The 72089-nt window shown below is 34.0% G+C and overlaps 3 protein-coding genes and 2 pseudogenes across 5 annotated transcripts; 1 reads left to right on the top strand and 4 right to left on the bottom strand.

Moving 5' to 3' along the window:
- Positions 1-2123: 2123 nt before the first annotated feature.
- On the top strand, positions 2124-10378 carry LOC143536555 (carotenoid 9,10(9',10')-cleavage dioxygenase 1-like). The gene is made up of 14 exons (XM_077030519.1): positions 2124-2377; positions 4615-4685; positions 5396-5410; positions 5509-5620; positions 5690-5789; positions 5935-5997; positions 6080-6190; positions 6284-6468; positions 6615-6753; positions 6851-6968; positions 7057-7158; positions 7590-7841; positions 9692-9803; positions 10244-10378. The coding sequence occupies exons 1-14, from the start codon at positions 2276-2278 to the stop codon at positions 10376-10378; spliced, it is 1617 nt and encodes a 538-aa protein (XP_076886634.1). The 5' UTR covers positions 2124-2275.
- A 10485-nt stretch (positions 10379-20863) lies between these two features.
- LOC143536540 (chaperonin-like RbcX protein 2, chloroplastic) lies at positions 20864-21955 on the bottom strand. The gene is made up of 5 exons (XM_077030510.1): positions 21680-21955; positions 21508-21599; positions 21326-21383; positions 21088-21153; positions 20864-21002 (listed from the first exon to the last, which is right to left on the bottom strand). The coding sequence occupies exons 1-5, from the start codon at positions 21953-21955 to the stop codon at positions 20889-20891; spliced, it is 606 nt and encodes a 201-aa protein (XP_076886625.1). The 3' UTR covers positions 20864-20888.
- A 486-nt stretch (positions 21956-22441) lies between these two features.
- On the bottom strand, positions 22442-27669 carry LOC143536564 (cellulose synthase A catalytic subunit 3 [UDP-forming]-like; annotated as a pseudogene). The gene is made up of 13 exons (XR_013135906.1): positions 27559-27669; positions 27061-27256; positions 26764-26984; positions 26534-26648; positions 26254-26446; positions 25904-26170; positions 24926-25270; positions 24700-24837; positions 24482-24607; positions 24188-24400; positions 23621-24091; positions 23178-23528; positions 22442-23088 (listed from the first exon to the last, which is right to left on the bottom strand). The product of XR_013135906.1 is annotated as a cellulose synthase A catalytic subunit 3 [UDP-forming]-like (transcript).
- A 7349-nt stretch (positions 27670-35018) lies between these two features.
- LOC143536562 (transcription factor MYB83-like) lies at positions 35019-36361 on the bottom strand (annotated as a pseudogene). Its single transcript, XR_013135905.1, has 2 exons — positions 36045-36361; positions 35019-35772 (listed from the first exon to the last, which is right to left on the bottom strand). The product of XR_013135905.1 is annotated as a transcription factor MYB83-like (transcript).
- Positions 36362-46279: 9918 nt separating this feature from the next.
- LOC143536554 (uncharacterized) lies at positions 46280-47171 on the bottom strand. The gene is made up of 2 exons (XM_077030518.1): positions 47087-47171; positions 46280-46998 (listed from the first exon to the last, which is right to left on the bottom strand). Exons 1-2 carry the CDS (start codon positions 47169-47171, stop codon positions 46280-46282), a joined length of 804 nt encoding a protein of 267 aa, XP_076886633.1.
- Positions 47172-72089: the final 24918 nt, after the last annotated feature.

The following is a 72089-nucleotide window of genomic DNA, read 5'->3' as shown; positions in this document are numbered from 1 at the left end:
TGAGATCAATGCGTTGACATTTTGGCAGATTTAAAGCATAGCATGGTTATTGTTTTGATTCAAGTAGATGTTACGACTTAGCAAGATATGGAATAATCGTAAAATGGAAAGTATTTAAAAAAATGGAGGGTTTTGAATCAAAACTACGTAGTTTTGATTGGTTTTTCGTGTAATGTTGCACGCCTAACAGCACCGTATTCACTTTCCCCTTGAGATTAATGCATATAACTAATTATTTGTTTTTAAAGTAGTTAGTTTACATCGTTTTTGATTAACCGGTGAAATGAAATTGCTTGCAATGTAATACCATTTATGATGGCTTGATGATAAGCTGTTGTCCCTATTTAATAATGACAAGTTTGCTGCTTTTGGGACTAGAAATAATATTGGTTCAATCTCTAAATATATAAACTATAAACGTGCCACAAACTTTAACATCTATAACTATTATATGCCGTTAAAAAAAGATATTATATGTTAGGTAGTTTATTTTCCTTTTTAATACAACGCGCTAATTTAATTTAGAGATTTATTTCCCTAGGCAACTTAACATCATAACCTACCACGATAGAAGCACGTGAATGCCTACTAGTAACGAGCTACTAACCAATTATCATAAGTCATAACATACCTACCCAATATACAATATTTGCCTACTTATATAACACTTAAAAGATTTCTAACTTATACAAACCAAATCCACACACATAGAACATATGTAAGTACCTTTTGATAAGAGACCCGGTCCGGGGTCCAGCAAATTGTTCAGATTCAACAATACTACGAAAAGGAACACACATTATAACTCGCCCTAAGTTAGTCATCTCAACTCTACAACGTGTCTTAAGTATAGACGAAAGTTTTAGTGCGTGCTATTATTTCATGATGCATCCGGTATGTATTTCAGAGACCCTTCAAACATTCTTCACCTTTTAAGTTATTTTTTGTAAATAATAATTTGTTGAGTTAACTTAGTATTTTCTTTATGCTAAAATTTTGATAATAGACTTTGTTGAGCTCGTCTGGATATCGTTGCTTAGATGTTCATTCAGGTATATACTTTCTCTTTGAAGTACATTTGTTGGAAGCATCTTCAGTTTTATTATTTTGATTCATATGTAAGTAGTTGCAATGAATGCAACTGAAACCAGAACACTAATTATATAAAAAAGAGAAAAAAAGCATTAGTACCTAACTCCTTCGATCGACAACTTTGCTACTAAGTACTAATTTCTTGTGAGATTACAGGCCGCAGAATTTTTGCTACAAGCACTCGACTTTTTTGTGGATACAGTAAACCGCTAACAGCAAAATTTGATCACAAATCAAAGTGTAAGGTACGTATACCATCATCGTATCCTTGTTTTATCTGCTAGTTTGAAGTTAAATATTGAAGTTGCTTTTTGTTATTATTAATTTTGTGATCGATGACATACAATAACGATTTTGTATGTCTTGATCTTTTGAATAAAAATACTGGGTTCCTAAGACAGTTGGGTTTGCGGCGTGGTGAGCTTTGCTCGATCGGCTGCCAACACGTGTCTCTTTGGCGATTAAATACACTCCCATTAATTGGGTATTATGCCTTGTTTATGGGGAGTTCGAGGAGTCGCTTGAAGATGTGTTTGTTTGTTGTAGCTTGGCCCAAACGACGTGGAGCTTGATTTCCCGACGGTGTAAGGTACCCGCAATTTATGCTTTTTTTACAAAACAATACGGTATAGCATAAACTTGAATGTACGAAAATCAAGATTAGTGCTATTTTGTGTTTTAAAAAAAATACGCTTGTATGTCTTCATCTGTGCCACTATGATAGATGTATCACACGTCTTTCCAAAAAGAATATATAATGGCCTTATAAAATATGACTAAAAAATTATATACCTATTACTCATGACCTCTCTATCAAGATATCTATTTAAACATTCTAGTATTACATGTCACGATCCACTTGTACTTAAAACATATGTAACTATACTTGCCCTGAAATACACGCATTGTATGTTGAATACTTTGCATGTGAATTAAAAACCTTTTTCACACATGAACCCGCTCATGTATACATATATTTATGACACTTTCTGTTTGACTGTAATTGTAAACATACTTTACACTTATTGATAAACAACACCTTTCATCTCATTTACTTGGATTGAAACAGATTGGCAGCATTGAAGCGGAAACCGTTGGAGGAGTGGTGGTGGTTAAGCCTAAGCCCAACAAAGGCCTTACTTCCAAAGTAGTTGATTGGTTGGAGAAGTTTATAGTGAAGCTAATGTATGATTCATCACAACCTCATCACTGGCGCTCTGGTAATTTTGCTCCCGTTCATGAGACTCCTCCTTCCGAGCATCTCCCTGTGATCGGTCACCTACCGGTTAGTTTTACGTATCTATAACTGGTAATCAGTTTGGGTCATATTCTTGATTTATGTTCGCTACTAAAATTTTATTAATATTGTTCTTACATTAATATAAGATAGTAAGAAAATAAGACATATATGATGAGGTGTAACCGAGCGATACAAACAAAACTGCCCCTCACGTGAAGGACGCGCTGATGGGTTTAACGGCCAGACTTAACTTAACAGGATTAATGAATTCGGGTTTAATTGCAAGTTAAATGAAACCACATGGACGAAAATCGCAAATTTAAAACTATTGTACTAAAACTGCATATTTGAACAAAGCAAAAGGACGAAAACCGTAAGTTACTCAAAATTTTATTAATATTGTTCTTACATTTATATAAGATAGTAAGAAAATAAGACAAATATGATGAGGTGTAACCGAGAGATTTTGTTCTTCAGTCTCCAATACCTTTCAACTAGCCAGGACTTTATGTCGTCTATTTTTTTTGTAGTCCATAATTGTAGATGAAGAAACTTAAACCTGGATCAACCTGTGAATCGTAAATCACTTTCAAATGTTATGGATTACACGCAAATGATTTATCGAATAAGATAGAGAATTCTTTTGATGGAATTGAATTTTGAGGTTTCTGTAAATGTGATGAGAAACCAGAGAATAAGTAATCGTATTCTCTTTTGAGTATTATATATGATTGAGAGAGTGAGAACCCCAAGGAATGAAAACACCGATTAATATAATCCAAATTCAGTTCCCATATAAGCCCAAATTAATTAATTAAAAGCCCAATTAAAATTACACTTAAGCCTAAGTAAATAATTACTTAAACCCAATTATAAAACCTAATAACAAAGGCAAAATACTAAACTTACCAACACTTTACAAACTTTGTAAACTAGCAGAGAAGAAATTAACAAGTAGACGAGTAAAAGTTGGTATTTGAAATTACTGTTTTTAAATCATGATTTTTGTGATTGTCTTTATTGATAGCTTTTAATTTCCAATATAATCTTTCATTGAGATCGTTACATTTTACTAAGAGCATACACTGTGAGCGGTACCGGGGGGGGGGGGGGGGGGGGGCGCTTTGGGCGTGGAACACCGTCGAGGGGCGATATAGAGGGCGATAAGGGGGTGAGGCTGCATCTAGACAACGGGTGACATGGGGAAGTTTGGTGGGACCATGGATGCTTCTCTCTCTCTCTCTCGCGTGGGCGCGCACACACATATACATACATATATACATACATACATATATAGGCAAAGTATAGAATGAAAACTCATTTGAGTTGAGAAAACCCTATGTAACATCAGGGTTAGGTTATAATAGGAAGTATACTTTTTATAGGAAGGATAAGAAGTAATCTTGTCCATTGATTTTGAATATGGATGGTTGAGATTAGTTTAGGGGGAAATCAAGTGTGAACACATGGTAAAGGGCATAAAAGGAATAACACATTTGTTGACTCTCTCTCTCTCTCCACATGCAAGGCACATGCCAAATTCCCCCATCATTTTAAAACGTCCATAACTTTTTTTTACGACGTTTTTATTGAAAAACAAATTCACCATAATAACGAGTGTCTTTTGATCAATATAATAATTAAAAAATTTAGTGGGATTTTTACAAATTGTGTTTTACAAAATTGTGTTATACAATAGTATTTTTCATTGTGTTTTTCCATTGTATTTTTTACATTGCGTCATACAATTGTGTTTTTTTCATTGTGTTTTTTTCCATTGTGTTTTTTACATCGTGTTTTTCATAGTGTTTTCCATTGTGTTTTTTCGGACTTTTCCGGCGAGGTGATGGCGGTGGGTGACGGTTGTGGTGGCGGTGGGCGGTGGAGTGGTGGTGATTGTAGAGAGTAAATATGTAATTGGGTTTTATGTAATTGGGTTTTTGAAATTAATGTAAGTGAGTTTTTGAAATTAAATTAAGTGAGTTTTGATATTTAAGTGTTAGACTAAAATACCCTCCTTCCTAGCCTTCTTAGGAAAATCAAATTCTTATTTGAACCTAACCCTATATATATATATACTGGGACGGTAAGGGGGCTTTAAACCACAACGAGGCTTTATGGATGAGGGCTTTAAAGCCGCGTTTTTATGTGGCGGTGACATGAAGGGGCGGTAAATCCCCTCCATAGTGTGTGGTCAAAGTAATAGTTAAGGAGTTCACTTATATTAATGCTTTTGTTTAACATGCAACTCTCATACTTGTCTGTTGGTGCTAATATTACAGGAGTGCCTAAATGGTGAGTTTGTTAGAGTAGGCCCTAATTCAAAGTTTCCTCCGGTGGCTGGATATCACTGGTACAAAACATCTACAATTGCTTTTTTGAAAGAATAAAACGTTTACATGTCTAACCGAACAAAGTCTTGATTATTGTGACAGATTAACATACTTTCTATTCAATTTTATATGTATATACAAGTGAAGTAGACAACTTTAATGACTCTATACTTAAATTTGTTCTGCATTGAACATGCCTATAGAAAACATTTAGTTGAAACTCTATCAATTGCCGAAGTTACCATTGCTTCATGTTGCCACTTGCCAATTTTCCAAGTTGTCACTTATGCATAGTTGATACTCAGAGAGTGTATTATCGACGGATGATCAGTCGCCACTAATTAACGATCAGTTCTAACTGGTCGTCAATTCGTACTCACCACCATTTTTCTTGCAAGTTTCCACCAATCATGCAAAACTGAAGTAACCTCTCTGGACCTTGGACCCAATCGGGGTGTTGCCATGCCAAGGGGTGACGCCCCTTGGGAACCCCTTTGGCTAGAGGCTTCGCCTCTTAGAACCTTAGAGGTTCGCTTGTGCCCAAAAATAATAAGTGTTAATCGACACCTACTTCACATCTTCTACTTGTGTCACATGCTTACTATGATTTCTTTTTAGATTTTAAGTAATATAATTAAGCTAAACCCAAATGCTTTGATGACACTAAAATTACTAATGCATGCTGATTATTATCTTAACTTTCAATGATCCTTATTTTATATTCTTGCAGGTTTGATGGGGATGGGTACGTATGTGTTATTTTCCCTTTGATCATCTCTACTATTACACTTATATGTTTTAAAGATTCCATTTCCAATATTTGTTACCTTACCCAACATGCAGCATGATACATGGGTTGCGAATAAAAGATGGAACACCAACTTATGTGTCACGTTATGTAAGAACATCTCGTTTGGAACAAGAGGAATTTTTTGGTGAATCTAAGTTTACAAAGGTATTCCTCTCAACCTGTATCCAAACATCTTATATGTTTTTGACAAAAATGCATGCGCATTATTCTCAGATTGGAGATCTTAAAAGGCTGTTTGGACTTTTAATGATCCTTCTGGAGAAGATTAGATCAGAGCTCAAAGTCCTTGATCTTTCATATGGCAATGGGACAGGTAGGTTGGTTCATTTTCACCATTTTGGTTATCATGCTTAACAATTATAATTTTTGTTAATTATGTATGTATTGTATTAATTAGTTATTTATAATAACACATTTACTTATTTTTACAATTTTCATATTATTTTATTTTCTTTTAGGAAACACAGCTCTCATATATCATCATGGAAGGCTCTTGGCGTTATTCGAAGGGGATAAACCATGTATGCGTGCTCGAGAAGATTTATGATATTTTGTGACATTTCCTATTCTATAAAATTTACATAATTTATAAATTTCAACTAGATGTTATCAAAGTATTGGAGGATGGTGACCTACAAACTCTTGGATTGATGAATTATGATCAAAGACTTTGTCACAACTTCACTGCTCACCCTAAGATTGATCCAGTCACCGGTATGTTAAGCCTTTTATATCCACTAGCTAATTGAATTTTTTGATGGAATAAATTTATAGTTCATTAGTTCTTAATGTAGATTTTGTTTGCAGGTGAGATGTTTGCATTTGGATATTCGCAAACACCCCCATACGTCTTGTATCGTGTGATTTCAAGACATGGTGTTATGAATGATCCTGTGCAAATAACAGTACCAGAAACGATAATGATGCATGACTTTGCGATTACTCAGAATTATGCAGTTTTCATGGATCTACCTTTGTACTTTAGACCAAAAGTATTTTCTTTTATATCCCAATTATGGCACTATATGTTGCGCTATATAAGCCATTAATAAACCCGGTTTAAAGTACATGAAACATGTTTATCAACAACTGGTCTGTGGTTTAATTGTAAAATTTGTCTTTCTTTTTGTGACTCTAGGAAATGGTGACAGATAAGAAGTTTAGTTACGCATTTGACACAACCAAGAAAGCGCGATTTGGCATCCTTCCTCGGTACGCAAAGAACGAACTCCAAATTAAATGGTTTGAACTTCCAACTTGCTTCATATTTCACAATGGTGATTTTCTTACCTTCATCAACACATACATCAAAACTTCAAAATGTTAAGTTGTTATATTATAATTTATAAACATCATATATATCTTGACTTGCAGCCAATGCATGGGAGGAAGGAGATGAAGTTGTTTTAATTACATGCCGGCTTCATAATCCAAATTTAGATATGGTTGGTGGAGGTCTTAAAGAAAGAGTTGATAATTTCAAAAGTGAGCTGTAAGTTTCAACTCTGATTCCTCATTTAAGGTTAAATATGCATGGAATTTAAGTAAATTTAAATTAAATTTTGAAATTTGATTTTCAGGTATGAGATGAGATTCAACATGGAGACTGGACTAGCTTCTCAGAAAAAGCTATCAGAATCAGTTGTTGATTTTCCTAGGGTGAACCATTTTTACACTGGCAGGTGAATTAATTCATCATAAACAAATTTTTGAATATTATTTTAATTAATTAAATATAATTATTATATTTATGTAATCTTAAAAATCTCTCATGTAACTCAGAATTAAAAATATAAACAAGTTTTATTTATAATTACCTTCACATTTGTATATTTAAATATTAAAAGTTTAGAATCATATAAAGAAAATACCAAATTTTAAATATATATGAAGAAAAATAGTTTGATTGTTTAAATATTTACTTCTATCTAAGAGATAATTGTTAATATAAACCATTGATAAAAACATTAAAGGATTTAGATTCATTCTTTATTGCATATATGTGCTTGTGTGTCACATATACATATTTTTAAGAATTTAAACATTGATAAAAAAACTAATGTAATTTGGTTTGTTCTTTTTGTTCTCGCAATAATTTAGTGCATGATTTCAGAAAACAACGATATGTTTATGCAACTAAGCTCCAATGCATTGGAAAGGTGACAGGGATTGTGAAATTCGATTTGCAAGCAGAACCTGAAGTGGGAAAAATAAAGGTTGAAACCGGAGGAAATATTGAAGGAATATACGAGTTGGGGCCAGGTAGGTTTGGTTCAGAGGCCATATTTGTTCCTAATCAACCTGGAATTGATAGAAAAGAAGATGATGGCTACTTGATCTTCTTTACACACGATGAAAACACAAGGTATATATATATATAAGCTACACAACTATATAATATATATATAAATATAGGAGTGGGATCAAATGAAAACTCCTTTTAAAAAAAAACTTGAAAACTTCTAAAAAATTATTTTAACTTTTTTTTAAAATTTTTTTTGAAGTTTCTTTTTTTTTTTCCATTATTCATATATGTTGTTATTGGTTTCAAAAAAAATAGAAACAAAAACTTGTCGGTAACCTCGACGGTGTAGTGCACATGTGTAATAGTGTGCATTGCATATATACAAAAGTGTTGTATTGCGTAGAATACAACACTATTGCACATATTTGATACTCATTGTTGTATATATGTAATATAAGACTAATACGCACATCAAATACGCATTAGTACGTATGTGTAATATAACATTAACGCACATGTGCACTACATCGACTTTTATTTTATTATTATTTTTTTTCCATATAATACAACACTACTACACATATACATTACACAAATATTGAATGTATGCAATTAAACACTATTGAACTTAAAAATACACAATAATACACAAGTGTAATACAACGGTATCGCACAGTAATACTTATGTGTATTACAACGGGGTTTTTTTTTTAATTTTTTTGAGTGAAGGGTAAGAAAATATAAGAATAATGGCAAAAACAGAATTTTGAAAATATTTTTTTATTTTTAATTAAAAATAATTCTTTAGGAGTTTTTAAGTTTTCTCCCGATATATATATATATATATAAAAGATTGGGTTCATTTCAGAAGTGTTTTTAGTGCGAGAAGTGCGAGAAGAGATTCTGGTCAATCATAAGTTTTCTTTTTAATTTCAGATTATTTAATTGTAAAAGTATATTAGTAAATGGTTTAAGAGTTTCTTTTGGTAATTAATACTAATTAATGTTAAGTTACAAATGATTATACATTTATTTTTATTTTTTAATTAGATTAAATCTTTAAACAATTCATAAAACAAAACCATCATACTCATACTATAAAAAATATAAATATATTAACCATCATAACACACAAATCATAATATTAACCTACACATACAAAAACTAGTTCATGTTATCACCTACACAGATCACAATATTTATACATGCACATAACTAGTTCATGTTAACCTACATGAATCACAATAATAACCCACATATACAAATTTACTTCATGTCATAGCCTACCCATTTGTATTTACATACACATATCAGAATATTAACCTACACAAACAAACCTTGTTCATGATATCACATAAAATTAATAGTATTAACTTAAACTTGTAAAATATTCGCAATTTAGGAACACATCATATTTTTTTATAATTTTAATTATTTTATAGTCTATCTTTTATGTATAGGCAAATACGAGTTATGTGTGGATGAATATTATTTATATGTAGGTGAAAATAAAATGAACTAGCAAGCTGTGTAGGTGAATACGATATATGTGTAGGTAAATATTAGTTATTTGTTGGTGAAAAATAAAAGAAACAAAATTAGTGTAAGAGAAAATAAGTTGTGTTAGTAAATACGAATTACATTTTGATAAAAATAAAAATAACTAACAATTTGTATAATTGCATATAAGATATGTGTAGATTATTATGTTACTTGTGTAGGTGATCAATTTAATACAATTCACCTACATATACATTTTTTTATATGTAGGTAATAAATAATTCAAATTTGTAACTTTCTATAATAATTAATATGAAGAATATTTTAGGAGTAATTAGAGGAATTAATGCATTGAACAAATTAGAGATAATCAAGTTGAGATCGACTTCTCGCACTTCTCGCTATAATATCACTTCTCGCATGATCCATCCCCTATATATATATATAGTGATATATGATTATGTGGATAGGAAATCATCAGTGACAGTAATAGATGCCAAAACAATGTCTCCTAATCCGGTTGCGATTGTTCCATTGCCTCATAGAGTTCCATATGGTTTCCATGCCTACTTTGCTACAGAGGTCAGTAAACTAGATGAGTAATGTTTACTAAATCCTTTTTGTTAAATGTTTGATTACCATCTCATATGTGTTGCTATTAAACTGTTTTTTCTTTATATTTCCATACCCCCCCCCCCCTTTTATGATTATTGAGCAGGAATAAATTCAAGAGCAATCTATCTGAGGTCTTTTTCATTGAAGGGTGACGAGTTAATTCAAAATTGTAATGGTTAAAAGAATGAAGATTGCCAAAGAAATAGAAGTCTAGTTGCCAAAGCATTAATGTGGCCAAGCCGTTTTGCAGCATTAAGGAGGAGCCATTAAAATATTAGCAAGTTGTCAACAATATGTTTCTTATGCTGTGTCTCTGGTATTCTTGTATTTCCTATTTAAAGACAAAGTTGCTATCAAGAATAATTTGAATCATTCTAACTTTTTGTGTATTTTCATATTTGTTATAGTTCTATAACAAACATTGTGGTATTAGAGCCACCGACTCACTTGTTTACATATACGATCATTCAAATATGGGTAACAACGCATCTAGAACTACACAGCCTCTCAATCCCGTGTTCAAAGGGGATCGAGGGCTATGAATTTCCAGAGCTTCATGGACTCATACTGAACTCCCTCTTAAGTTCTCAGAATTTGTGGGAGATAGATTTTAGTAGAAAGGATGAAGATCAAGGTAGATTGAAAGAAAATATGAAATGAGATTCCAAAGCAATGGCAGCTATTGTAACATTTCGGATTTTCTAAACCCGTATTCGTGTACGTTAAACCCGACCCGAAACATTTTTAGATATTTATTATTATTGAAAATCAAATATTCATAAGTAATTAAGTTTCATATGTTCCCTTTAGGCCCTCCATGTTTTATATATTGATTATTCCTTATTATATCATAACACGTTCAATAAGAGACCAAATAACAAACTTTAAGGACCAAAATGTAAAAAATGGAATTTTCTCCCTCTTGTGGCCGGAGCGCCGCACGACGGCGGCCTTCCCTATGGTTGCACGGCGCGGTGGGATCCCTGCACAATTTGATTGTTCAATTTTCTTTCCTAGTTTGTTTTTGGCCTGAAATCGTTTATTTTAGAACTAAATCGAGTGAATTAAGCCCCAAGAAATCCCCCAAAGCTTAGATACATGTCCATATTCATTAACCCTTGTCCAAGGACGAAATTTACTGATTATATTATTGATTTGATCATTAAAAACATATTCGGTTTCCTTAAACGAGTAAACTAATCTAATTGGTTCGTTTTTGCATATATTATATAAACAAGTCACATATAATCTGCCATAAACTTTTCTCATACCCTAATATACTAACCCTAGCCGTCACCTACCTATGGTCATCATCAAATCCTTTGGTTTTTACATTATTGTTGAAGCTACACGCTTAATAGGTTGACTTTGCTTATGCACCGACCTTTGACTTCATCTCTTGATCGATCATTTCACTTTCCGGGTAAGTTGTAAACTGTAAAATAGTTCATATATATATATATTCTCTAGTAAATATATATGATCGTTAATATCGGGTCTTGTGGTACGGCACTTTCAAGAGTTGGATGGGCTACTGAGTTGACTATACTTCTCACCTCTCGGACTAAGCACCAAATATAGTGCTCAATACGCTTAGGTTCCGGGATAATTAGTCATGGCCCTAGACGGGCCAATATGTTGAAATGATTGGTATACACCAAATGATCAGCTCCCTCTCATTCCTAAAATCCATAATATTCATGTTCCAGTTTATGAATTTCATTTCACGGGAAAAAATGTTCCAGTACCAGTGTCTTAAATTTAGCCCAAGTCATATGGTTAACTACTTCTTGTCCCCAGGTTTGTACAATTGTGTTCCATCACAGTGAGGCATGGTCGGTGAATGCACATATATTATACTTAACTATACAATATGTTGGACAGTTGCTAATATTGATGATCGATTCAGTCTTTTCAATCCATTTTACTAATCCGTTTGGTCCTTCAGTACCACTAAATTCGATAGGTTTACACGACATGAAGTGTTTAATTAAGTATTCCTGTCGTGGGGGATTTAAATTATCATGACCCTCGTTTGCGTTCGGTGTAGAATTAACGTTCATGTTCATATTGATATCCGGTGGGAGATTATTATTTATGGTCGTATTATTATTAAGCGGGGGAATAATATATGTAGCTGTGTTAGTATTCAACGGGAAAGTAGTATTTGTGGTCGTATCAGTGCTTGGAGGTTCATTAACGTTTGTAGCTGCATGAATACTGGCAGTGACTTGTGCTACTATAGTCGAAATCACCGCCTGCATTTGCCGAGCAATCATTTCGGCCACGTCCGCCTTAGATAACGTGTTTGCTATCTTCGGGGCCATTCTATAATATTCATCAAATATACGTAAATTTATACCAATTTCATCATATAGCGCATCGTAAAGGTAATCATGATAATAAAATACAAGTATACCAAATAACACCTCTGCATTACACATATCTGTTACTGTACATATATACAAAAAATAACACACACTTAGCCTAGTAAAGGCCAGTGCTTGTATATGCGTATCAAAATTTGTCACTAAGTGACGAGTAGACTTAATCCGGTAAGGGCCGGTGCATATAATGAATTGATCCAAAAACATCCTCCATATCAGCATAGCACACTACTAGATGCTTATATAGAGTATCAAAGACTGTATACAACAGTATCGTACTATCCATATCTATATCTATCCATATATGCAGGTCATGCTTTTGTAAATCAGAATGCTTCCGAGAAGAATATCATGAAGATTTAACTCCTTGTAATGGTATTAGTTTCTCTAAAGATATAGTTCTTTTATGAAAAGAAATAAAGAATCCAATAATATTATTAGGATCATATCTAGTTAAATGCCCTTCATTCTACTTTTATGATTCAGGTTCGAACGTACTTCTAGGAAGTGATTTTTTAGAAATATTCAATAAAATAACTTTTGATATAGTAGCATATCAAATAATACTAAAAACATTATGTCACCACTTAATATTGGTTAAAAGAATAAAAAATGCATATGAAAGAAATTTCCAATTAATTTTACAAAACACACAAGCCAGCGTGATGATATAGGTTACACACCAAACCCAAAACTTGAGAAAGGAATACCAATTCTACAATATAACCCAGAAAAACCATTGGACTATTAAGTAAATCTAAGAAATTTAGATATCCATATTGAAAATATAAAACATAAATTAAAGTAATGTTATACAGATAACCCATTAGAATTTTGGGAAAAAGCCAGATAACAGCAAAATTAGAAATGAAAAATATAGATAAAAAATAAGAATAAAGCCCATGAGATATAATCCAAAAGACCAGAAAGAATTCAGCACTCAATTAAAAGAACTCTTAGATTTAAAATTAATCAGAGCTAGCCATAGCCCACATAGCTCACCAGCATTCTTGGTAAGAAAGCATGCAGAAATCACAAGAGGTAAGCGTAGGATGGTAATAAATTATAAAAAATTAAATGATAATACAGATTTTGATGGATATTTTTTTACTCATAAAGAAAGTTTAATAAATTGCACTAGAAATAAAAGGATATTTTCTAAGTTTGATTACAAAAGTGGATTTTGACAGATAAGAATATGCCCTGATAGTAATCTTTACACTACATTTTCTACTCCTCTAGGACAATACGAATGGCTTGTAATGCCTTTTGGTTAAAAAATGCTCCACAGATATTTCAAAGAAAAATGGATACTATATTTAAGAATTATGATTTTATTTTTATCTATATTGATAATATTTTAATATTATCTGATAATATTAAAGGTCATTTAAAACATCTTGAGTTATTTATAAATTTATGTATAAAACATGGATTATCTGAACGAAAAACTAGCTTACTACAAGATAACATTGATTTTTTAGGAATGAAAATAGATGGTAAAGGGATAAAACTCCTAAGCCGTATTCTTGAAAAGATTGCATCATTTGCTAACAAATTAACAAATAAAAAACAAGTACAAAGCTTTCTTGGCATATTAAATTATGCTTTAGATTTTATTTAAAATCTTTATAGAATAAAAAAAACCCTTTCAACATTTACTAAAAAAAGATAAAATATTTAGTTTTGATGAAAGCCTAAAAGCCCAAGTAAAAAATATAAAAGAATATTGTAAAAATTTTGCCAAAATTACATTTACCAAAAGAAAACGATGATTTAATTTTAGAAACTGATGCTTCAGAATATTATTGGAATGGGATACTTAAAAAGATAGATTATGACTCCGAAAAGAAAAAAATTGGTGAAAGCATTTGTAGATACTGTTCAGGTACTTTTAGTGACACTAAAACTAGATATAATATTAACGAAAAAAGAGCTTTTAGCGGTTGTGAAACGCTGTCAAAAGCTTTATTACTTTCTATTGCCAGTTAGATTTTTATTAAGAACTGGTAAAAGCTTTTATAAAAAAAACTTGCCTTTTAAAACTTGAGTATAAAAGATTAATTAGATGACAAACTTTACTATCTAAGTACAATTTTGGCATAGAAATAATTAAATCTGAGAAAAATGTCTTAGAAGATTTTTTAACCAGAGGTGGAAGAAAGCGTAGCTCAAAAAATGGATAAGTACCTTGAAGACATGGATAGGCAGGTGATGTCGATAAAAGAAATTTTAAAAGACATTAAAGAAATGTTGTGTTACTTTAATACTCTCCTGAAGAGGTCTCGGACCTTAAAGATTTAATCACAAAAAATTGTCTTATTATAGATTCAAAAATAGTTTTCTATGAATTCGATAAAAGATTTCAGTTTTAAACCACATTCAGGAAAAACTTCTAATTTTGAAAATGTTTTTCAAGAAATACCATCTCAACAAAATCCTTTTGAACAACAATGGTTTAAAGTGAAAGAATTATATAACCTTGGAAATACGGACATAAGATATGTTGATTGTACTGGTCTGATTCTGGAAGTGCAAAGATATGAGGGAGTGGTTGCTGGTGGGTTGGAGGTGCGATGGAGCTGAGTTGGTCGATGATGGCGGTCTGCTTGAGTAATGGTACTGTCCGGCTAGGGATTGTAATGGGTCGGGTTTACCATTCCCAAACCCATACCCGATTATGAAAGCTTGTCCCAAACTCGTCCAATCCTGTCGGGTTTTAATCGGGTAATTACCCGTCGGGTTTCGGGTTTTCCCATCGGGTTTCGAATATGGTTTTGTCAAAATACCCATCGGGTATGCCCGGCCCAAAACCCATCGGGTTTCTATCGAATTTTGACAAAATATAACTAATCGATTACAAATAATTATTACTATAAAATTGTCTCAAATAATTGCTATAACAAGTTTCAACAAATAATAGTATACTATATATAAATATAGAAAAAGTTATGTCAGGTACATCAGGTATATAATCCGGGTAAATGGGATAATGTTATCGGGTAATCGGGTATATTGCAAATCCCAAACGCGTCCCAAACCCACGAAAAATTTCAAAACTAATCCCAAACCCTAATGGGTCAGGTATTACTCGCCCCATTTATGTTGGGTTTCGGGTTTTCCCATCGGGTTCGGGTTTCATTGTCATCCCTATGTCCGGCGGTTGAAGAGTGAGCTCAAGAGTATAGTGGTGGTACTGGCCTGGTTATATTATATATATATATATATATATATATATATATAGGGGATGGATCTTGTGAGAAGTGATTTTATAGCGAGAAGTGCGAGAAGTTAATCATAACCATTGATGATGATTGATCTATGGTCTACAATCAAAATGGTAATAGTGTAATTATGAGTTTCAACATCTTAATGAAAATTAATGGAGTTTCAAACAAAAAGGGCATGTTGGTATTTTGCTTTGTAAAAGCCACATTTGTAACTTACATTTCATTATTACATTCATAAATTTTAACTACATCATCTCTCAAATAAAATATTCTAATAATTTAAGCTTGCAAGAAAAGAAGTTATCACAACCTGCAAAAAAATCATATAATCTATATTATCAAAACTTTTTTATTACCAAATAAATTTGTGGGTTTCACCATACGTTTTCTAGTTTATACAAGCTAACACGTTCTTCAATGTTCATAAAAAACGTTGATCAACAATATGTTAAAGTTACATTATTTAGGAATTAATTAGTTTCACAGTTAATTTATTTACTAATTAAATTCATAATTTAAAAATGATTATGTTAAAAGTTACATTATTTATTTTGTTAGTGTATGTGGTATTTCAAATTGTGTATGTGTATTTTTTTCGCGTGTAGGTTCATTTATGCACTATGTAGGTTCATACATTTATTGTATTTGTGGTATTTTGAATTGTGTAAGTGTAATTTTTATCGTGTAGGTTCATTTATGTAATATGTAAGTTCATATATTTACTATGTAGGTGGTATTTTGAATAGTGTAGTTCTAATTTTTATCGTGTGTAGATTCATTTATGTACTTTGTAGGTTCATATATGTACTGTATATGTGGTTTTTTTTTGAATTATGTATGTGTATCTTTTTCACGTGTAGGTTCATTTAAGTAATGTGTAGGTTCATATATTTATTGTGTAGGTGATACATTGAATTGTGTATGTGTAATTTTTTTATCGTGTGTTGGTTCATTTATGTATTGTGTAGGTGGTATTTTTAAGTGAATATGTATAATTTATATAAAAAAATTGAAATTAAAATAGATGTAGATTTGTTTGTTGATAAACTGTAAATAAGATGTAAATAAGTTTATGTGTAAGATATGTTGTATGACGTGTAAGATATGTTGCTTAATGTGTAGGATATGTTTTATGATGTGTAGGGTATTTTTACCTACACAAAATTATTTTTGTCTACACTACATTAAATTTGTCAATGCTACATTAATTATGACTACACAAAATTAAAAGTGTGCATATACTACATTAGATATATGTCTACACCATACTACACTAATTATAACTACACAACATTTTAAAGTGCGTTTACAACACATTACGTAGCTATATCTATATTACTTATAAAATAATAATAATAATAATAATAATAATAATAATAATAACAACAACATTAATTAGTCATTTACAGAATAAAATGATTTTAAATCAAATAGATTACAATGGTTCAAATTTTATATGAAATAAAAAATAATAATAATAGTTTGTAAATTACCATTTGCTATTAACTTATCATTAATTATTAAACCATTAATGAGTATGAGTTACAAAATAAAATACTTTATGTTTCACTAATATAACCTTGCATATAAATAATCAAAATATAAAAAATAAATTATGTGATTGGTTAGAATCTCTTTTCGTAATAAGAAACACTTCTAAAATGAACCTAATCCTATACATACATATATATATATATATATGTGTGTGTGTGTATGTATAAGTATATGTATATAGATAGTTTATTTAATATATAATATATGTAATCTTGGATAACCTAGAGTTCAGGTTAAATATTTAGGACTGGAACAAATTATTTTATAAGTGATCTGATTCGAACAATTATAAAACATGGTTACTATTCTATAGAGTAATCCCTAATGACGATGATATTCATTACAGAAGAGCATTTCGTATAAAGATGGTTCTTTGTACCTTAGAAAATTTTTTTTAAAAGAGAATTTATAACTTATGGTGGGAAAAAAAATGCATTCTTTTGTTATGATAGCTCCTGCAAGAAAAACTCCCCTAGCAGCTAAAAAAATACATAGAAGACAAAATCAGATTTTTGGATACATGTATTATAGCTTTAAGCCCTCAGGCTCAACATGGACTTTGCTTCGAAAGAAAACATCAAATGAATATCTGTCCAGCTTGTTCTAAACAAAAAGATAGTATGCGTACTGATTCTCCAAAAGACAGTCAAACATCATCTGAAGATTAAGTTATTATTAATCTTATAATAAGATTTTATAAATAATACGATTTAATCAACAACGAATGAGCTCACATGGGACACATATGTCTAAAAGTTGGAGTGCATGGATCATATAAATCCAAATGTTAGAGTTCCTATTTCTGCAAAAATAAAGTGTGAATGTGATAAGCAAGAAGAGGTAAAAGCCAATAAAAGTTCAAGTTTCCATGAGAAGTCTTAATGTAACATCTCAGGAATAACATATTTAAGTTTTGGGTTAAAAATGACAATTCTAGAACTTAAAGGGTACAAAATAAAATTTTTGGTTTTTAGACCCATCGCGCTACGCGATGGGAAGATTATAACATTCATCGTGCTACGCGACGCAGTTCATCAAAATCAAGAAAAAGGGGGCGCCGCGCTACGCGATGGACAAAGGGGATCGGATCATCGCGCTACGCGATGACCGCATTAAGTAACCGGATCCACGTGTCAACACGTGGCAAGATCTTATCAATTACGGCGTCGCGCTACGTGATGGCCAAAGGAATGCTCCATCGCGCTACGCAATGGAAACCAAAATTTTCCTATAAAAGGGGAGTTACGAGTTTGAAGCCAAAGCATCCCAAAAACACCATTTCTTTCACACACTTAACATTGGAAAGCGTCTCCGATCACCATGAAGTTCCGAGATCCTGTTTTCTCGAGATTCGTGCGAGTATTGGAGTTCTGACACCCTGTAGATCGGTTAAGCGAGTTAGAAGCAAGGTTCTGTCAATCAAGCCGTCACTCTGCCTTAGTATTAGCATTCTCGAGTACTCACTAAGGTATGACCTAAGTTTAAGTTATTTCAATCATATTTTGATTAGCTTAGACTCAGTCAAGGCTATGGCATTTAACCTTGAAAGTACTTTTAAAACATTCACAAAAGGTTTTCAATCAAACATTATTTCTATGAAGATAATGTTATACAAAATTATATTTTGATGGGCATGTCGTAACTGTAAGGGAGATATCATAGTAGACTCTTCTTGCCTAAGGTAAGTAATTCGTACAAATCTCAATCAACTGCGGGACCCGTTTACTTACCTGGAGAAGTTTGCCAACGTGATAAACTCTATTAAGCCAAAGCATGCTATATCAGACGTCACACAAATACAATCATGATTTCAAACATTCATAATAATCAAGGATAAAACCAGACTTAAGGCCTCCAGTCTAATCAAGAAACACCATCAAGATATTCATTCAAAACCTGTTAATTTATAGGTTAATTATCATTCACATTCAAGAAGGTTTATCAATCGATCACACCGACAGTACATGTGAATACGTTAAACCTTTACAAACAATCAAAAACATATTTATACTCTATAAGATAGACAGGTGATTTGTCTAATAGAGTCAGTCAAACGTTTACATGAGATTACGTGATCTCTAAAACGTTGTAATACAAATTAGAAAATAAAAGAACTCAGACCGAATACACATGTGTCTGGATCCAAACATAACTGTTCAGCCTAAACAGTCAAAGGCTACGTGGCCGTGGGCTAACAGTCATATATAGTTCTCTGGTAAGGGCTACGTTGCTCGGAGAAATTGTGTGTGTGTAGGGCAACCAGAAATAGACATATTTCTGCTGAGCTTGTCAGGAAAACTATATTTGTATTATAATTGTTATTCAAATGTTTTTAGAGTCATAACGATTCAATAGCTGGAGTATTTTATTCCCCATTGCATGTAACTAAGTATTGATAATGTATGCAAGGATTAGAGTCGTCAAGAAGATAGAAGCTCGCATGCTAGATGGCTCAATTTTGATTAATTAAATCCTTGTAATATAAAACAATATTTTGTAAACAGTAACTTGGGTATTTAATTCCCAAGTAAATTTTTCAATGTAAATTAATATTATATTAACCTTTTAAAGTCTTCCGGTAAAATTAACCCATAAATTAACTCTGATACATTTACAAAACATATACCAACTATTGGTCACACGCCTAAACCTTAAGTCGGGGTGTGACAGGTTGGTATCAGAGCCACCGGTTTTAGCAAATTAGGTATTATGATAATAGTACCTAAGCTTTAACCATAAGTTTATTATTATTTTATTATTATATTCTGTAGGGAAAAGATAGGATTGGTAAACTTTCTATCCCTAAAACTAATTTAGTGCAAATGTCGTATATTAACTACTTTGGCCATAGACACCGAGTTGCTAGGAGATCTAACCCAACACCTAATCCTGATATGCCAGATATGGCTAGCAGTAATAACAATAGTTACTGCACCAACTTTTTTGGCCGGGAGCAGCCGATTGTTCCAAACTTACGGTATGGAATTCAACTGGTATACTTGCCGGGCAGTCAACAAATGTCGATCGAAATATCAGATGACACGGCAGAAAACATTCCGCAATATCACCCGTCGGAAATTCCTCAATATTATCCGTCGAAAGAGATAGAGGTACAAAGTAGATTCAAACTGGAGATTAGCACGGATTCATCCAGTTGGATGAATTGCCATTCAGATCAAAGCAGGTGGCATTTTGGATCTCCATCTCCGAATGCCCAAACATTTGCAGAACCCAGTCACCGTATCCCAGCACAATCTCAAATGCCAATAGATGACTCCTCTGAACCTGAGGAGGAAGATGAAAATGAGGAGACCGATCGTCAATTCCCACCGTATGTAGGCCCAATTCCGACCATTCTGAGCAAGCCAATGAGATACGTGAAGAGGGTTGTTTAATAAAGGAATTTTACATCAATAATATCCCGGACGAGGAAATGCATGCATATGTAGCCAACCGACATTTATATCTACGGGAAAATGCATATCTTTTCCCAGCATCATCCGCAGTGGGTGGATACCCAGTGGGTGCGGATGCTGCTGGGAAAAGATATGCATTTTCCCGTGGATCTTAGTTAAAAATGACTATTAGATTTCATTACATCTGAGTTTATCGCGTCCCGATTTGAAATATCAAATAATCAAGAGCAATTATAATTCCATTTCTCTAATAGTCGAGCGAACGTAAAGGATACCTTTTATATCTTGGTTTCGTAATTGAAAATGTATCACCTAATATCATACGATGACTATCCTACCTCTTGGTATGTGAAGTAACACTAGTAATGCACTAATCAGAGATATCAACTCCACAATTTACATCTAAAGCTAATGAATCAACACAAAAAAAATATAGATGTAAAATTTGTAAGTTGAGATCTATATTCACTTGGTATTTTGGTCATCATTAGGCCACGAAATAGTTTCCAAGAGCCTTTCCCTCATTATTTCCAGGTTTTCATCAGATATTTCCTTGTATATTTCAGCATGATCACATTCCTATAACACCACCACAAATTATCTTCTTTTTAATATTTCTCTTAGCAATAAAGAAAAGCGGATTATATCTAACGAGTGAGGTTACCTTAATCCATTTTCCATAAAGATGAAGTCGCGTGATCATCACTCTCTCAGCAAGATCTTGGTTTTCCTAGAAAATAAAGTTAACCAAGGTACCAAATTAGTCGTAGTCATTTCGACACATAAACTTGGTAATTAGTTATTAGTTAATTTAGGTTTATTTTCGATGAAAACAATTATCTAATGCACACCAAGAGCGAATCAAAGAAGAAAATGATTCGGTCTTGTGTTCTAAAATTTACCTTTGCAAGCTTTCTAAGAAATTGCTTCCCGTCTGCAGGTTCATTTTCAGCAACGAAACTGTAAATCAAGAACCCAAAAATAAATAAATTAATTAAAGAAATTCCAGCGTTTCGTAATTTTCAACTACTAAAAAAAATGCTGCAGCAAACTGAGTAATGGTGGATTGACCGGTTTCACTTACTTGTGTAGCCAGATATACTGAGGGGGGTTCATCTCATAGAGTTGATAACGAACTGTTCGAACTGCTTTTACCGTGAAATAATTGCGTAGTTCCTGCACGCATACGATTCTACTTTTCTCAACTAAAAGTAATATGTACAATTGAAATGAGAAAGAGATTTAAAAAATGGTACCAATTTAACGTCGCTGAAACCCTCTTCATACTGCCCACCAAGCTCACTAACAATTGATTTGCTGACGTTTTTCGGCTTTTTATCCGTGCAAGATGAACAAATAATCCTTGCATACCATCCAACATCCAAGAAAGAACTTATCATATTTGAATTCGTAACCAGTTTCGTTTTCTTCTTCATTTTCAGACTACGTTTAGTCTCCGAAAATAATCCAGGACCTTGGTATGAAATTGTATTTGCAGCCATAGTCATAGCCATAGCCATAGCTCCAACCATTTTTCATCTATAGATACATACACACACATATATACATACAGCTAGATTCAGATTTTTTTGTTAAAGGGTATCATACTTGTCTTATCCTCCACTCCACACTCTCTTTTCTAAGGTCCCAATTGATTCATATAAATAATATCTTTAATGATTCATCTACCTAAAAGTAATAACTTCCATTTATCTTTTCTATTGTGGTATCAAATGAGTAAATGTAACAAACAAATAAGGATGCATGCAAAATGACAAATGAGTCGTTCGCAAGCCACTCTGATCGGTGAGCTAAAAGCTTGAATCAAGTCAGATAATAGACGAGCCTTGCCTTGCCTTCCACATACAGATATTGACTAGGTTCACAACTCACAAGCCTAGCTTTTATAAAAATATAACTGGATGAAAATTACAAGGTGGTTTATAGATATAGTAACATAGCATACAAAACTGTAAAAAAAAATAGAACAAATTACATGTTTATAACTATGAAGTATCTTGAGAAAACAACAATGCAAATCTCATATCACAAAGGTAACTTAGATAATTATACATATAATTTAACAGTTGATTCCACAAAACTTGACATCCGGGCCGTTGACTTTAGTGGTAAACGGGTCGATCCGAACCCATAGCAAGGAGAAAATGGACGCAAGTAGAATGGACCACACAACGACAATAGTAGGCGTACGGTTTTGCTTCCCCATCAAACCCTTGAGGAACGGGTAAAGATGAACAATCACCCAAAATGCGAAAAACAGCTTACCGAAAAGCGGACCCCATGACTAGTAACCACTGTTGATCGCGTATGAAATTCCAGCAACCACTCCGACCAAGTTTACAATAAGCAGAGTCGTCGGCGGGATGAGAAGAGTTGTCCATTTGAACATGTAAAGCTCCGCGAAATCACCGTCTTCATCTGATGCCTTGGATGTGACAGTAAAGTTAGTGTCAATACCAGCCAGTACTTTGAGTAGACCCTGGAAAACCGCAAATAAATGGGCCGACACACCACCGATGACCCAAAACTGTTCGTTCCTCCACCATTCATCAATTCCGACACCACTCCATCTCATTTCAAGAATACCCGTGGCGAAAATAGAAAGAAAGAGGGATATAAACCATAAACTCGCAAGGTTACTAATCTGCAATTAAAATTTATCAAATCAAGAAGTTAATAACTTATTATAACATTCATGCTATTTACAACTTAAAATGATTATTAATTACTTACCTGTGGTATGATGAACTTCCCGGTGAGAAGACAGACGGCTGGGAGAGTACAGTAAACGAGAAGAGGAATGGCAGTGATAGGGTAAATGGTAGTGTTAATGTATGCAAATCTTTCGAGCCATTTTAATCGGCCGGAATAACCGTACCACATAGGACAATGCCGGCTGAACAGAATTTCAACGGAACCTAAAGCCCACCGGAGCACTTGGTTCAGACGATCGGAAAGATTGATTGGAGCAGAACCCTTGAAAGCTGCCCTAGGTGGCATACAGTATATCGACCTCCATCCACGTGCATGCATCTTGAATCCAGTAAGAATATCTTCTGTAACCGAACCATAGATCCATCCAATCTGCAAAGCTCAGATTTGAATTTATGTTAGCAAGTGAAAAATTAGGAGGAGTTGAACTATATAAGATATTGAAAAAATTAAAATCAACTTGCCTCGGCTCCCCAATCAGTTTTATCTTCATAACCGCAACTGATAACATGAATAGCTTCTTTGAGAAGCGTTTCTGGTGCTGCAGATTGTGGGACACCACCGTTCTCCATAAGTGTAGATGCAACAAACACAGCTGATTGACCGAATCTTTTTTCAAGTGACGTTTGTGACATCAGCAATGATTTCTCATCATCAAATCCAGCACCTTCAACACCTTCTTCAATATCTTCCAGACTGAATACTGGCACAGTTGGATCAACATGTTTGCTTGATTTCTTCTTATCTGATCCTTTTTTGCTCGACTTTGAACTTTTCTTTCGTGACCCGCCAAAACAGGATGACAAGAATCCCTTTTCTCTCTTCTTCTTGGGTTTTAGAGGGGGTTCATAACCGTATAATGCTGTTCGGTTGAACACGCATCCAGTACCCACATAAACTGGACCTTGAATGCCATCTAAACCTCTCAAGTTAATCTGTTCAAGAAAGCAGTTATTGTTATAAATATGTATGTTTGAAATTTTGATTATAAATTAACAGGTTAAAACAGATTAAGAAATGAAAGAACTTACATCAAAGAACACAGTGTTTCTGTTAGCATATCGATCGTTTCTGTCAATACCATCGAACCTCTGTGGAAACTGGACATAACAAACATATTTTCCAAGATTCGGGTCCATCATAAAACACATAGCTTCTCTAAGCGCTTTACTGTTATTAATGTAATGATCACAATCAAGATTCAACAAAAACGGGCCATTTGTAAGGACTGCAGATACACGGACCTGCAAGTAACAAGATTGAAAGGTGAGGATCATTTATGTCAAGAAGATAAAGTTTAAGAGCTTATTGTAAAGATTTCTTACAAGTGCATTCATGGCACCGGCCTTTTTGTGATGTTGGAAACCTGGACGTTTTTCTCTTGAAACATATACTAATCTTGGCAACTCATTACCCTCACTATCAAGCCCACCATTCTGACCCAAGAAAACCTGCAAAATATATATAATTTTTAATTAACACAGTAAATGATAATGATACATTAAAAGTTTATTATATTATATTCGAGATTTGAGATAATAACCTGTATCATTCCCGGATGATCACGTGTATTATTCCCGGGCCATGGTGTACCATCTTGCATGATCCAACCTTCATCAGGCACTTTTTGAGCCTTTGCCACAAGACCATTAATGCGAATCTTAAATTCTTCACTCTCTCTGCATAATAATAATAATAATAAAAAAGTAAAAAATAATCCACCAAATAGATATTTAACAAACAATGTTTATAACATGAAGAAATCTTACTTTCATGGCTCTGCGATCTTTAACAAAAGTTGGCTGAATTTTATCTTTTAAGTAATCAATCTTCTGAGCAAAGTACCATTCAGGAGCTCTTGGTTCAATGTTGTATTTCTTGCAAAAAGGAACCCATTTTCTTGCAAACTCCGAGGTTTCAGAGAGTGACTCAAATGACAACATGGCGGCACCATCATCAGACACGTAGCAAGAGACCTTGTCAACAGGGTAGTCAACAGCCAGGATGGATAGTACAGTGTTTGCTGTGACGAGTGGTGTTCCTTTAAAGGATCCACGGTACTCACAAAGATGTCAACTGCAGCTAGTTGTGATGGCTCTCCTTCCCGTTCATACCTGTTACAAAATTCTGTATAAGATTCCTAACACTTAACATCTCGCACTTGCTGATGTGATGCCAGCTGTCACATCAGATGCCACATATACAAATATGCTTATGTGGAAAAAAGATCATTTTGAAGGTCGAAAATGTAATTTTTTTTCTAACGTACATTTAAAAATCATTAAATGTCGCATCAGATGTCACAGGGCATATACAAATACACAAGAAACGATGTCATGCCATCAATGAATAAGTCGATGGCTGCTTGGTTTAACATGTACTTTGTTGATGTGGCATTTGTTGATGCAATGCCAGCTGTCACATCCGATGCAATGTATGAAAAAATGCTTATGTGCAAAGGAAATCATTTACAAGTTTAAAATTTTGATCTTTATCTAATGTATGCATAAAAATCAATAAATGCCACATAAGATGTCACAGGGCATATACAAGTAACAACAAAACAACAAAAAAGATGTCCTGTCACCGATTTACAATCAGTAACAAAGTGTAACTTGGTTTCTAAACTAGTAATAAGATGTAAGCTGGTTTCTTGTTTACTGATAGTTCGTGCAGTTTGTCCTTTATTTTTTTTTTAAGTTATCAAAGCATCATGCAACTTGCATAAAGATAGTTGTTTATATTACCTTAGGGATAGACGGTCTAGATAAGTCTCACGGTTTACTGGAAGCCATTTAGGGAACTGATCCAATATCCAAGATATTGCAAACCAGATCTCACAGATAACAGAGAGTAACCATAAAGGATACGCGTTCGTCACAGGGTTTGTTATTCGGTAATGCAAAAATACACAGAGAATAACCAAACGGAGAACAATAACCATTCTGTATGGATTAATCCTGGATGATGGAATCGACACTTTTCTTGAAAGTGGCTGACGAGCTTCATCATTCCTTCATAAACACAACAGATTATATTAATCAACCAGTTAAACAATTGCACTTGTTTTTATTCACTTATCATAAAACAAACTTACAGTAACGAATCGTCAAGCACGTCTGTGCTTGCATCTATATCCTGACCCCTTTCAGAAGCAGCACGGCTAGTTGTCATTGGAACAACATTCTTGTCTTGTTTCATTTTCCATCCATCAACTCTTTCTTTCCATGCCAGATTTCCTAATCCTGTGGATCCGAATTCTCTCACAGGATCCACAACTCTTATATTGGCTGCAAAAAATATGATTCATGTTAAGATAAGAATAACTAGTTATAATATAACACAGTTGTCTAATTATTGAAGCATAAAAGACGTACGGGATTGATTCACATATGCAGAATAAGGGAGAGAATGTGTCAGTCTTTCACCACCAGGTGGAGGAGATGATACCGAAAGGCGTTGAGGAGAAGCAGCAGATAACTCCCCAGAAACCTAAAAACACATCAAAAATATATAATATATATAATGTAAAATAATACAACACATAACAGTGAACACAGACACAGTAAATGATTTGTAATAAGCTAATAATGTAAAGGATTTCTACCTCATGTGTGCCAGTGAGTAAAGGTATATGGTTATGAGAAACCTCTTTATCATAAACTGGACCACTATGATCATCACCTCGTCCATATGTCATGTGCCAGTTCAGCATCCTTTCAGCAGTCTTTTGTTTCTCATTCTGAGTTTGTGAAGAAAATGGGAAATTGGTGGTTTCATCATCACCGTCAATATCTTCTTCTCTGTCTCCAGGAATAGCAGGGCTTCCTGTGTTCAAATTAAGTTAATAATCAATCAGTTACATGTCAATTAATTATACATCAAGAAGTAAGATCTTCAATACCTTTAAGTCGTTTGTATCTGGTCTTGCATTGAGGGCAAGACTGGTTGCCATCCTTGCGCTCATATTCATAGCAAGGCCTACAAACCGGAAACGCACAGACATCACAGGCAACAAAAGGATCTCCTTTCGCTGTAGTTCCAACAGTATCCCCACAGATCTGGCAAACCTGACCCCCAACATTCTTCATAGAAGTCCCCTGAGCAATCCAAATGTCACATATTAATATGATCCAACTATCCAACTACTATACTATAGCTCAATCTGTTAATTTCTCACCCTAATCAAAATAATTCTCACGAAATCAGTGAATTAACATGATTATGCATCTAGCATTCTAACCTCAACTAAAACTGTTAAAATCAAATAATCCAATAAACATTTCCAATATCAAAAATAACTAACACAGATCAGATAACTTGCAGCAGCTGACAACTAAAAGTGTAATTATTATTATTAGTGACTACAATTATGATCTAAATACAATAATTTAGTACTAACCCCAGTCTCTCCTTCAGATTCCATCTCTCCTTGCTTAGAAGAGCAATCAATCAGCTACAATATCGATAAATCACTCGCCGCAAGCAAACATAACCACAGATCTACACGCAACCGGGACCTGGTAAACAAGATTAAAGCTTCAGCTTCCTAATTCATCAACAGAATTAGTTAAATCAACATCAAAATCTCAGTCAAAACACTCACATTCACTATATAACACACAAGATCTAATCAATTAATGTAACATTATCAACTAATACGATTCAACAAGTGTAAATTATTAAAACTAGGTCAATTCGTTACCTAACAAATTAATTTATCAAAATCTCAGTCAAACATCCGAATTGACCATACAATAACGCGAGATCTAATCAATTGCCGTAACAATTAGAAACTAATACGATTCAACTAGTGTATATTATTTGAATTACAGCAATTAGGTCAAATCGACGAATAAAACATTCATACCTGTGAAGATCTGGAGTGAAGCGGCAACAGAGAGTCAAAGACAGTGAATGGAGTTATGAGATCAAATCTGAAGAAGAAGAAGTATAATATAAATTGAGAAGCACAAGGGGCTGTGTAGAGTAAATAGTATTATATATATAAATAATAATGCAGAGTGTGTGTTATTGTAATGATACAAGATGTTCCAGCTGTGTTAATATCGAGATCGAAATGCCTAACAGACACGAAAGTAACGTATTTTATTTCTTTATTTATTTATTTAAGTTAATTACGTCAATATGCAATAGAATGCACTCGACTTTTGATCCGGGTAAAACCATCACCAAAGGCCAACGCTGGTGAGCACTCGTCCGAAGACACGGTGGTGTGATCAGATAAAACTTATTCAGAACAAAGATTCAGCCGGTGAACATCAGACTCTCATCTGGTGTCTCTGAAACTAAATGATAGGAGTTGGAATCAAGCATGGGTCACATGAAACGATATACTTTTATGTTTATTATTTTAATTGAATTTTTATGCAGTTGGTCTATGGTTTGAATTTGATATGTAATTAGTTGCGTAAAACTTGCGCGTTGGAACTGACGGTGTGTCTTTTGGTGTTGGTGTGTTTGTTGTAACAAATGAAAGAGAGAACACAAAAGGTATATTTGTAATGTTTCGACTCCAAAGGGTCATGTATAATGATGTTTCAATTCTAAGATCTATGAATGTAGTTTTTAACATATTTGGGGACAGATTCAAACATGTGATGGTTGACTTTTAACTCATTTAAAAGTTATCATTTCGGTTTGTTACAATATCGATACTAAAAGATAACAATTATTAGAAAAAAAATAGGAATTAAAAGAAAGAAAAGCCAATTTTGACACAAATCCTAAAATTGCTATTTTAATAATACTTATTGTAGTTACAGAAAAATTTTTATAGGTATTAAGCGCGATCACTGTCAAATTATTTTTCCAAAGAGTTACCGGTTACCACCAATTTTTTTTATAAATATAATACCCTATCGTTTGATTTTTTTTATAAAACCCCACGGTTTTTATAAACAAATGCTAGAAAAATTATAAAAACTTAGTGTTTAATAGCATTCAAACTTGAAGGGGCTTGTTGTAAATTGTTAGATAACATAACTTTAAAGAAAAAACAAAAAACAAATAGGAATTTTAACAAAAGGATCGGCCTCACCTGCTGCTCCCTTCTCCCTTCTGCCTTCTGTTCTCTCTGAGTTCACCAATCACCGCCGCCGCTCATCCACCACCGCAAGGTAATACTTTATCTGCTCTTCCTTTGTGTTATTGTGTTGTTAAATCAATGATTATAAAATTAAGGTTTGTAATTGTGAATTGGGGATTTAAAAAAATTAGTCAATTAAGCTTGCAATAGGTTTTGTATGATGAAATTTTACTCTAACTTAACCTATTTGAATGAATAAAAAAAAATTATATATATGGATGTCATATTGTTTGATCCGACCCGAACTGAATCACCGACACAAACCGAATCGCTGACCTGAAAATTTTTAGATCCATGACTTCGGTTACCGCCATAACGATGCCTAGGCTTCACCACTTACGTTAAGTATTAATAATTGATTTTGAGGTGGTGTTTTATTAATTATAACAATGATAACAACTTAGGCCCACCACATTATATAAAAAGTATAAATAAAGAAAGTTGTTGAAATATCAAAATAATCAAGCTTGTCTCTTTCTCCAGTTTTGGATCACCTCACCGACAGCAATTTTTACACCGACAGCAAATAAAGTTTATTATTTTTGGGCGTTAATAGGTCGAACTCAAAACGTTTTATATGACTTTTAACAAGAAAAAAAACCTAAAGTCAATAAGTTGATAGCAACTATAAGTATTACTATCACAAAATTATATATTCACGTATATACAAAATGTTTTATGCAATTATGTTTATTAGAATATGGTTATAAAAATTCCATCTAGACGTCGACTAATCACTGATTAGTCGTTAGTCGTCAACTCATTGTCCGACTATAAACTAGTAATTAGTACAACATTGATTATTAATTATTACATTGCAAGTCAAAATTTACTTCTCTTTGACCTTAAAAGACATAAAATGATAAAATACAAACCAATTTAAATTTGAATAAATTAAAACTAACTCAAAATTGTTTAGCTAAATCTAAACCTACAAACTGTGCATGTTGATAAGGATGGCAACTCAAAAGGGTTAATGTTTTCCGATAGCATTTGTAAAGCGCGTTCTCATATACGCCATGTAACTGATACACATTACTTATATTGGGTATACTCGTTAATTTGTTGAAAAATAAGTTTACTTATTGGAATTTTCAAGTATATATCTTGTTATTCTTATTATATTTAGAATTTTTTACTTAGTGAAATTGGAAATTTAAAAAGTAAAAAGTTAGTGATTTAGAATATTTTATTAAGGACTAATAAATATAAAACTAAAATGAGAATGTTTGTGAATATGGTTATCGACGGATATGTATGAAAACTTAATACCATGCCCATCTCATTTTCACAAAAGTTTATAGAAGTGATCTCATGCCTTAAAACAAATCATGTTTTGGGATTCAAATTTTACTATCCTAATCAGGCACATCTCTCACCCCACATATGGCTCAGCCGCGGTGTCAAGCCTAATCCGAGGGGGGGGGCAAGGAATTTAAAAAAAAAATACATTTTATATATAAGTTGTTTATAGTGTGGATTTGTATAAAGGGCCTAAAACTTATCCAAAACTCCAAACATAAACAAAATAATGGATATATGCCCTTCAAAGTTATGATATTAGTGATAATTAAGCCTAACTGTTTGTTTTTAATTGATAAATTGAGCTTAAGTCCTAACGATTCTAATCAATTGATAAATAATCTGACCCAACAATTTGCAACATCCATGATCGTATCAATTATGAAAAATTGATCAACAATTTTACTTTAAAGAATGCTAGGAGCATCTCTCAATTTGTTTTAGCTTTATCTTGTTTTATTTTTTATTTGTGCAGGTTAATGCTACAATAACTTCATTTTATTTATTGTTATTACAATTATTGTCAATCTTTTGAGAAAAAAAATATTTAAAACCTAGTTTCCATATGCATCATACGCTATTGAAATCTCAAAAATGGACCGTATCCTAATATCCTGTTTGTTTACATTTTTGTTCGCAAGTTAGAAATTTTTATTTACTTTTGTGTAATTTATTTTTTTAATATGCAAATTGGTCCTTGGAAGTATTGCTTAATTTACACGTTTACTTTTAAGATTTATTTTATTTTATTTTATTTATTTTTAATTAAGACCAGATCTTTATAGAAAAAAGTGCTCTCTTTATGATTTCATGTCAATAAAAAGGGTTGAGCACGATACATATTCCCCGTGACACGTTTTATGATTTAAAAGCAAATGTAATGATAAAAATATAGAGCAAATTTAATGGTTGAGTGAGTATGCAACGATGGATGCATGTAGTGTTGATCATAATTAGTGAGACATTAAATGGTGGAGTTGGTTTTTGTTTCTAAACCAAACCGGCTGGCATCATGTAATTGGATTCTTTATACTGGAACATGTCAATGGTTTATGTTATTGGTATGAAAATATCTATCTAGAAAGTTGGAGCATGTTTGAGGTTGAGTTTGAAAATTGCTTATTTCTTATAAGTGTTTTTAAAAAGTCAACAAATAATGTGTTTGGCAATAACAAAAATCTTTCCTATTTTAGTTTTTTGAAAAGGTTAAAAAGCAGTTTTTCAAAAGCCTCAAATCATGGCTTTTCAGGCTTTTTGAAAAAGCCAATAAGCTAATAAGCATTTTTCAAGCTCAATCCCAAACACCCCCTTAGTGGATATTTATGAAATGTTAAAAAGAACTTGATTAAGTTTACTTCGGTTTGTTTATTTATTCTTTTAACAACGTTTGGAAATACCCGAGTGAGTCTTTTTGAGATGAAATGCTAACAGTTCATACTGATTTTAACATTTTAGACTGACTCACACATGTGCACCATCAAGGAGGAAACCATCATTATGAGAAAACCACGTTGAGTCTTATTTCAAACATATGAGTATGAGACCTTAAAACCCTAAACCTTAAGTCCTTAACCATCACCCAAATGTCATTGAATCGAAAGTTCAGTGGTTGTTTGTTTAATTTAGTAGAAATCAAACTCAGTTGGTTTCCGGCATTGCATTTGAATATTAAAATCGTTGTTTTATTAGTTATTTTACAAACTCAGTTCGTTTCATTATTTTTTATTATTTTGATTATTCTTATATGTATATATTGGGTTACGTTCAAATAAGAAGTTTGATTTTTCTAAGAAGGTTAGGAAGGGGGTATTTTAGTCTAATACTTTAATATCAAAACCCACTTACTTTAATCTCAAAACCCACTTAAATTAATTTCAAAAACCCACTTACATAAAACCCAATTACATCTTCACTCATTTCTTACAACCACCACCACTCCACCGCCCACCGCCACCACAACCGTCACCCACCACCACCACCTCGCCGGAAAAGTCCGAAAAAACACAATGAAAAACAGTATGAAAAACACAATGAAAAAATACACTATGAAAAAAAAGCACAATGATAAAAACACAATAAAAAACACAATTGTATGACACAATGTAAATAACACAATGGAAAAAACACAATGAAAAAAAAAAACAATGAAAAATACTATTGTATAACACAATTTTGTAAAACACAATTCGGTAAAACACAATTTGTAAAAAACCCACTAATTTTTTTTAATTTTTATATTATAATATGGTACTCATATAAAAGATAAAAAGACACTCATTATTATGGTGAATTTGTTTTTCAATAAAAACGTCGTAAAAAAAGTTATGGACGTTTTAAAATGATGGGGGAATTTGGCATGTGCCTTGCATGTGAAGAGGAAAAGTCAACAAATGTGTTATTTCTTTTATGCCCTTTACCATGTGTTCACGCTTGATTTCCTCCTAAACTAATCTCAACCCTTCATATTCAAAATCAATGGACAAGATTACTTCTTATCCTTCCTACAAAAAGTATACTTCCTATTATAACCTAACTCTGTATATATTAACTATTTTTGGATTTTTGAATGTATCACGTATTTTGGACTTGGAGGACCAATTTGACCTTTAGAGCATTCATATTCATATTGAAGCTTTAATTTTCATCTTTATAATTTAACAAGAAAAATATTTTTTTTTTTTATTATTATTTTTTTTTGAAAAACTCTCACTTACAACTCTTTATCTCTATCTTATTCATAAATACTTATCTAATTATATTTTCTTGCTTTTATACACTCACAACAAAACATAAGGTGTCGAATATCAGCCTCTAAAAAATATTGAGGCGTAATTTAGTTTTTTTTATAACTTTTCTCTATTATAGAGAATCTAGTGTAGTGGTTTCTTGTTATCTCCTCTAGTGTTTGTTTGTTTGTGTTTTTTTTTTCTATGTTATATAGAAAGTATGGATATAAAGGCTTTAATGTAAATGCACTTAGTGAAACTTTAAAGTCATCCATCGATGCTCATCTTTCCTGCCTGCAGAAGAAATAGAAACATAAACCTTACATTTTAGCGTGTATATGAAACCGTTTCAAGCATATTCAAGCTGAATGGGGGAAAATGAAGTTAAAATGAATGTCTGGAGTTTGGTTTCTTCTTGTAACTAATTGAAATTGAAAAACATTCTCATGCTTTCTTGTTTTGAAGAAGGTGCTGTAGAAGTAGATTTTAGAGAATCTAAAGAGTGGGTAGAGTGAATGCCAGTGAGAATGAGATAGAGGGATTAGAGGTATTTGGAGGATTGTGGGAAATGTGAACAAGTGGCATTGTGAAGTTGGAGAAACGAAGTTCATTGGTTTCATGTTGGACTAAGAAGAGGAGTGTGGATTGGGATGGCAAAGTGGAATTTATCCTCAATGAATCGAACATGACTATAGCAATGTATAGACGATTTTTTGAGGATCAAAACATCTATGGCGATGGTATGATGGACTATATCCGAGAAAAATGCAACATGAGGAACGCAAATCCATCTTGTGACCGATTATAAGGTCGAAGATGGTGTAAGCATTGACACTGAATAACAACTCTTGGTTGAACATCCAAGAATCAAGGTAAAGTGAATTTGTTAAAATCCATGTAAATTGTCATACCTTCTTATGATTGTGTGGTTCTCTCTAACTACTTTAATTACGTTTTTATATTGTGATTTTCTTTTTGAGTTGTTAGAATTGCTGTTACCTTATCACCTCTACAATCAGAATAACAAATTCAATCCTATTAGATTTTTACATATATGCACTTGTGGTAGGAGTGCATGTATTGTGTGTGGGAGTCAACCATCACAAGGAAATAAGTCTAGAACATCATAATCATGTGGATAAACCATAATAAACACGCCAAGGGATAAAAAAAATAACAATAAAAGGAAAAGGATCTTTGTGTTCGGTGAAACAAAGATGTTAAACTTTATCATTCTAAATAAATAGGAGGACATGTCTTTTAAATTGAAGAACAACATGGATTAAAAATACAAGAACTCTAAAAACTAATTTAGCTGTGTTTTTCTTCTCTCCCTAAAACCATACTAAATAAATTGATGTTGCTACTTTCACCTTCACTTTTTGCGAGGTTAATTATATTAGACTCCTTGTAGTAGTAAATAGAGAAATAACAAACCGTCATAGATAATTCAATGACATTTTAGAGAATATGAAATTTGAACCATATGTACAAACCAAATTTGTCAGGGTCACGTCTTATGGAGAACTTTACTAGGCCAAACATGCGGCACACAAAATAGGAGGTCGATGTCATCAAGGTTATTATAAATAAAAAGATGTACGTGACAATATCTTCGTGTCAAAATTATTGTACAATAAAGATGTGCGTACAAGTAGATCTCGATCTCACTTATTGTCGAACGTGTACTTAATGAATAACTGTATCAACAATTTTCAACCTAGCTTTTACTTTTTTAAATTTTACATAAATTTCAAGAATTCTCTATCCTCTCTTTGTCTATTTACATTTCTTCAGAAATCAAGATAAGGTATAGAAGAAACATTGGCAAAGACCCCCTCAAAATCCCATTCTCCTGCCCAATGATTTCCAAAACCAGCCACTTCCTCCATTTTGATATTACCATCACTACCCCCATTAAAATGTTGGTTAACATGATGTGTTGTGCTGTTATCCAACTCATTATGGTTAAAAGAAGCATTAGCATTCTCTTCATTAACCCTATTGCCCAATGCAGGGTTATTAATGTCATTTCCCATGCCAAACATGTAGGGTACCTCAAGAACATCCCCATATCCACCTTGTTCTAAGCAAGAGGAAATGTTGGAAAAACTTTGTCCACCAATTGAGTCAAAATTGGTTTTATCAAGAACCAATGGTGGCAAAATGACCAATTTGGTCATGGCCATTAATGAACATAAGGTTAGTATGTACCGATGAAGATGTAGTTGTCGGTGATGTCAAACTCGAGTCCATGCAATTATTCATAATCTCATGATCATGAATTGACATGAACATACCAAGTTCTCCACTAAGATCTCTATTTGCCTCTATAGACAAGTCGCCAATACTATCATTTTGTGAGATGGTGGACACGTTGGTTTTGCTTGTCTTCAACCTTTTCTTTATGGTCGAGTTCCAAAAATTCTTGATTTCATTATCTGTTCTTCCTGGAAGACGAGCCGCTATTTGTGACCACCTGCATTTACATAATTAATTTTGTATATTAGTAGACACAAAACCTATACACATATATGTTAGCAATAGATATGTTGAGAGAATATGTTTGTTAAGGTTTATTGTATCTTTTTTACATAACTAAAATATATGACTTGATTACTTTTCCTTGATGATTCTCATTGTAAATTAGTAAACACAAAACCAAGATGAAAGGGGAACATATGATTATTGCATATGTATCCAAACATATATCAAGAGACTTTCTTTTCAAAATCAATTTTATGTGTGTACCTGTTGCCAAGAACTGAATGCAAATGAATAATAAGGTCTTGTTCCTGGGGAGAAAACGCACCACGCTTAAGATCAGGTCTCAGGTAATTGATCCAACGAAGGCGGCAACTCTTTCCACACCTTTGAAGGCCAGCATTCCTGGCTATATCGGTCCAACAACCGTGCCCGTTCCTCAGCATATAATTCATCAACTTTTCATCTTCTTCAGGTGACCACAAACCCTTTCTAGTCTTCATGGTTGTTCCCTTGCTAACCACATTATTATTGCACCCTTTTTCTCTTTCAGATTGGTCTGGCTTTCTCATTGTCAGAGAAGATATTTAGATCAAGTAAAGTTTCTCTTTTGGGGAGATTGGCTTTGATTTAGATTAGATATTACATCTTATATATACATAATAGTATAAATTCTATGAAGAGAGAGAAGGAGAAGGAGATGAGAGAGAAAAGGTGACGGTTGGTGTTCTTGTCTTTGACTCAAACTAGTCTTTTTCGATGCATTATTCTTCACTCACACGGTAATCATCATACCTGTATGAGAATTCATACATACCATTTTGCTTCCACTTCACATAATGATCTCTATCTCTCTCTTCTTGTATTATATCTCCTTCTATATTATAACAACTGATACAAATTTATATGTTTTTATGCATATTTACGTACACTTCAATACACATGCCTGTAAATCGAATCTCAACTTATCACTTTTAAAGATTTACCTAATGTTTGTTAAATTATGTTTGATTAACCTTCACAATATTGCTGACTTTATATTGTTAAAATTTTCAACGCGTTTTTAACTATCATTTTGAAGTCTATTATCATTTCTTTATACAGTACGAAAGCAAGTCATAGTGAATGATCGTATTCCAATTCAAATGGAATTTATTACCTAAAGCAATGGGATTCTTAAATGAAATTCTTGTATTTCTAAAAGATTAGTGAAGAAGTAATTTTTTATTGAACGTCTTGATTCATATTTAATTTGATTACTTTCTCATATTTTATCATATTCTATTCATTTTTATTCTATTCGATCTTTTCGGAGTTCATTCTCCCGGCAATTATCCACGTATCTTTCCGGCTAAGAAAAGTGAAACCCTTCTCTTACATGAATCTAATTTGCATTATTTTAATTATTTTTCTAATATAGATAATATAAATTCGTTATTTATAAATTATAAAGTTTGGTTGTAGGACCAGAGGACAGTCCGTTTTCTACTCTAACCTATAGATCATCAACAAATATCTCAAGCTCATTAGCTTTTGACAATTGGGAGACCCCACAAACATTACTTTGATCGTCAACATTGCCATAGAGAGAAGCCATCGTCTCTTCTTGCTTCTGCACACGTGTAATATTTGGAGGATTCAAGAAGCTAGCTTAATTTGTATAACTAATTATTTAATTAAAATGCTAAATATAAGGTTTATTAATATTATTGTTTTTATGGAAGTGGTTGGAGATTATGAGACAAAAAATGGGACAGTATCAATATCATAATTAAGCATGTCTTAGTTTTGAGGTAATCCACTTCCTAAGCAAATTAACTGTCGCCAACTAATTCTCTTTCTCAAACAATATTTACATATTAAAATTAGAGTAATCATATATATTTTCTAGCTTTTATAAAAAGTCAAGAAAATTTCATACCACCAACCTCCAAAATGAAGGGAACCATTGCAAACGAAAAGGTTATCAAGCTGCCTCCTTTGTTTTTATGATCCGACACTTTCTTCCATTTGATCTATCTAAGACTTGTTTAGTTGTCTGAGACATGCCGAATATGTTTTAAGTATCCCATGATGTGTTTTCATTCATTATAGACAAATAACTATATACTATTGTATAACACTATTAATATTAGGCAAATTAGATTTTAATAATCCAAATAATAATCCGTACTATCAATGTAACCACCGACATCCTAACTTTCACTTTAATTGTAGCATAATAATCTTAGAGTTTACATTTAATTTCGACTCGATTTCACTCACAAAGATGATTATGAACCAAACGAAGAAACGTGCAAGAGGAATCAAATGGGAATCAAGTCTAAATCTGTAAACTTATGATGATTATTAGTGACCAATTTGCTCTTAGAAACAAACCCGGTTTTTGTAAAATCGGGTTCAAACCGGTTCAGTTTTCGGATCGGTTCGGTTAACCGGTTTGTATGCCCATCTCTATTTCTAACTGAAGAAATGCGGAGTTACATTTTTATTTCTCTCATATGTTGAACTCGTCGAGATCTTCAGTATTTTAATGTTCACACATAGAGACTTTTCAAGCAAAATATCTCGTATTCTCGCATTTCGTTTATGAAGAAAAGACTTGGGTTGTAATGTCTATTAACTCATATACAGTTAGTTTTTTTTGGCTTTATCAACCTCACAACATTCGGTCAATGAATCAATCCATGAACATATAAAGCCACATCAGCATATTTAATCTAAAAAATCATGGCCACATCAACAAATATAGCTCACGTGGTATCCAGTCAGCATATCCAATTGGCAATACGTACCAAATTAGAATAGAGTAGCTCTTTATTTTGTCAATTAATCAGATGTCATATATAGAAAAGAAAGTACAAACATTCTTTCTCGAGGTCGATAAATTCCTCACAAATGCTTACAGAAAAAACCATTCTTTTTTAGACATCAAAGTTAACGGGATGACGCAAAACCGCTCTATTTGCTAATTTATTGACATTTCAAATACCTTTTGCCCAAATTCCACCGCAAGCCCACCAAGAATACTGGGATTATATTTAATAAAAACTTTAGAAAAAGAAATTATACTGTTGGCGGGTAAAGAGAGGGCACACTACCTTCTGCTCAAGCTTAACTGTTTTCCCTTTACCAAGTATTAATTTTTTGTAAAGTTGCTTTCAGTTGTTTCACCTGCTGAGATCCGGACATAAATTTTAGGAGTAACATTCAAAATTTTTTTTACCGTATTTCATACAATGTACAAGAAACAAAAATAGAAACGTGATACACAGGGTGCAAATTTCTCCTATTAAATCATTGTTCAAAAGCTTTATCGAACGTTTATCTTTCGACTGCACAAATTAAATCATTGTTCAAATACTCATTAACAATTCGCTTACACAAACCTATATTGATAATCTTTATTTTAGAAAAAACATATTTCAATGTATGCGGTTGCAATCGGTAAAACCAACGCTAACTTCAATATTCGATAAACCAAATGAAAAGTGGTGTGCTTTCGGGTTTCCACCATTATATGAGCAATGTCACATATTCACTCAATTTTACAAATTTATCATCTTCCTTTAAAGTGAGATAAAAGGCCATACGATCACCCGAAATACACCCTCTTTCTTCATTACTAAAATCATTCGAATACATTTCCAAAAATGCCACAGTTTTAGATATGTCAAACTTGGAAAAGGAATCTGAAGATTTAAACCAAACATATTTTCTAACAAACTAATTGAGACCATCACTAAATCTATTTCCAAATTATTGAATATGTATATGCAAAACCGTATTAAAATTTTCAACCCTGATTCTGTTTGATGTTTCTCGTTCAAACAAAAGAAAAAATGGTTAATGGTTTCTATTTACTTTGAGCTATAAACTTTGTTTTGGCTTTATTTGATTTAAACTTTAAAAAAAATGATGATTCTGTTGAGTTTGTTTCTATTTGACTCTGCTTCTGCTTAATGTTTCTCGTTCAAACAAAAGAAAAAAAGATTAGTTGTTTTTATTTGCTTTGGGCTATAAATTTACTTGGGAATTATTTAATTTGAACTTTTAAATTGGTTGGCTTTTAAATAAATAGGGGTAACGCAATATTTTTCAGGGGTAGGGAAATACGAAAACGACCAAAAAAAAAAATTACACGGCCGACGAAAAGTAGAGGGCTATCCCTGACTAAGAGCTACATCCGTCCCTGCCTCAGCAGCTAGTGGCTGGTAGAATCACAAGATTAGAGCAATAAAGATGTGCCAGCAATATGAAATAAAGTAATTTATAAGATTAAACTGAGATAAATCATGATTAAGAGATGAAATGTGGATGAAAAAGCATGCTTAAAATACAAATCAATATAAATTAATGTTTTTTACTTCTTAATCTTTCTTTAATTTTACCTCTTGACTTAAATCAGACAGCCTCATTGAGACCAATACAGAACATAACATTTTGATCAAAAAAATCAAATACAAAAGCATGTAGCCATGCACAACTGTAAGAATTATAAGTTTTGTCCTTACTATTTAAAGCCCACTTGTCCTGATTGGAACGATTGAAGAAACAAAGAGAATCCTTTGCTCTAACCAGCTAAGCTAGCTACCTGAACCACTTTCCTAAAAGATGTTTTCTTCATCGAATACTGATAGAGTCTAGAAAATGAAAGATTTATTTTTTTAAATAATAAGATAGTTGGCCCAATTCGAGAGCTACTCTTCGATTTAACCAATTCGAGATCGTAAGTCTCCAAATACAAGATAAACTTGATAATCAAAAGAAACAAGACATAGAAAACAAGAACAGAAATGGAATACTTAAACATAGTTTTGGTAGTTAATGTCTCCTAACATTTAGCCTCTGACAGTCAATGGTCAACTGTCAACACCCACTGATTCAGCCCTAAACCTTTGCTCCTGATTGACTGGGTCAAGGTAACTCCCGAGACCTTTTGGACCCAGATGGGTCGACCCACTGATAAGGTGGAGTCGTGTCAAATACTCTTTGAATTTATGTTATTTTTATATATAACTATAAACTATGCTAAAATGCATGCACATTTTATATAAATATGATAAATTTGGTAATCAAACCAAAAAAGGATTTTGGGTTTAACTGTCAAACCAATACGTGCGGTTAACCTGTAGAAGCAACATTCTGGTTTAGCTATATTCTGGTCTCAACCAATACGTGGTAGGTGAAGTTAGCGAATGTAATAGGTGAAGTCGTGAAAAACTATATTCTGGTTCAGTTAACAATTGTAATAGGTGAAGTCATGAAAAGCATCAAGCAAACCTCGATCATAGGCTATAATTTTTTGCTTTACCCATTCTGACCCGGTCCACATTTTTGCTTTACTCTCTGGGTCAGTATTGCCCCGGGGGCTAAGAATAAACAAAAATGGTAAGCATTAAGTTTGAAAAAGTTAAGGTTCACTGGTTTTTGATGTTATGACTTCTTAAGGTTAAAGTATTAAATGGGACTTACAATTGCAGTATTGACAATAGCTTTGACTTCTCCTCGGTGTGCCATTGTAAAATCTGAAAATCTCTTGGCAATAGTGTCAGCATTTCTAAGCTAGCCGTCCACTATCAGCCAAAACAACTGGAATAAATCACATGACAAAATATTAAAAATAGCTATAATTGATTAATAGAACAAGTATGAACTTTATAATCATGCCTAAGAAGTTTTTTATGACATCTGAAGGTTGTTCATTTTTTTTGGCCTTTTGAGCCTCCACCATCTTTAGATGTTCGCGTTTGTTTGTTTACCTTTAACCAAACAAATGACCGAACACGAAATAAACAACCGCGGTTTTCAGATCTCGAGTAGTCGATTGTTGTTTCAGATGTTTATGCTCTGAAATTAAATGGTCAGGTCAGCCATATGTGGTTGATTTCATTTAGGGGTTATTTTCTGTGACTGTGCCTTCAATTTTGAAACTGGAAGTTGCTTACATTTTGAAAATGAAATTCCAGGTCATTTGACGTTTTAGTTTTAAAGAAAATAAGGTTGTACTGTTTTATTTGTTATGTATTTGTATGCAATTGCGTTTAGGAAAGTGAAATTAGCATTAGGACAACTTGATTCATCGATCGAAACTCAACGTTAGTTTTATCACAAGCTGTTTATGTAAGTATTGATTTTGGGGCTTACTTTAAATTATTCTTTCTGCAGATCTAGAAGTAAAACGGTAATTTCACCAAGAAACCGATGGGCAAGGTTGGTAGAGGAACAATAGCTCAATTTCCAGAAGAAAATAAGCTACACGGCTACGCCCGCCAAAAGATCAACTTCCTAATGAAGTTTCTTGATGTTACTTTCTTGAATATCATACTTTTGTTACTCTTATAAAGTTGTTTTTAAAGGACATGGTGTTTTAAAATTTTGAATACATGAAGTTGTTACTTGTATCTTTATATTCTTTGTATCGATGTTTTGGATCGTAAACGTTTCTATATCATGGGTTTTACCCGTTATAATGCTGCCACTATAACTTGCAGCCCATGTATTATTAATCGGAGACTGGGTTTGAAAATTGTTACAAATTGCGGCATCGCGCGGGTTTCTCACTAGTTGATAAATACAAACTTTAAATTTTGCGTCACTGACGTTGTTTGTGTTATTATTTAGATTGACATCAAAATATTTAAAATTATAATATTAAATTGTTGTGTCGAATTTGCGTTGGAAATTCCGACACAACTCTGACACATTTTAGATTTTGTCAGAAAAAGTGGGGTTTCATTTTCCGTCGGAAATGTGTCGGAAACGAAAACGTGTGTCAAATTTCGAATTTTCTAGTAGTGAATGGTCTTATTATTTCACTATTTATTTTTTTAACAACAATTGACATTGAGTAGCAACGACACGAAATGAAAACGAAAACACCAAACTGAAAGAAAACCAACGATGAATTTACGGAAATTTAACCACCGCGGCGACGGCGGATGTTAAAAACGTCCCTGATGTCGCTAACTTCCCCTGCCATGGTCACCTGACGACGCCGAATTGAGATCATACCTCTCTCAATTCTTTCAAGTGCTGCTGCATTCAACTGAAGTTCACTTGCCAAACGCTCCTCTGCCTCATTTATATGGCCACTGATGTTGGTGAAACGTGTTACAAAGTCCGTTGAGAAACGTACCGAGCGATTGTTAAAGTTGACCATCTCTGTGGTTATGGTGTTGAGATGGCCACTCATATCATCTACATGGCTACGAATGATACGAATTTGCCTCAGCACAGAGTTCAAGTCGTTTGCAGCCTCGATGTTTGTTATCCTCCGGTCAAGATCAGCATGTTAGTATCAGAACATTAATATCAAAGAATAATCAAGGAATGATGAAGGCTATTGATTGAATTGATAATATAAAATTGCATACATCAAGGAAACAAAGAGCTCTCTTAAATAGAGAACTTTGCAACGGATAAATGCATAATACTAGGGTTAAGCATAAGACCAGGACTCTAACTGACTTGACCGAGTTCTTAGCAATTATTCAAACTTAAACAAACTTAACAATAAACAAATAAATAAATTAGCCTTCATGCATGCAGCTCACGTGAGGATGAATCACTTTTCATTACCCTCCCTTGATTCATGCTCCATTACTCCAAGCCAGTAACGATAATGAACAAACTTTTCTCTAGAGAGGGCCTTTGTTAGAACATCTGCAAGCTGCTCATTGGTGTTACAATACACTAACTTCACTTGTTCTTGAGATACCGTTTCTCGAATGAAATGATGCTTGAGTTCAGTATGCTTTGAAGGACTATGTAGTATAGGATTCTTGCTCAAGTTAATAGTGGAACGATTGTCACAATACATCAAAGTAGCAGCTTTTTGATCAAACCCGAGATCAGTGAGTACCCTTCTTAACCAGACTGCTTGGCAAGTAGCTGCAGTTGAGGCAATATATTCTGCTTCTGCACTAGAGAGAGCAACCGTTGCTTGCTTCTTAGAACTCCATGTCACTGCACCACTACCAAGGGAGAAAATATTGGCTGAAACACTTTTCCTGTCATCTTGACAGCTAGCCCAATCACTATCAGTGAAGCCAATCAACTCAACCTTTGTACCTTTAGCATACTAGAGACCGAAAGAAGTAGTACCTGCCACATATCTTAGAATCCTTCTTGCAGCTCCAAAGTGAATCTTGGATGGTGACTGCATAAACCGAGCTACCATACTCACAGAATAGGCAAGATCAGGCCTAGTGTGAGTTAAGTATATCAGACCTCCTATAAGGCTTCTGTAGGTTACAGCATTTGCTTTATCAGCTTGATCTTCTATCATCAACTTCTCACAAGCATTCATTGGAGTATCTTCAGGAGTGCAATTCATCATACCAAACTTTTTAACAAACTTTTAGCATATTTTTCTTGGCATAAGAACAGACCATGTTTGGTTTGTTTTACCTCCAAGCCCAAAAAGAACTTCAGTAGCCCCATATCTGTCATTTCAAACATTTGATTCATACCATTCGTGAATTCTGAAATAAGCTTGGAACAAGGACTAGTGTAGATTATGTCATCCACATACAAGCACACATACATAATTTTCTGATTATCACATGTCTTAACATATAAAGTTGGTTCACTTTCACTTCTCATGTACCCATTATTGATAAAGTGGCTATCAATTTTGGAGTACCAGGCTCTTGGAGCCTGCTTAAGCCCATACAAAGCCTTGTGTAACTTGTATACACAATCTTCTTTTCCTGTAACAACATACCCTTGAGGCTGCTCAACATATATTTCTTCTGTTAAGTTCCCATTCAAAAAAGCAGATTTAACATCTAATTGATGTACCAACCATCCCATCTGAGCTGCCACGCTTAAAACAACTCTTATAGTTTCAAAACGAGCTACTGGAGCAAATGTCTCTTGATAATCAATACCATGTTGTTGAGAATAACCTTTAGCCACAAGTCTTGCTTTGTGCTTAAGGATATTCCCATATGGGCCAACTTTGGTTTTAAATAGCCACTTAAACCCACTAGATTCTTACCTTGAGGCAGTTTCACCAATTCTGATGTCATGTTTCTTTCAATTGCATCTAACTCAGTCGCCATTGCTTCCTGCCATTCTTTCTTGTCAACAGCTTCATCATAGGTTGTTGGGTCTGTGACATTTAGAGCAAACTGGCAGTTATAGAAGTCGGTATCAACATCTATCTTTCTAGCATCAGCAATAACATCTTGAATATGTCGAGTTCTAGGCTGAAGTGGTGGAGTGCTAGTGTGACTTTGGTTGGTGGAAGCAATAATAGGGATATCAGGTGAGTGTGTTTGAGCTGGAGTTTGTTGACTATTTTGGCTTTGTAAGTCATTTAGGTTTGGTGTTTGTATAGGTGAGGAGTATGTAGGGCTGTTAGGTTGGTTATTGGTTTCAGACTCATTTAAAGGAGGAATGGGGAATGGATCAATATAGGCTTGAGGATGCTGAGTTGGATTGGTACACCATTGCCACTTCTCATTTTCAATGAATGTGACATCCCTTCTGTTTAGAAACTTCTTTGTAAGAGGGTTGTAGAGACGGTATCCTTTGCTTTGAGATGAATAGCCTATGAACACACATTTCTCTGCCTTATCATCTAACTTTCTTCTGAATTGAGCTGGAATTAGACCATATGCCACACATCCAAACACCCTTAAGTGATGAACAGATGGCTTTTTATTGTACCATGCCTCATAGGGTGTTTGGTTTCTTACGGCTTTGGTAGTTGCAGTGTTTGTAAAATAGATTGATATAGCCACTGCTTCAGCCCAAAAATAGTTGGGCACGGACATCTGCTTCAACATACTCCTGGCCATTCCCATGACTGTCCTGTTCTTCCTCTCTACAACCCCATTATGCTCAGGGGTATAAGGAACCGTAAGCTCTCTTTTAATACCATGATCTTCACAAAACTTATTGAATTCAGAAGAGGTGAACTCACCCCCTCTATCAGATCTAAGAACCTATATTGTTCCTTCACATTCTTTTTCAACCATGAGCTTAAAGCTTTTAAACTTAGCAAAAACTTCTGACTTGTTAGCAACAAAATATACCCAACACATTCTTGTATAATCATCAATAAAGAGTAAGTTATAGAAACTACCTCCTAGGCTGGGAACTTGCATGAAACCACATACATCAGCATGGATCAGCTCAAGTTTCTTGGTTTCCCTCCATGACTTGTAAGGAAATGATTCCCTAGCCTTTTTACCAACAACACAACCTTGACACTTCTCAGCATGTTGTATAGGTGGTAGACCAAACACCATTCGTTTATCATGCAACAACTTTAAACTTTGAAAGTGATAATGTCCATACCTCTTGTGCCATAGTATAGACACACCATCAATTGCATAATCAGGGTTGATATTGTTATTACTTGAACTTGACTTAGATGCATCCAAGAGGAACATGTTGTTAGTTTGAACTGGAACAACCATTAGAACTTGACCTGTGGTTTTACTCTTGATGACACATTGATCATCATCAAATAGTAGTGAATACCCCTTTTACATTAACTGACCCACACTTAACAAATTATAACCCAACAATGGTGCATAATACACATCATCTAGTAGTTTAGAGTTACCATTTTGAGTGATAATTTTAATAGTTCCCTTTCCTTGAACTATTAGTTCTTTCTTGTCTCCCAGTTTGACCACCATTTTGAATGACTCATCTAGATGAGTGAATCCTTTCTTGCATCCTGTCATATGATTGGAAGCACCAGAGTCTAAAAACCACAAGTGGGTAGTATTACCCGTGTCTGTGGCATTAGTCATTAAAGAATAATGATCTTCAGTGATTGCCATAAACAACTTTTCCTCATCTTCACCTTCTTCATTTTCCTTGGCAACGTTTGCTGTTGGTTCATTATTGTACCAACAATCACTCTTGACATGACCATACTTATTGCAATGAGTACAATGAGGTATTTTGTATTTCTCGTGAGGCTTGTCTTGGCTTCTTCCTCGGCCTCTCCCTCTAAATGAGAGACGACCTCTACCTCTGAATGAACTGGTTCTTGTTGGGTCATACATAGCCTGTAAGGCTTGTTCATCACCAACTTTTTGTTTCTCGGGGGTTCGGCTCTTAATTCTTTCCTCTTGGGATTGGAGGCACCCCATGAGCTTAACTGGAGTGAGAGTTGACAGATCATAGGCAACTTCAATGGAGAGTACCACAAAGTCGAACTTGGGTGTAAGGCTCCTAAGGATTTTCTCTACTACTGTTTGATCAACAATAGTTTCCCCATAAAGCTCTCTTTTGACTTACTAGAGCCATAACACGCCCAAAGTATTCTCCTATAGGCTCACCTTCTTTCATGGAGAGATTTTCAAAATCTCTCCTAAGGCCTTGTAGTTTAACTGCCTTGACTTGTGAGTCACCTTCATACTCCATCTTTAACACTTCCCACGTTCTTTGGCCGTGGAGGCTGCTGCAATTCTTGAAAATAGCTGATCATGTATGCCCTGCTGAATTATGGTCATAGCATGAGCATCCCGTTTTTGGGAGTTTTTGAGTTTGTTTTGATCTTTCTCTGATACGTCAACACCATCTTGAACTAGGTCCCATAGATCACGTGATCGGAGGATGGTCTTCATACGAATACTCCAATACTCATACCCTTCGCCTTTGAACACAGGAATCGGCGTGGAGGCAGTCGGAAGAATGCTGGTTTGCTCGGCCATAGGGTAGATAGGATAATTAGGGTTTAATATGTATGAAGAGTTGGATCGAAGGCTGTGCTCTGATACCAAATCTGTTAGTATCAGAAAATTAATATAAAAGAATAATCAAGGAATGATGAAGGCTATTGATTGAATTGATAATATAAAATTGCATACATCAAGGAAACAAAGAGCTCTCTTAAATAGAGAACTTTACAACGGATAAATGCATAATGCTAGGGCTAAGCATAAGACCAGGACTCTAACTGACTTGACCGAGTTCTTAGCAATTATTCAAACTTAAACAAACTTAACAATAAACAAATAACTAAATTAGCCTTCATGCATGCAGCTCACGTGAGGATGAATCACTTTTCATTACAGCAAGCCGTTCCCTTATGTCATCAAAGTCCGTTCTTACATCAGCCGCCAAACCTCCAACGCGGTGATGGAGCCTATGCAATAGACTGGAAACGCTATTTAGACTGCCGGTTAAACCGGCTCGTAACGCAGCTACTACATCAGATGCACAACGAATGGTTGTCCACGAGCGTAGTGTCTAGAAGCGGCTATGGCGGTTGCTGGCACATGATCGATGTTTATGGATGTCTCGCGGTAATCAGAAAAGGGATTGTGGCTAACCACAGGTAGTGGCGTCGGACACTCCTCCGTTGGCGTCTCCGTCGGCGTCTCTGGCGGAACAAGTTCATCACCGTCGTGATGAAGTTTCGAAGGGAGTTGATTAGGTAGTTGGTCATGGTGAGTTGTGAGTGAGTTGTGAAAATGAGGAACAGAAAAACAGTTATTTATAGATTAAAGTGACGAGCTTGCTAACTGAATTCTGTTACTCTGGCCAACTGAACTTACTTTTGAGGGCGACATAAAATTAACCGGGAAATGAGTGATAATCAGTTAAGTAACTAGAAGCAAATCTACCTACGAGCGGTGTTAAACGAATCGAATATTCGAATTTTGAAGTTGGATTCGAATTTGATTCGATTCGAAATAGACTCCACAAATTCGATTCGATTCGAATTCACCAATTCGAAATTCGATTCAATTCGAGAATTAAGTTTGAATTCGAATCGATTCGAATTCAGTTAAAATCTATTTTAATTTCAAAACCACTACAAATTTGAGTTTTTTAACTAAAAAAAAATGCAAGTCCATAAAATAAATAAACCATTTAAACTTTAAAGTTATCACATCATACATATTCTAAATGGGAATGTCCAATTAAATTAATTATTAGCTGATAAACTTTCAATTTTTAATCACTATAACTTAAAAGATTCATGTAGTTTATATTTTAATAATAATAAATAAGTATACATATATTAATAAAAATAATATGTTTAATTTGAATTCGAATTTCGAACCGAATATAAAATCATAAATTCGTATTCGATTACTCAAATCAAATCCAACTCGAATGATCTATCATTATAGTTGCCATACATACTAAAGCTTGTCAAATTTTCTTGGTAATTAAATAATTCAAAAGTAAAAAATTCAATTCAGATATTAATGTAATGATTGTGATATTAAATAAAATAGTAACTTATGGAGTCTTTAGTCAATCATATTGATTATTATGTATCAAAAATTAAGGCACAAACATTGTATGGAATTAGAGAAAAAACCTATTTTCGTTTTAAAAAATTCAAACAACCTTAAATATTCAAATACTTAATAAATTTAATTTTTGGATTCGTTAGTCAACCGTATATTTTCTATATAAAATAAGGCATAATATATGTATCCAATTATACTAATAGACTCATTTCTCTTGTTAATAAACTAGGTTATTGACCCGTGTACGACACAGGTGGAAATATAGAAATCGTCGACTAAACACATATAATTTCAAAAGGTAATATATTATTTTTAATATGTGTTTTGAATGACAACATAATATTTAATTGCAATTCATATTCGTATGGAAAGAAAGTACTAAAAAACATAAACTTATAAAAAGAAGTTGGATAATACAATGTTTACTATATAGAGCATATTGGTGTCAAAAATAGAAAAATTAAGTGTGTTAAAAGACAACCTTATTATATACCCTAAAAAATTAATTTATTTTTCATTTCAGCAAGTACATGTATTTTTTCTCAAACTTTCATAGTCTATTCATTTTTCTTTTCATCCTTGAACTCAACGCTTGAAGTTTAGTAAAACTAATTACAATTCTGAACTTTAAATCATTTAGGATCAAATATTCCAACTCAGTTTAGAATTCAAAGTTAGCTTATCTGTAGGAAGCTGTACATCATAACCAATTTGTTAAAGTAACGAAAATAAAATAAAAGCATGATCCATGAAGTGAAAATGTAAAAATGTTTTCTAAGGATTGACTGGATCCCTCGTTTGTTGAGCTAACCCAACATTCTCATTGTCATGCCTCGCCAGTTAATTAGTTAAAAAATGACACCATATTATCAGAATTCATTATTCAGTTAACATATGATATAAAAACAGAAAAGCAAGTCAAAGATACAGAGTATTATGGTCAAATAATTTATAGTGTCTTGAGTGTTAGGCCTCGAGTTTTCAGCCGGTGTCTTTAGCACAATAAGAAGAGCATCCGCAAAAGATTGAACACCATGTTGAATAAACAACCAAAATATCAAGGCATATATTTTTTGAGACATAAATGTAGAATAATAAGAATTAAGAAAATTCAGTTACCTTCAAAGTGTCGTTACATGTACTGACATCAGTCATATTTTGAAGCAATCATCAATATTAGAATGAGTGCTAATGGTTTCTTGTACATCAAATATACCAAGCATTTGAAATTGAAATCCCATCATTTTCCCCCAATCATAGTTTGCACATGCATAAAGATACACTTTACTGATTCGTTTTATATCCTTAACTCATACCATTTAAAGAAGTTACTATCAAACTAAACTTCACAAATACACGAACACATTAAAACACACATAAAAATAAATAACATTAAACCGTTAAAGTGAAAATATAATATCTAACCCTTTTTAACCCTTATAGATGCATATATAAGAATGTAGCTTGTATCACAGGTTTATTTGGTAACCTCATCTCTCCATGATTATTTACAAACTCATAGCATACAAATATATCCTACACATATATGTTAATAAAAAAGTCAAGTCTCCGACTTTTTTGGTCATAGTCAAAATTTGCATCACCTCCAGATCACGAGCCTGAGCATCGCCTCAACTGATTTTGAATCCTGTTTTACCTGTTTCATGTGCCTTCCACCATAGCAAGAAAAAAATGCAGTCAAACTGTTTGTCCATATAATAAAACAAAAATGCATAAGTTCTATTTCTTATGTGCAAAATCCAAATAAAAAGATAAAAATTAAAATATAAAAAATAAACTTAAAAGAACATTTTGACCTTGCTGAAGTATATATGTAAAGCAAATCAGCTTTTCGGGCTGGTCGTTTAACCTTCAAACACATGAGGAGAAGCTTGTGAAACTTTATGCAAAACAACAATCAAAAGCTATTAGAAAAAGTTATTAATATTAAGGTACCTTAAAACACAAGCCTCCTAATATTCTTAACCTTTAAAACCAGAATTCGAAAGTAACCTAAACATATATATTTTCCAAATATTGTTTATCATTGCTATCCTTAAAAAAATAAAAGTAATAAAAAATTAAGCTCAAGCAAACCCGTTTTCACCCAAACCAAATTGTTACTTTATTAAAACAAACAACCAAACCTCACCGCAAAACAGAGTTAACCCGAAAATATGATTTTCATGTGCATCTGATTTTATAATGTTTATGGGGTTCTCTGAACTCATATATAGAAGCAAACAATATTTCATTAATCATTCAAATAATGATTCGTTTATAGGTACAGAGGTATGGGTTAATTGTGTAAAATTACAATTTGTTTGCTATAAAGTGCTAGTTAAATTAATTTGTAGCAAGTCACAAAAGTCATCCTCACTGCTAGGGGTATTCATGGTCTGGTTTTGACGATTTTTATGTCTAACCGTGAGCCAAGTTGTTAATAACACTTTTTGGTTATCAAAATGCAAAACCAACCCGTTAAACTTTAGAGCCAAACCAAACGAAACCGTTACTAACGGTTGCGTAATTATGGGCCCTTTAGGCAAACTACTTAAGATATAAAAAAATAGAAAACTTATTTAAAAATACATATAAAAAACTATTAAAGAATAAACTGTCAAGATACTTTAACGAAACTATCCAGTTATTAGATAAATGGTTTCATATAGTTGATCGTTTTCTATTTATTTGTGCATGGGCTTACAACTAAGAAGAACCTGTTTAAACAATGGTTAGGTCTGTATTATATCTTCTCCACTTACTTTTGCAGTTTTGCATATACCTGCCATATGCATATAGAATAAATCCAACGTCTCATTCACAATAACCTTTTGATCAATGAATAAAAGATGGTGATACATTACCTTGGTCATCATTTCAACAAGTTATCTTATAGTAACTTAATTGTTCCACATTGAAGATATGGCCATTAGCTCTAGCAGGATTCTCCTGACAATAACAACATCAATTGCCACTTATTAGGAATTCAATTTCTATATATTTAAAATTTAGAATGAAACCAAGTATGCAACATTAAAATTCAATAATCAAATGAACAACTTCAATAGTATTCTTAATATAAACAAAGGTTCTCTATCATTTCAGTATTCAGTGTTAGCAACTTAATATCACTCATGAGATATTAAACAAAGGTTCTCTATCATTTCAGTATTCAGTGTTAGCAACTTAATATCACTCTTAATATAATATTACCACAATATTGATCCTCATGAGCGAAACACAACTTCAATAATAAACATGACACAATAACCGTGAACATGCCTCTACAGTGAAGATGCATTACAACATATAGCTCTTAACGGTTTCAAACCGAACCGTGAGCACCACTACTACACGGAATTTGATCAAACAATTGGTGGAGATTAAAAGAAATCTTTTTGACTCGAAGTAAATCAAATCAAAACCTTTTCTAAAATGACCCATTTTCACCCGAAGAAAAACGATTTGTTAAGTGATCCGTTTTTACCCAAACCAAATTTTTACCTTACTAAAATGACCTGTTTTGAGCAAAACCAAATCGATGTGATTTTAAAAAGACCAATTAAAACCCGGACCAAATCGATAAGTATACTTTCATAAATGGAGATGATTCAAAATCAAGTTTCCTTAACAGTCATATTCCAAATATCAAACCTTGCCACAATAGCAAGATCCTGATTTGTCACCTCTATATAGGTATCTCTCTGAGAGTAAATTTCAAATGAAATTCAACAACATAACTAATTTCATGATTTCATCATAAAAAACTTTCTGAAATATCAGAAAATTTACCTGATTCGTCAATTTCATTTCTTTGGCAGTTGAAGTTTGACTTGCATGCAGCAAACCCTTTCTGTTATAGTGAGAACTATGATAAGTAATTATCTATGTTTGTTTAAAAGAATTCTCTCAAAGCTACATGAATTAAAATCACAAATATAAAAAACATTACACACAAATAAAGGAAAAAGAACTAAAAACGAACCAGAGTACGAATTGAAATCGACGCAAAGAGAAGCGGACGCCAACATAGTTCAAATCAGAATTATTTGGCCTGAGACACCATCATACCATGCTGATAAGGTGGTGTTAATTAAAAAAGTAATAATTTATTAAAATTTATCATTGCAAATTGATCCCATGTTCAATCTTTAACCCGTGTAAATCGTACTATATAATTAAGCTATTGACTAACCCTTGCAAATCGATCCCATGCTGAATCAATTAAAACACAAAACAATTACAACGTAGTAAAAACTTACCTTGAAGGTGATTGAGGGATTGGAAATATTAGGGTTCATGGAACTGGAGAGTGTAATAGGTAAAATCGAAAACAAATCCATCAATAAAAACCTAAATTGATTAACAGTTGGTATAAAAAATCATACCTTTAAACCATAAATCGATTAAACACTAAACCAGTTAAGAGGAATCACACCTGAAAACCAGAGAGATTAGGTTAGAAACATACCGGAGGAAGATGTGTAACCGTTGAATTGATCGCCGACGGTGATTGATTTGGCTTCCCTCGTCAATTGGTTACATGTGTGAGGGAGAAGAAAAGGAAGCGTCAATGGTTTATGGCGTTACAGTTTTTTAATTTGGTTTGAATATCCGACAGTATAAGATTTATTTTCAATTTAATTTTAAATTATTATATTAACTAGGAATGCCTATTACTTATGGAAATAACTTGAATAGACCAATTAAAAGATGCCACATGTCCAAAATCTCAATTTCTTTAATAGAGATCCATTAAAATATCATGATTTAGTAAAATCCATATAAAAACCGATTCAAAGAAACTAATTTCGGTGTTTCATAATTTGACTATTAAGAGGCTAATACTATTTAACAACATACTTTTTAATCATTCATTCATTCATCATAATTAGTCAAAAATAAGAAACTTATATAATGAAATACTATGTTAGAACCCGTGTGATACACGGGCTAATAAAAATAAGAAAATATAATAAATAAATAAAAGTTAATAATATAGATCATAAGATACATAATGGGTTTATAAGATATACAACACACAAAATACATCTCTCTAAAAGCCATTTAATGGCAGATGAAAAAAGTGCCGCTAAGAACCTCAATAGAATGAGTGACATAAAAAAAGTGTCACTAGAAGTGCTACTACTAAAGCCTTTTAGTGACGCTTTTTTCTTCTGCCACTACAAACTTTTGGGTTTTAGTGACACTTTTTTTCTTCTGCCATTAAAAAAATTTTGGACTTTAGTGGCACTTTTTCGTCTGCCGCACAAACTTTTAAAGTGTTAGTGACACTTTTCTTGTTTGCCACTATAACTTTTTGGACTTCTAGTGGCATTTTTTTGTCTAACACCATAACCTTTGAACCTTTAGTGTCACTTTTCTTTCATTTGCCACTACAAACTTTTTAAGATTTTAGTGACTCTTTTTTTGTCTACCACTAAAAATATATGGGTGTTTTTGGTGGCACTTTTTTTTTTGCCTGCCACTATAACTTTATTGGCTTTAGTGACACAAGAACTAAATACCATTAATTCTGATTAATCAAAATCAATATTTATTTACAATATATATATAAAAAAAGAAAAGCCTAATAATAGAAATAAAAAATATAAAACACAAATCATAGTAAGTTTTTATAATTTTTTTAATATCAACAAAACTAACAAAAAATAAATAAAAAAGATATAACGTGTGTAGAGCCTCGAGTTTGAATGGGTCAGTATGCTTGTGGACACGGGATCCCTTTTGCCTTTTTCTGCTCGTATTGTTTCATTAACATCCATCGCTAATATGCACGTACACAAATCATATGACTGTAAACTAATTAGCAAATACTAACTAGCTAACCTTAGTTTCAAATGAATATAACCGAAAAGAAGTAATATAATTATTACCATTGATGCTTCTAATCGCAACTGAAATGAGACACGAACTTTATGCATTCTTGCCTTGTTAGCTTGCTCAGTGTTTTCATGGACAGATTATAATATCAATATTCATTCAGACACTAAAGTCCCACATAGAACACCTACATATCAAAGAGAATTATAACTGCGTATTTAAGAAAAAAGAACAAATTAAATGAATGACTTTAGGCATGGCTTCCTTTATCGAAACTTTCTCAAGAGGATCACCATCCTACAAACAATAACATCACTATATAAGTATGCTTTATAAAGTTTTATATTATTATATTTCGGTTTCATTAAAAACAAGAAACAAGACCATCTATAGAACAAGAAAAAACAAGAATAAAAAGTGCATACCAACTTGTTAACAAGATTTACCTCTTTATACTAAACTTTACATATTTCATAGATGCAAGCTGCGAGTCAACCTATGTAGCAACGAAAATAAACAAAGCTACTGTTACCACTATTAATTTATAAATTTGATACAAGACATTTTTAATGAGTAAGATCTAAAAAGTGTTGTTACCTTGACATCACTTAAATTTATGCACTCGTCCCATGAGCAATATCTCCTCATCATTTTCTTAATCGCAAACTGTAATATAAATAACTCAATTTTAAGAAAGACAATTCTTAACTGTTTTAAGATTAGTTCCGAAAGGCCAGGAACACTTTACCATTCTGCTTATTTAATGCTTGCCATACGACCCTACAGCTACCATTACCAACTTCCTTGATTATCTTGTACCTACAAAAGAACAAACCTAACATTTTATTAACGACTTCACTTCATATTATATCCTAAATCACAAATAAGAATTAGCTCACCTTTTCGTTTTCTTATATTCTGCTGCTTATAGCAACTTCATTACTCAAATGAAACAAACATACAACGGACTTAAATCTTTAAACAACTTTAGAACTGGATAATATAAACATATTCACCCTCAACATTCCATATGCTTCTGATGGACATGCTTCATAGCCTTATTCACAAAGAAAGCCAGATCAATGGTACTCAAACATTGAATAGGCTTATAATAAAAAGAGAACCGAGAACTGCATGCCATCATTTATGCTTATAAAAGCAGAAAACTTGAAGCCAAAAAGAAAGCCTCCTAGTAAGGACTCAGTTGCAGAAATTTCAACCGATATTTTTTTTATGTAAATCTAACTTGTATCCATTAATCTCATCTAATAAAAAAGATGAAAACTTTGTTATTTACAGAACCAAAATGCCGAATATAGCTTAACTAATAAACTATAATAAAAGGCTTACTTCTCAATGCTGACTAAATCCCATAACAGATAAAAAAAAAAAAAAAAAAAACCGTGCATTACACCAATCGAGATCCAACTCCAATAAGAAAACTTCTGGGATTGAACACCAACAGAGAACTTTCTGGAATGAGAAAATCTGATTATGGAAATAATCTTACCAGGGGTATGCACGTTCCATGTCTCATGGGGAATTAAACCTTCACAAACTGACAAAATATATTAGCTTACGAGAATAGTGGCTTTATAAGATATCAAAGACTAGCAGCAAGTAGTAACCAAGTTTACAAACATAATCCAAAAACATATCCCTTTATATAGTTCTAAAGGCGAGGCAGATTGATTTCAAAAGACCAGAATTAGATAGTGGCGGATCCAATATTTTTTTCCTATGGGCTCACCTTTTTTTAGTGGTTAGATTTTTCACAAGCAGACGTTAAAATTTTTCGGGTCATATCGGGTCGGGTTGGCGGCTCAACATTTTCAGCCCAAAGCGAATTCCTAAATTGGGGCGCTTTCATAATTTTTTTTTCTATATGGCTTACGATCCTAACATGCTAAAATATGATGAAATTAGCATATCGTGTGATGCTTTGGCTACTGCAATGCACTTGTAGGACATTAAAGTTATACTGTTATAGATCATTGTTACTTGAAATTCTGAAGTGAACCAAGAACCAACGAATAATGAAAAATATTGCATATGCACTAAAATGACAAACAAACAAGATGCCGCATCAGCCAATGGTGTTCTCTGCACTCTAATTAACAAAAAATATCAGTGACTCTTTTTTTTTTCAAACTCAGGTTTGGTTTTGGTGTTCTCTACACTCTAATTACTCATATTTGTTTGATACTTCATAGTTGTGTTAACCACATCCTGGCCAGTGTATCTTTGGACATGAACAAAAAAACGTGTACGATTATATGATCGTGTTTGTGTTCGTTCGGTTTGTTTACAAGCCTACTTGAGTAGCAAACCCAATTAACTGATACAACAAGACAAATAACTAAACAGGATCAATCAAAAACTGAAGGTGTAACCAATAGAAATTACCCCCAAACAAAGCATATTGCTCGATCAAAGTTCTATCAATCATTCATCAAAAAGTACACAAATCAAAGTAACAATCCAAAAAACAGTTATGAAACTCATTCATTATTCAAAATCAATACCTGCCTGTTGAGATGCGTTATAGCCAGGTGTTGTACAGGTGCATTACAACAATCAATCACCTAAAATTAAACTAAATTACTCATGCTACATGAACAGAAACATCATATATTAACACATATACTGATATGCATCTAATACTCAAATCAAATTTCAATAACCCGAAACTCAATTTCTGATCAATCGACTTCCGATTAACATAAACAATTTGAGAAATTTGAACAATACTTCTCAATCTCATATTTCCAACACTCAATTAACAAAATCAAACACCTAATTGCAGCATTCATCAAACAAATCACAACAACAGAAACACACAAATGTGCATAGCTTAATCCTATTCCAATTCCAATGAAATCGAGCATTTAATGGAGAGGATAAACGATACTTCAATCACAAAACATAATTACAATTCCTTATTGAATTCAAGTCTAAAAGTTTTAGCAAAACAAATCAGGTCACACAAAGCATCAATGAAATTAGCAACGAACAAATCGATGAAAGGAGTCAATAACGGAACATAATGGCGCGAACAGATGAAATTACCGTCGTCGGAGATACGGTGGTGTGTCGGCGATCTTCAATCTCCGGAGATGTGGTGGAAGCGAACAGAATAAGTTGTTCGTTGAGACCTGGTTATAATGCAGAACAGTTTGAATAAATACAATAGTGCAGCGGGGGTAAATATTATCCTGTGTGCAGAATAGGTTTTTTTTAACTATATTATTATTTAATAAATTTAATAAATAGGATATCGACTAATTAAACATGTCGGTCTCTCGTAAGTTAAGTGAGCCGACACCGAGCCTAAAAAGCTACTCACGAGCCAAGCCGGAGTCAAGCTTAAGCTCGAAAGCTATTTGTAAGCCAAGCTCAAGCTTTTAAAATAGAGCTCGAAACAATTCGAGCTCGAGCTTGAACTCTCGTAAGTTAAACGAGCCAACCTCGAGCTTAAGCTCCCTTAAGTTAAATAAGCGGGGCACTTGTAAGTTAGATGAGTCAAGCTCAATCCTAAAATGCTACTCGCGAGCCTAGCTCTAGCTTTAGAAAGAGAGCTCAAAATGAGCCGAGCTCGAGTATGAAAAGTACAAGCTAGCCAACCCCAAGCCTGCAAGTCAAACGAGCTTAGGTTTAAACCTTTAATAGCCACAAACTGTGTGATGACCACTTACATGTCTTTTTGAATCAATAGTTAGAATTGATCTAAGGGGTATTTTAGGCACAAATTGATCTGCTATGGCACTCACACTCATGTATTCTTCACCAAAAATTTAATGGCACAAAAGCTAAAAGACATTAAAAATGTGTTGCACTAGATTTATAGTGGCATACACAAAGTGTCACTAAAATCAAAAATTAGTGGCATTAAAACTAAGTGGCACTAAAAATATGATATAAGCAAAGATGACATATGTAAGTACCTTTAAGAACCTAAATTAGTGATACAAAAGCTAAATGTCATTAAAAACATGTGATACTAGATTTTTAGTGCCATGCGCCAAAGTGCCACTAAATCATAAATTAGTGTTATTAAAACTAAATGCAACTAAAAATGTGTTATAAGCAAAAAAAAAAAGAAAAGAAAAAGAAAAAAGAAAAAAGAAAAAAAAGGTGTAGGTTCCCAGCCGGATCTACACGGAATATCTCGTTCTACGGTGCGGAATCCCTACGTAAGACGTTACGAGCGTAGAAGACGATATACGTTAACACGATCGAACACACGTTACAATAAACAAAGACACGTTGTATTGCAACTGGAAACACGTGATACACTGATCACCGATTACACACAAACTCGTAAACTGAAACTCTAAAACTTGATTCTTACTAATGTTTCAGCCGTAACCTAGCTGTTTATATAGGCGACAACTTCGCCTAGCATGTTCAGGCGAAGTTGTCCCTAACTTCGCTTATTCCACAAGTTCGCCTATATCAGCGAACTTGTGAGAACTTCGCTTACATACAAACACAAATCCAACTAACACGATTACAGACACTAGACACTGAACTACTGACATCATGCACCAACAAAAGGGCATATCTAATTGTGTATTATATCTGCTATTGATTATTTTGCTTTATCTTGAATATATATTGGGAAAATATTTTTAAATTGATAGGATGATCAGTGTCAACTATATCAAAGGATGATCAGTGTCAACGCACTCTTCACGTCTAACTGAAATACCTTCATCTCTTTGTGTGCAGCAAATGCCAAAAACAATCGAATGGCTTCCAATCTCGCCACAGGAGCAAACACCTCATTGTAATCGATCCCCTCTTGCTGATTAAAACCTTTTACAACCAACCTCGCCTTGTTCCTGATAATAATCCCTTTTTCATCTCTCTTGCATTTGAAAACCCATTTTGTGCCAATCGCATGCACATCCTTCGGTTTTGCAACCAAATTCCATACCTCCATTTTCTTGAACTGAGCTAACTCTTCTTGCATGGCTTCGACCCACGAGCTGTCCTTGAGAGCCATTTGATAGTTCTTTGGTTCAATCTGGCTGATGAAGCAGGTGTACAAGCATTCGTTAATGATGCCTGTATCTTTAATGCTTGTGTAAACACACGTGTGCTCATTCAAGCTTTGTCTTGTTTGTACACCGTCGGACAGATCACCTATCACGTTCTCCAAAGGGTGATTTTTGTGAACTCTCGTAGTCGGAACCGAACTGACTTGCAGATTGTCTTCCAGGTTCGAAGGTAGCTCATCAATGGGTGATTGTTGTTGAGAGTGAAACGGATTGAAGAATTCCTCTTCAGTAGAGGCAGCAGGGGTATCGACAGTATTTGACGAGGAAGGCTGACATTCATCGTACTGCGGTCGTTGCACATAATTGTCTTCCTCATCATACAGCATCTTCGAAGCTATTCTCTCGTCAACTTCTGCACAATCCAAGTAAGGCATGTTAAAAGATTTAAAAAGCCTATCATAGTCGAAAACCCCAGGGGGTCCCGTGCTTGGTTTGGTGATTTGTAACTTGTGATATCAGTGTTACACACCACCTCAACCTTGCTGGTCGATGTATTAAAGACTCTTCTGTTGGGAGTCCCAACAACATATCCGACTAAAATACCTTCGTCGGCTATTTCACCAAATTTAGAATTTGTCTTTAATATCGAACACGGGGACCCGAATGGTTCGAGACCACTCAAGTTGGGCTTTCTCCCATGCATAAGTTCATAACATGTTTTATTCAATCTTTTAACAGTTAACACTCTATTAAGGATATAACAGGCTGTTGCAATAGCTTCAGCCCAGAACACCACAGGAAGTTTTGAATCAGCCAGCATGGTTCTGGCTCCTTCAATTAACGTTCTGTTCTTCCTCTCAGCCACCCCATTTTGTTGCGGAGTATACGGGGCGCTTTACTGGTGTTCTATCCCTTTCTGTAAGCAGAAGATCTCCATCTGATAGTTTTTGAACTCAGTCCCATTGTCACTCCTGATGTATTTAACTCTTTTCCCCATAATATTCTCAACCTTGGTAATCAAATTTATTACCATTTGAACCGTTTCATCCTTTGACTTCAGGAAATATACCCAAGAATATCGAGAGAAATCATCAGTTATCACCAAGCAGTATGATGTTCCACCCAGGCTTTTTACATTCACGGGACCGAAGAGATCCATATGAAGTAGGTCCAGGGTACTGACTATTGAATTAACCTTCTTGGTGTGATGGGATTTCTTGTGTTGCTTTCCCTTTTTGCACGATAAGCATTGGTATTCAAAGTTGAAATTCTTCAAGGGAACACCCAGCACCAGCCCATTCTTGACAATGTAGTTCATTTTCCGAAGATGAATATGCCCCATTCTTCGATGCCATAACTCGGACTCCGATTCGGTTGCTTTTGACAGAAGACACGATTCTTCTGTGGCCATCTCAGTCGACCTCATGTCCATAACATACATATTCTTTTCTCTTGGAGCCTTCATTACTATCCAATCCTCTGGTATCTTGAAACCAGGATATAGCACGATCGCTTCATTCTTGGTAAAGTGCACAGTGTAATCTTTGTCACAGATCTGCGATACACTCAGCAGATTATGCTTCAGTTCTTCAACGAAATTCACTTTCTCTAAAGTCATTTTTCCATTAGTTACCGTCCCAATTCCTGTAATCCTTCCACCGCTCTCTCCAGCAAAACTCACTCTTCCTCCTTGAACAGGTTTCCATTCGTGTAACAAATTCTTGTTACCCGTCATGTGCCGGGAACAGCCGCTATCCACAACCCATAGATTGTTTGCAGCCCTGTTCAACTGTTCCTGCACGATTAAAGCAGAGAATTAAAATCTGGGGACCCAAGACCTATTGGTCTTGGGTCGATACGTCCCGTACTTTGGCTGTCCAAAGTTAGTATTAGAATGATATTTGTAAGTCCTAAAAGGATACCTTCTTGTAGATTGACTATGAGGCCATCCAAACCTTCGTGAATTAAATGAATTATTACTTATGGTTTGGTTGTTAGCAGTGAAAAACTGAGCTCGATTTCTTTGAAAACCAGGATTAGTCCAATTTCTGAACTTTGATGAGTTTTCATTTTTACCATTATAGTGATTACCGTTAGTTCTATTCTCAGTTTTTGAAGGCCTCATACCTCTGAATCTCTGCTTCAGAGGGCAATCAGCAATCAGGTTTCCTAATTGATTGCATCTGAAACAACTCATGTGTTCAACTTTCTTCTCAATAGTTGTTTTAGATGTTGAAGCTGCATTACTGCCCGTTTGTCTCACATATGGTGGGACATACGGGTTTAGTGGAGAATTCTTTTCATTTGTTTTATTTTCCTCTCCACTTTTTAGTAACACTTCCTCTACTTTTGTCTTACTCGACTCGGATGTCTTGTCCGAATATGATGAGACAAGACTAGGAACAGAAATCTTAACACTCGAAACAGGCTTACTCGTTTCGCCTTTACTAACTTCTGGATCTTTAATAGTAACCTTAATCGGAACTGTCTGACCAAATTCAACATCAACAGATTTCTGATTACTAGGATCATAAGTATAGTTATGATTGTAAGGTGGTGGAACTTCATGATATCCAATTCCTCCCCTTTTAACTGGGGAACCTTGATCACTAACGAGGTGATCAAGTATAGCGGAGGAATTTCTAAATTGCTCAAGTTTTCTGTTTAGTTCCACCACTTTCACCTGGTGATCAGCTATCTGTTTATCCCTTTCAGCTATTAGTTTGGTTTTCTCTTCTAACACTTCATAGCTAAGATCAATTACTTGTATTTTTTCAGCTAGACTAGCTTTAAGACTTCTGATATCTTTCTCACTAGCTTTTATTTTTACCTTGTAACTATTTTCTCTAGCTTTAGTGAAATGATGATCTTCTTTTAAAGTTTTAAATTGAGCATCCAAACTAACAAACTGATCAGTTATAGTTGTCAATTGTTCAGACAGATTTTCACATTTAGTACAAGGGAGTTTAGTACTTACCTCGGAGAGCTGGTCTGTCACTTCTGCCATGTAAGCTTCATTTTCGCCAGTCACTTTCTCACTTCCTGCAGTTTCGATGTTCGCCAAATTGGCCTGTTCTAACACTTCCTCAACATGCAGATTCCAGTTGTACTCCCCATTCTGTCTGGATATCATGGCTCTATTCTCACTACTTCCACCACTCTGTTGTGTAGACCTGTTCTGATTGCGTTCTACACGTTCATTTGTGCACTCTTTCGCAAAGTGTCCATTTTGTTGACAGTTATAACATCGCACTTTTGACTTGTCAAAACCTGGTCTTTCACCAACAAACTTCCTACCAGTCTTCTTCATAAACCGTTTAACCCTTCTCACAATCATCGCCATCTGCCACTGCAGATCCATCTCTTCCAGATCATCAGCATCGATCTGATAATAGTCTTCATCTAAAGTTGCAGGATCAACAATCTTGCCTTCAATGTAATTTTCATACGAAGCAATGAAAGATGCATAGAGAGCAAACTGCTGTTCAGCAGATTTAACACTCATGGGCATCTTAGAGTAGTTGTTGTTCGAAACACTTGGGGAAAAACTACCCTTGGTTGCTTGAGGTTTAGAAGCATTAGTTCCACCAGCTACAAAACACACATCACCATTCATGTTGAGAGATACATGACCTTCATGTGTTGAGTTAGCGCCCGAGTCTCCCTTTGAGTAGTAAGCAGATGATTCAGACTTCGAACTTGAACTTGAGTTAACTTTTGCACCATACATTCCCGGATCCTGAACCTGATCAGTAGGTGTCTCTTTTCGAACCATGTTAAGTTCAAAAGTTCGTAGCTTGTTAACTGCTGTTTCCAAGTCATAGTCGGCAAACTCTTTGTCTTCTGTCATCAACACAGTGTACATCTCCCATTTCGGTGGGAGAGCATCAAGAAGCTTTTCCACGATCTCATCTTCTTTGTAAGCAATGGAATAATTGCTGAGTTCGGTCATCAGATGATAATATCTCGTGATGATATCATCAAGTGATTCATTCTTCAAGTACTTGAACACCGAGAATTGGGTTTTGAGTAATTTAATCTTCGATGCACATATCCCCATATTACCCTTAAATCGGTTTTCAAGTGCTTCCCAAAGCTCTCTGGCAGTTTTATACTTCCTGAAGGTGTGAAGAATCTCTTGTGGAAGAGTCATTGTAATCGCAGCATGAGCTTTGCTTTCAACCTCATACATTTTCTTTTCTTTTTCTTCCATCTTATTGTATTTCTTTATCTGTTCACGACCCTCATACAAAGCAGTTGGTGGAATGTATCCATCTTGTATGCACACCCACATCTTAGCATCTTGGTATTTAACATACTGTTCAAACCGATCTTTCTACGCCACAAAATCAGTACCCTTTAGCATCTTCGGTGCCTTAGTAGCTGAACCCGCTTCCACTTCCATCTTCACCAGTTCCGTAATATTTATTGAAGTCATCTTTCACGAAACACAAAGAAACCCGAAAAACAAAAATTTTATTCTTAACAGTACTGTAGGCGAAGTTGTGGATAACTTCGCTTAAGTCTTAACTTCGCTGGAATTCTTAACTTCGCTCCCTTTTTTAAATTCGCCTGATTTGGCGAAGTTGTGAATAACTTCGCTTGAGATAAGCGAACTTGTGAAGTAGGCGAAGTTCTGGATAACTTCGCTTGAGATAAGCGAACTTGAGAGGTAGGCGAAGTTGTGGATAACTTCGCTTAACCTTATATCTTCGCTGAAACCCTACAAACAGTAGCGGCAACTTCGCCTGATGAACACGATGATTTTGCAGGTTTGATTTCTGGACTTTGCGAGGTATGTGAAGGTGTAATGGGTTGTTTTTGATGGTGGGAGGTGAGTAGGACACAAAAACTCGGTAAACTCGTCCCGCGAATAGTCGAACGGAACGATTTCTACACCCGCGTGATAATCCCGAACCACACAATCACGAGCAAAAGCTCTGATACCAATTGTAGGTTCCCAGCCGGATCTACACGGAATATCTCGTTCTACGTAGGTGCGGAATCCCTACGTAAGACGTTACGAGCGTAGAAGACGATATACGTTAACACGATCGAACACACGTTACAATAAACAAAGACACGTTGTATTGCAACTGGAAACACGTGATACACTGATCACCGATTACACACAAACTCGTAAACTGAAACTCTAAAACTTGATTCTTTCTAATGTTTCAGCCGTAACCTAGCTGTTTATATAGGCGACAACTTCGCCTAGCATGTTCAGGCGAAGTTGTCCCTAACTTCGCTTATTCCACAAGTTCGCCTATATCAGCGAACTTGTGAGAACTTCGCATACATACAAAACACAAATCCAACTAACACGATTACAGATACTAGACACTGAACTACTGACATCATGCACCAACAAAAGGGCATATCTAATTGTGTATTATATCTGCTATTGATTATTTTGCTTTATCTTGAATATATATTGGGAAAATATTTTTAAATTGATAGGATGATCAGTGTCAACTATATCAAAGAATTGAAAGAACATAACAAAACACCAATATACTCAGAGAAAAAGAGTTAACGAACTACCCTACCATTTTTACAATGTTGAAGTCGGGTCATTGACCAAAGGACTGTTCATAAAGCAAGCTTGATGAGGAGCACTGGATAGACATGCAAAAAATCTTAATCCCCAAACGTTTCAGAGAGAAATTTGATTGTGGTTCATTAAACAATATTTGGTTTATATTTTTTGAATGCGGATAACTTTGGTTTTGTTGATATGATTTTGAAATGTTTCTATGTATTGTAAATTATTTTATTTTATATCGTTTTTGTTTTGTGAAAATGACATTATTTTGTGACGTAAAATTTTTATATCTATGTAACAATACCGAATCCTTTAAATCGTATGAACTAAATAACGTATGTTTATTAGGTTTATTATTAAATTAAGTTATTGTGTTATAGTTTTTTATTCATTGGATAAGGACAGTAATGTCACAAATACGACTACAAAAGATGTATATACATTACAAAAAAATCCCATTTAGTGGCACACATTTTTAATGACATTTAACCTTTGTGCCACTAATTTAGGTTTTTTAATGGCACTTTGCGTGGGCCATCTACATGTTTAGTGACACTTAGTTTTAGTGCCGCTAATTTATAATTTTAGTGGCACTTTGCATATGCCACTAAAAATCTAGTGTCACTCGTTTTTAATGGCATTTAGCTTTTGTGCCACTTATTTAAGTTTTTAATGGCACTTTGTGTATGCCATTTTTGCTTATAACACATGTTTAGTGACACTTAGTTTTAATGTCACTAATTTATAGTCAGAATAACAATACATGTCGTATTCGGAACTTTTATGGGAATTTTAAGATTTTTAAAAAAATTAAAGCAATATACCAAAACAATGGAATGGTAAGATTGACCTCTATTGGTCTAACAAATTTCTTCTTTGATTAGTTTTTGGAGTATTCCATCCTCATATGCAACTAATAAAAATTTCAATACCTAAGATGAAAGTTGTATATAATATAGAAAATAGAATTCAATCTGCATATCATAAAGGGCTTCACAAAATACAACAGCCATCACCCGATCGTTATATTCCTCGATATTTTGTTCATAAAAATTAGTAAGCAAACAAATAAAGAGTGTGAGTTTCATCGATTGCAAATGGCCATCCAAAATTTCGTTCTTTAGTATCTTAAAATCGTATATTCTTCATATACCATTAGTTACTATTTTGGCAATTGGCATACATGTTAAAAACTGATGCACAAACTTCTATGGTGTGGAATTAATAATACCACATTTACTCACTTTTTTCATACATACCAATATACCATATCCTTCGATGACGCAGATATATTATACCAAGTGTATAATAAGTATGCCTTCAACATGACCTGATTTTATTATTCAGTTAAGAACATTATTTTTTGCCATATATACTTTCTTTTCATCACAGTCACACCAATATTGCTTGAAATTCATATTTGTTTGGTTAATTTTACTTGGTTCATTAAAGTTTAGCAGGATTTAATAAGGATAATATGCACGAAGAAAGACAAATTTCTCCTTTCACATAAAATGTCTCATAAAACAAATTATACAATAAATGGGTCAACCCACGAACACGTCGAGTTCAACCGTGCACGGTCCGTTTAGCTAAGTATAAATATGGGTTTAAATTGACACATGTACCTTCTTTACTCGCACAAACCCTTCAATTTAACATCCTCCTTCAAGTAATGTGGGTCTTTTGCATAAATAATATTTTCTCTATATTTATCCTCTAATAAAAGTTTTCGTCAATCCAATAGAGTAACCAGGTGTTCCATTGCCTAAAACAAACATTTAGAGCAAATATTGTGCTGTTAATTACATTATATGAAGAATTTTCTAATGACAACTTGAAATTAAGATTTATAACCCCAACAAAGCTATTAATGTCCTAGTTCCATAATATGATCCATGATCATGGATTTCATGTGCATCTCTGAAATAACTTAAAGTTAAACTTCGTTGAAGCTACCCATCAAGCATAATCGTGAAACCCTATGTCAACAACACGGGAAATAGAACAAAAAAAAAACCCTTGAGTCAATTTATAAATGATGTGTTGTAAAACACTCGTATTTTTCGCACGTTTTATCTACGTATTATATTATATTTTATATGTTTTAACTCGTTTTTGATAGGTTTTACATACATTTATTAATCTTGTAGGTTTTGGGTAAAAGAAAGGAAGAAACCGGGACTTTTCGAGCATTCTACAAGCCTTTTACGCATACAAGTTCAAGACAAAGCTCAAGGTCTGACCCGTATGCATCATGGAGGCCCAAATCTTACATTATATTATAATATATTAAAAATAAAAAAAACCTAGTTGCTGGACAGCAGCTGATCGCAGGAAACACAGCAGCAAGGGAGGAGCAAAAATCTTTTTTCGGCTTAGGGTTTGAAGGTTTTGTCGGCTAGGGAAGGAAGAAGACACAAGAACCAAGCCTCGGGATTGAATCCCCATTGTTTTTTACAGCAAGAACAGCCCCGGAAACATCCATATCCTTACATCTTTTTCATTGTTCATACACTTTGATTTTCTTGTTTAATTGTTGATGTGTTTTGCAATTACTTGAGAGATTGAATTGTTATTGATTATTGTTGATCATTGGATGATTGTTAAGATGTTTGGTATGGGATTAATGATGTGTTTATTAATTGTTTGCTGCTGTCCAAAAATGATTCTCGGCTAAACTTGTTAGTTCTACCTAGGAATGATGATTCTTGTTAGTGTTTGATAGGTTTTATGGATTGTTTGATTGATAGACTTGAATTGCTATTGTAAAGTTTGATTTAGACATGAAATAGCTTGTGTTTAGTGGCTGGAAATTTTAGTGATTCATTGTATAAACCCCGTGTGTTGATTGATTAGTTTTGTATTGATTGATCGGTGCATTGTTTGATTCTAGACTTTGTGTTTAGGGTTTGTTTGCGGTAGGTACCACCGTAGGGTTTTGTTGCATGATTTATTGGATTAAGTACAGCGGTTAGACACCTTCTTTGAGACCGAGAGGTGACCTTAGTTGTGTCATCTTTAGGGACCGGTGTCTATATATCATTCAATCCATTAGGTTGTTAGGCCTACAATTTGATTCAGACCTAGGTAGACGTTTTTCTCCACCCGAAGTCAACTCAGTTAGTTTTCCGTTAAGTTTTCTATTTTTGGTAAGTTTTATTAGTTAATCTAGTTAGTTCAGTTAAGTATTTAAAAATCAAAAATCAATATAATTATTATTCCAAGGTAGGTCTTGTCTAGGGTTAGTGATCTTTAGCGTTCTGACGTGTCCACGTGTTCGATACTCGGACTTCCTAAGTCTATACTACTTGCGATCGGTACACTTGCCGGTTGTGTGTGGTTTTAGGATTTTCGTTTTAATATTAAAGCTTCGTTGTGAGGGTTATTAGACACACATCAATAAACAAAACTTTTATAAACAAATAAACCGGAAACAACATATAATAGAAGCTACTAAAAACTATAACTACCTTAGAACAACAGCCACATTAAGAAAGTGCCAAAGACAATTACCTTTTGAAGAATAGCATTCCGATAAAAACATGTGAGGCACATCCATAAACATAAGACAATTCAGAATAAAAGAATGAAAAATCTAGATATAAGCCCAAACAAAAAATGAATAACAAAGATAAAATTTTAGGGTTTGCTTAGAAAGTAGAGAATGAATAGTTGCAAATGCTTCAAGACAAATTTAGGGTTAATTTGATAATTAAAAGATACTTACTGATGCAAGATTGTTGGCAGTGACGACTCTAAACCAGAAGAGCTCAAATTGATATCATTGATTATGTAGAACCGAAGCTATAAATCAAAGTTAGGGTTAGTATTATACTTCTAATGTTGAAGGCGACGGACATTTTTGATTCTTGATTTGTTGAGATTGAATGTCACCAAGACGAATTGATTTTAGGGTTAGACGATTTCGATCGGGAGAGTCATTGTTAGTTCCGATTAATACCATAATAGTTGAAGAAGATAGAAGATTGATGATAGGTGGCCGATGAAGATTGAGAGACTTCTAGGGTTAAGTCAAGGAAAGGAGTTTGAAGAGTCGTATAAAATGAATGGAGATAATTAGAAAATGCCACGTGGACAAATACATTGTTAAGAATGTCATGTGGCTATTTAAAGAGATTTGATAAAAATCCACTCTTTTATTAGATAGGTAGAGGTAGATGTTGTAACCATCCTTTTCAATGTTGATTGACAACATATTTTTAATGCATTTTAACATTTAATGCTGAATTCAACTTTGGTTATTTTTGTTAGTTTCTAATAAATAAAAGTGTAACATATGATGTAATAAAGCACCAACCTAAATCCAATTAAATTATTATGTTTATTTTTAGTGAATGTGATGAATACTAACTATTAAATTATGTTTTAACGTATATTGTTTAGATATTCCTATTGAAGTTATGAATTTTTAGAAATATATTATTTTATACAGATATTAGCATCGCATTAGTTTATTTTACTCAGTGCAATCGACAACATTTTTGGGTCCATTATAAATGCTTAGCCAATTCACCTAAATCCAATTATATTATAATTTTTATTAAATGTGTACGTATTTTTCGGCATGATGCTTCGTAAGGACGACATACATGATAATTTTTAGTTATCTTTTTGACAATATAATTTCTTATGTTAAGTCCTTAATGTAACATCCCTAAAATTTTGGTCCAAATTTTGACAAATTTATAAAGATGAAGGACCAAAAATATTCATAAGATAAGTAATGGGGAAATGAGATAAACATCTCATGTGAAGGAAATAAGAAACTTCATCCCACATGGAAAGAGGGAAGAAAGTGGAAGCATTCCACATGGGTATAAATAGAAAAGAAAACTTTCCTCCCACATTGAAAAATTATAAAACTTGGAAGCTCTTTATAAGAAAGAAAGTTTCCATAGTAATATTCTTATGTGGCTAACCACTCTCAGTTGTCGTTTCCATAGTAATATTCTTATGTGGCTAACCACTCTCAGTAGTCCTATAGGAGGGTGCAAAGCACCCGATGCGCACGCGCACGGGCACGGGCTCGGACGATGGGCGCAATGTGGCGCTTTGATGGCGCACTTTGCACTTCGCCCGCTTGAGAGCCGCCTTAGTATTTTTGGACGATAGAAGTTAAATCAAGACGTGACGAGCTACCAAAGTCCAGGGACTAAAAATGAAAATTCTGGAAATTTTGCTATTTCGCGCGACGCGAAGGAATCACCTTCTTCATCTTCGCGCTATGTGATATTCGGTTTATTTGTACATATATTAACTTGTTAACTTAGTCGTTTTATTCGTTTAGTTTAGGAACTTTGGTACTTCATACGTGTTTATTGTGTTATAGGTCACAGGTACTTAACACGCTTAATTTGGACCTATACGAGCACGGAATGAAGACCCGGGATGTCCAGCACACGAACCGAGACACATTTTGGGACCTGCTGAGTGAAGCGACCCATCGCGTATCGCGATGGGTGTTGAAGGTGCGAGATGCCCTTTAAAATATAATAGTCCGTTGACTTTTGGTCCATCGCGTAGCGCGATGGACCAGGGGAGGCGACCATCACGCTACGCGATGGTTCCCACAGTCGTGAAATTTAGGGTTTTGATTTATATCTCGTTTGGACGACCCTAGACGCCACATTGAGTTTTCCAGAGCATTTTTGGAGAGGAATAGCTGCCCACCATCACTTCCAATCATCTCAAGGCCTCATATATGTTCCATAATATCATAATCAAAGACCGAGAGATGCCGAGGCGTGGCTAGACCCTTCGAGTCATACCCGGGATGTATAGTTTGTAATCTTTCAGTTTATTTCTCATGTACTAGAACAACTAATTGTAATTATCTTGATGTTAATCTATGAGTATTAATGTTTAGTATGTCCGTGCATTCAATCGGTTTAGGTTTTTGTCGATCAGAACGATTAGTTTGTCGGTTGCTATAATAATCGCTCGTAGGATTGTTTTGACCTGTTAATTGTGAGAAAGCATACGCTTGCCCTTAGTTGAGTCACACTGGTAGGGACCGTTTGATAACCAGTGTCGTGTGTTAGCGAGCGTGGATGCCTAAGGTTTAACCGGTTAGTCAGTCTGTAGTTGACACAAGATAGTTTATCTGTTAAGTTGCATGAGTTTGCTGTTAGGTTGCTTACTTGGATTCCCGAGTGTGATTTGCTTTGTTTGACAGATAAAATACTTGATTAATTGTTCGCTTATTATAAAACCAAATCCATTGGCTAGTGTGGTCAGCACTGTTAACTAAGTTACTTCATAAGTTTAGGAATTGAATTCACTTCACACTGACCACATACTCCTTGTGGTTCGACACCCTACTTACCCTAGCTAGCTGAGGTGATTAGGACACTGAATTAAAAGTTTTTGACTAGATAGCGACAGTCTAGCATCACTATGCGAAGTGACGGTTAAGTAAACGTACAATGAATGACATGTGGCAACACGTCATAGGACACGTGGTGACATGTGGCAGGTCTAGTTGTCAACTCACCTGACCTATAGGTCTACTTCGCGCGACGCGAAGGGATGCTTTGCGCTATGCGAAGGACAAAAGAAACCTGAGGCGGTTATTAACCGATCGCGCTACACGAACAAACAAAATGAGATTCCTTTGTGCTACACGAAGGAACACTTTTTTTTCCAATAAATT

This window comes from Bidens hawaiensis, unplaced genomic scaffold (assembly GCF_021521415.1).
Source record: "Bidens hawaiensis isolate Kalapana, Puna unplaced genomic scaffold, B.hawaiensis_p1.1 tig00010814_1, whole genome shotgun sequence".
NCBI classification, from domain to species: domain Eukaryota; kingdom Viridiplantae; phylum Streptophyta; class Magnoliopsida; order Asterales; family Asteraceae; genus Bidens; species Bidens hawaiensis.
This window is presented reverse-complemented; position numbering and strand designations above follow the sequence as displayed.

What these genes read in the sequence shown, in the direction of transcription:
- LOC143536554 (XM_077030518.1), bottom strand. Translation starts at nt 47,171, where the DNA reads ATGGAGTATGAAGGTGACTCACAAGTCAAGGCAGTTAAACTACAAGGC. An exon ending in AAATCTCTCCATGAAAGAAG is followed by an intron (nt 46,999 to 47,086) that starts GTGAGCCTATAG and finishes TTGATCAAACAG; the next exon opens with TAGTAGAGAAAATCCTTAGG.
- LOC143536555 (XM_077030519.1), top strand. Translation starts at nt 2,276, where the DNA reads ATGTATGATTCATCACAACCTCATCACTGGCGCTCTGGTAATTTTGCT. An exon ending in TTCATATGGCAATGGGACAG is followed by an intron (nt 5,790 to 5,934) that starts GTAGGTTGGTTC and finishes ATTTTCTTTTAG; the next exon opens with GAAACACAGCTCTCATATAT. An exon ending in AACCATTTTTACACTGGCAG is followed by an intron (nt 7,159 to 7,589) that starts GTGAATTAATTC and finishes GCATGATTTCAG; the next exon opens with AAAACAACGATATGTTTATG.
- LOC143536540 (XM_077030510.1), bottom strand. Translation starts at nt 21,955, where the DNA reads ATGGTTGGAGCTATGGCTATGGCTATGACTATGGCTGCAAATACAATT. An exon ending in GTTTCAGCGACGTTAAATTG is followed by an intron (nt 21,600 to 21,679) that starts GTACCATTTTTT and finishes GTATGCGTGCAG; the next exon opens with GAACTACGCAATTATTTCAC. An exon ending in TTTATGGAAAATGGATTAAG is followed by an intron (nt 21,003 to 21,087) that starts GTAACCTCACTC and finishes GTGGTGTTATAG; the next exon opens with GAATGTGATCATGCTGAAAT.